Source organism: Leptodactylus fuscus, chromosome 6 (assembly GCF_031893055.1).
Source record: "Leptodactylus fuscus isolate aLepFus1 chromosome 6, aLepFus1.hap2, whole genome shotgun sequence".
Classification (NCBI taxonomy): Eukaryota; Metazoa; Chordata; class Amphibia; order Anura; family Leptodactylidae; genus Leptodactylus; species Leptodactylus fuscus.
The window spans coordinates 54,055,786-54,127,874 of record NC_134270.1 but is presented as its reverse complement, the minus strand read 5'-3'; the positions used below and the strand labels follow the sequence as shown (position 1 = coordinate 54,127,874).

General features: G+C 43.9%; 1 protein-coding gene across 1 annotated transcript; it reads right to left on the bottom strand.

Moving 5' to 3' along the window:
* Positions 1-41,660: 41,660 nt before the first annotated feature.
* TARDBP (TAR DNA binding protein) lies at positions 41,661-50,748 on the bottom strand. The gene is made up of 6 exons (XM_075279950.1): positions 50,607-50,748; positions 47,952-48,201; positions 47,460-47,623; positions 47,233-47,373; positions 44,283-44,453; positions 41,661-43,373 (listed from the first exon to the last, which is right to left on the bottom strand). The coding sequence occupies exons 2-6, from the start codon at positions 48,190-48,192 to the stop codon at positions 42,849-42,851; spliced, it is 1,242 nt and encodes a 413-aa protein (XP_075136051.1). The 5' UTR covers positions 48,193-48,201; positions 50,607-50,748; the 3' UTR covers positions 41,661-42,848.
* Between the last annotated feature and the right edge of the window lie 21,341 nt (positions 50,749-72,089).

Here is a 72,089-nt window from a genome sequence, read left to right as displayed (position 1 = left end):
GGCTGGCCAATGCATTCCTATGCGAATGCAGAGACTTAGCAGTGCTGAGTCAGTTTTGCTCAACTACACATCTGATGCACACTCGGCACTGCTACATCAGATGTAGCAATCTGATGTAGCAGAGCCGAGGGTGCACTAGAACCCCTGTGCAAACTCAGTTCACGCTAATAGAATGCATTGGCCAGCGCTGATTGGCCAATGCATTCTATTAGCCCGATGAAGTAGAGCTGAATGTGTGTGCTAAGCACACACATTCAGCACTGCTTCATCACGCCAATACAATGCATTAGCCAGTGCTGATTGGCCAGAGTACGGAATTCGGCCAATCAGCGCTGGCTCTGCTGGAGGAGGCGGAGTCTAAGATCGCTCCACACCAGTCTCCATTCAGGTCCGACCTTAGACTCCGCCTCCTCCAGCAGAGCCAGCGCTGATTGGCCGAATTCCGTACTCTGGCCAATCAGCACTGGCTAATGCATTGTATTGGCTTGATGAAGCAGTGCTGAATGTGTGTGCTTAGCACACACATTCAGCTCTACTTCATCGGGCTAATAGAATGCATTGGCCAATCAGCGCTGGCCAATGCATTCTATTAGCGTGAACTGAGTTTGCACAGGGGTTCTAGTGCACCCTCGGCTCTGCTACATCAGATTGCTACATCTGATGTAGCAGTGCCGAGTGTGCATCAGATGTGTAGTTGAGCAAAACTGACTCAGCACTGCTAAGTCTGCATTCGCATAGGAATGCATTGGCCAGCCTTCGGCCAATCAGCGCTGGCTCTGCCGGAGGAGGCGGAGTCTAAGGTCGGACCTGAATGGAGACTGGTGTGGAGCGATCTTAGACTCCGCCTCCTCCAGCAGAGCCAGCGCTGATTGGCCGAATTCCGTACTCTGGCCAATCAGCACTGGCTAATGCATTGTATTGGCTTGATGAAGCAGTGCTGAATGTGTGTGCTTAGCACACACATTCAGCTCTACTTCATCGGGCTAATAGAATGCATTGGCCAGCGCTGATTGGCCGAATTCCGTACTCTGGCCAATCAGCACTGGCTAATGCATTGTATTGGCGTGATGAAGCAGTGCTGAATGAGTGTGCTTAGCACACACATTCAGCTCTACTTCATCGGGCTAATAGAATGCATTGGCCAATCAGCGCTGGCCAATGCATTCTATTAGCGTGAACTGAGTTTGCACAGGGGTTCTAGTGCACCCTCGGCTCTGCTACATCAGATTGCTACATCTGATGTAGCAGTGCCGAGTGTGCATCAGATGTATAGTTGAGCAAAACTGACTCAGCACTGCTAAGTCTGCATTCGCATAGGAATGCATTGGCCAGCCTTCGGCCAATCAGCGCTGGCTCTGCCGGAGGAGGCGGAGTCTAAGGTCGGACCTGAATGGAGACTGGTGTGGAGCGATCTTAGACTCCGCCTCCTCCAGCAGAGCCAGCGCTGATTGGCCGAATTCCGTACTCTGGCCAATCAGCACTGGCTAATGCATTGTATTGGCTTGATGAAGCAGTGTTGAATGTGTGTGCTTAGCACACACATTCAGCTCTACTTCATCGGGCTAATAGAATGCATTGGCCAGCGCTGATTGGCCGAATTCCGTACTCTGGCCAATCAGCACTGGCTAATGCATTGTATTGGCTTGATGAAGCAGTGCTGAATGTGTGTGCTTAGCACACACATTCAGCTCTACTTCATCGGGCTAATAGAATGCATTGGCCAATCAGCGCTGGCCAATGCATTCTATTAGCGTGAACTGAGTTTGCACAGGGGTTCTAGTGCACCCTCGGCTCTGCTACATCAGATTGCTACATCTGATGTAGCAGTGCCGAGTGTGCATCAGATGTGTAGTTGAGCAAAACTGACTCAGCACTGCTAAGTCTGCATTCGCATAGGAATGCATTGGCCAGCCTTCGGCCAATCAGCGCTGGCTCTGCCGGAGGAGGCGGAGTCTAAGGTCGGACCTGAATGGAGACTGGTGTGGAGCGATCTTAGACTCCGCCTCCTCCAGCAGAGCCAGCGCTGATTGGCCGAGTTCCGTACTCTGGCCAATCAGCACTGGCTAATGCATTGTATTGGCTTGATGAAGCAGTGCTGAATGTGTGTGCTTAGCACACACATTCAGCTCTACTTCATCGGGCTAATAGAATGCATTGGCCAGCGCTGATTGGCCGAATTCCGTACTCTGGCCAATCAGCACTGGCTAATGCATTGTATTGGCTTGATGAAGCAGTGCTGAATGTGTGTGCTTAGCACACACATTCAGCTCTACTTCATCGGGCTAATAGAATGCATTGGCCAATCAGCGCTGGCCAATGCATTCTATTAGCGTGAACTGAGTTTGCACAGGGGTTCTAGTGCACCCTCGGCTCTGCTACATCAGATTGCTACATCTGATGTAGCAGTGCCGAGTGTGCATCAGATGTGTAGTTGAGCAAAACTGACTCAGCACTGCTAAGTCTGCATTCGCATAGGAATGCATTGGCCAGCCTTCGGCCAATCAGCGCTGGCTCTGCCGGAGGAGGCGGAGTCTAAGGTCGGACCTGAATGGAGACTGGTGTGGAGCGATCTTAGACTCCGCCTCCTCCAGCAGAGCCAGCGCTGATTGGCCGAATTCCGTACTCTGGCCAATCAGCACTGGCTAATGCATTGTATTGGCTTGATGAAGCAGTGCTGAATGTGTGTGCTTAGCACACACATTCAGCTCTACTTCATCGGGCTAATAGAATGCATTGGCCAATCAGCGCTGGCCAATGCATTCTATTAGCGTGAACTGAGTTTGCACAGGGGTTCTAGTGCACCCTCGGCTCTGCTACATCAGATTGCTACATCTGATGTAGCAGTGCCGAGTGTGCATCAGATGTGTAGTTGAGCAAAACTGACTCAGCACTGCTAAGTGTGCATTCGCATAGGAATGCATTGGCCAGCCTTCGGCCAATCAGCGCTGGCTCTGCCGGAGGAGGCGGAGTCTAAGGTCGGACCTGAATGGAGACTGGTGTGGAGCTATCTTAGACTCCGCCTCCTCCAGCAGAGCCAGCGCTGATTGGTCGAGTTCCGTACTCTGGCCAATCAGCACTGGCCAATGCATTTCTATGGGGAAAAGTTAGCTTGCGAAAATCGCAAACTGACAGGGATTTCCATGAAATAAAGTGACTTTTATGCCCCCTGACATGCTTCCCCTGCTGTCCCAGTGTCATTCCAGGGTGTTGGTATCATTTCCTGGGGTGTCATAGTGGACTTGGTGACCCTCCAGACACGAATTTGGGTTTCTCCCTTAACGAGTTTATGTTCCCCATAGACTATAATGGGGTTCGAAACCCATTCGAACACTCGAACAGTGAGCGGCTGTTCGAATCGAATTTCGAACCTCGAACATTTTAGTGTTCGCTCATCTCTAGTTAGGAACGCTGAATAAAAGGGAAATGTTTTGGCTCTTTAAATTGAACACAATGCATCCAGCTGGACTAAATATAGCGTCAGAAGACGTGAATAAATAGGTAAACTATGCCAGCCATTCAGAGTGTGGATATCTTCTGGTTCAAAGTCTAGTTTTATCTTGTGTATTTAAATACCTTGTCTATATTTATATTAATACCTTTTTTCTGTTGCACTATTAGTCATCTCTAAATATTATCATTTTTACCTTAAGGGTTTTTTTTTTTTTTTTTAATACCTAATTTACACGCTGAGAACATATATCATTCATTCCCGTGGGTTAAAGGTGCACTGCGCATGTGTAAGATCTTCTATGCTTTCCACGGTGAAACGCATATGACGTACTTCCGGCCCACCATCTTCCAAACAGGAAGTGGAGTTGAGAGTCGGGTTTTATGCACAGACACGGCACGTTACTTTAAATAGGACGGTTCAGCCCCTCAACCACTATGTTTGAGCTACCCAGCGTAAAGGTAAGAGGCTAATCTCAGCTCCTTGTCTGTTCTTTTCTTTTAAGACTTAGTTTCTCGGGCGTAGTCTTGCTGCAGGGAGTTGCAGCAGGTTGTGGCTATTGTGAAAACCTTGTAACATGGTGTTTCAGGAAAGATGTTTTGTCTTTTATTCCTTTTTATTTTAATCTACTGTTAACACTTATTGTGTACTAAGTCTATCTCTAGATTTGATCATTGTTATTATTTTAAATATGGTCTTGTACTGGCTTGTTTTTTTACTGGCTTGGTTTTTATTATATTTTTATGTTATTTTTGTGTGATATTTCTGTTTTATATTTTCCATGTCTTGTGTTTTTAAACAGTTTATGCACTTGATAAAGGGCATTTAGGCCCGAAACACGGTGAGTCTGTGTTGTGCACTCCAGTTTTTTCCCAATAAATCTATTGACCTGTGAGCGCGGTCCTTTTGGTTTTTTACATTTCTTTAATTGACCAGGGCCTTTATGACGTCTGGCGTTGTCAACATGGCGGGGAACGAGATTATAGTTATTTCTCCTCCTCGTCCTCCTCTCACTCCCGTATAGACTTTTTTCTCACTGATAAAATTGGGCTGATGCAGACAGAATCTACGGCTATTGGGCTGATCACCTGGACTGATCATGCTCCAGTGTCCCTCTCTCTACGTGAGAAGTTCTCCACTGCTATGCCTACCCAGTGGCGCTTGAATGAGTATATCCTAGATCACCCCTCTTATGATGAGCACCTCCGTGAGGCCCTGAGGGAATATTTTTCCCTCAACTCCCCCTCCGTATCAGACCCTCATGTGCTCTGGAATGCTCATAAGGCATATATGCGAGGGTTGCTTATTCAGGCGTGTGCGAGGGCAAAAAAGGAACGATCTAAAGACATAGATGCTGCACTTCGCTCCTTATCCTCCCTCTCCACAATTAATAAGCTTAATCCCACTCCCTCTGTCTCTGCGGAGATTAGGCAATGTCAACTCAGATTGCAGGGCCTTCTGGCTTGTCAACAGGACTTAGCTTTTAAGCGTTTTCAATGTCAGGCCTATGTGCATAATAGTAGGGCTAGTGCCTTTTTAGCCAGAAAAATCAAACAGTCGTGCCCCAAAACCCGTATTGCCCACCTCGTGGATGACTCAGGTACTAAAGTAATTGACCCCCGCCTTATTGCAGAGCAGTTTCGCTTATATTATAAGTCGTTATACAATCTTAGGGATGATCCCCAGACATACCAACCATCTAAGGAGGAAATCGATAGATTCTTAGATTCTGTGGCCCTGCCCCGCCTTTCCCCTGCGCAGTCTGCCTCCCTAGCCTCGCCTATCACTTTGTTTGAAGTTACGGAAGCTATAGCCTCACTGAAACCACTAAAATCTCCTGGCCCTGACGGCTTCTCAGGGATCTACTACAAGAAATACGCAGATATTTTGTCCCCTTATCTTTTAGCTGTGTTCCGGAAGGCAGCGGAGGAGCAATGCTTCCTGGAAGAAATGTTGTCGGCCACTATAGTGACCATCCCTAAACCCGGCAAATCTCCCACTGTCCTGTCCTGTCGTTGCTCCCTTAACCGACCTAACTAAAAAGAACAGTAGAGAGGACGTGATATGGACAACAGAATGTGATTTAGCTTTTGAACAAATAAAAGAAATTTTGTGTAAAGAACCAGTCTTACAAAGCCCAAACTTTGACAAACCATTTATTGTACAGACGGATGCATCTGAGGTGGGACTTGGGGCAGTCCTGAGTCAAGAGATTAATGGTGAGGAACACCCTATTCTTTATTTAAGTAGGAAACTTTTTCCCCGTGAACAAAAGTATTCTACAATCGAGAAGGAAGGGCTGGCGATTAAGTGGGCATTGGAGGCATTACGCTATTATTTATTAGGAAGAGAGTTTACTTTAGTGACGGATCATCATCCCCTCACTTGGATTCATACCATGAAGGACAAAAATGCCAGAATAACTAGATGGTATTTAGCATTACAGTAATTTAAATTTGAGATACAACATCGGTCAGGGTCCAAGCACCAAAATGCCGATCATTTGTCCAGGTATGGTGCTGAAGTGAAAGCTGTCTGAAGAAGGACAAGCTTCTTCTTAAGGGGGGAGGAATGTGAAGAGGTAAACTATTTTGTGTTATGTTTCCATGTGATTTCTTCTTTGTAACCTTAGTGGTGGTACATAAGACCCCAGATCTGGTAATATCTCTGTGTGAATGTTCTATTACTGCTTCTTATTTCTTTCTTTCCTCATTAGGCTGGCCACCTAATGCTCTATTTTCCTACTATTTCTTGTCTTACCATCTGGGAACCATATACTAACACTAAGGAACTGTTCACATTAACATGGATTTATAAAGTGTTTTTTGTATATTTACCTGCAGTAGTGGAGTTGCACTGGGTGTGTCCGCCCTGATCTTATAAGAGGCAAGTCTGCAGCAACTCCAGGGTTTTATAGGGAAAACTGCAGAGTATTATGGGAAATGTCTAAGGTATAAAATGATTCCAATTCCCAGAAAGATGGGTGTGTTGGTGAAGTTCACATGATGAATTGTTTGTGAGACTACAGCAGCCTGAGGTACAAGGTGTTTGTTGTATACATTAGGGAGATTTTCTGAAGAATTATTATTTTTTGTTAAAACTGGACTTCCTGAAATAAACTCCTTGGATTCTTTTCATCATTCAAGACCTGATTGTTTTTTTGAAAAATCCCATGCTTCACATATGGTGTCAGAAGTGGGATGATTTTTGGAGTATTGCTGTAAGTACTCAAGCCTAAAGAAACAAGGGAGTTATGTATAAGACACGTTCCTGGCGTATTAATGCAAAGCCACCAACTAAGTCTGCAAAGCGAACTGTTGCAAGGAAACTGGTGAATATGGAAAGTCAAGGTGTCAGACAGAGAGCACTGCTAGAGGAGGATGCAGAAGTGCAAGGAGCCACAGCTGCTCCATTAACTCCAAGTGTTGCTGAGCCTTCTGAAAAGACTTTACCAGAGAGCATTGCTGACCTTATGAAATGGTTAACTGTGCAGCAGATCCAAGCTGAAAAAAGGCAAATGGAGGAAGCCAGGAGAAATTGCGAGGAATTGCGACGTCAGGATGAACGCTGGAGGGAGCTGTTTCAAACCCTGAGACCGCCTGTTGCTTGGAAAGACCCTCGCATGACTAAACTTTCTCCAGAAGATGATATTGAAGCCTATTTAACCACATTTGAAAGAATTGCACATACCTGTCAGTGGCCTAAGGAACAGTGGGTGGTAAGACTGGCGCCATATCTTACTGGACAAGCCCAACTGGCATATAGCCACATGAACATGAATGATGCAAATAACTATGACTTGGTTAAAGAGACTATTCTAAGGCGATATGACATCAGTGAGGAAACCTATAGACAGAGGTTCAGAGAACTCAAGTACAGCTACACTGATGGTCCAAGAGAAGTCTTTACTCGCCTGCAAGACTTATACATGAAATGGATGAAACCAGACAACAAGACGACTGAGCAGATTAGTGAAGCGATCATACTTGAACAGTTTCTACAAATTCTTCCAGCTGATGTTCTTGCTTGGGTTAAAAAACATCGGCCCAAAAATGCTGACAAAGCTATTTCTTTGGCAGAGGACTTTATCCTAGCAAAGAGAGACTTAAGCAGGTCTGCAACTGGCCCATCCAAACCATTCAGAACTTTCTCTGGAGGGAGAGGTCAAGAAGCCAGAAGTCCATTAAAAACTGTCACCAGTGAAAAAATGTGCTATATTTGCCAAGAAAAGGGACACATAGCTAAATTTTGCCCCAGAAAAAGCACTAAAGGCACAAAGTCTGGATAATTTTTTGCTAGCAGTGACTTCATGCTGCCAATCCAAGTTAATGGACAGAACGTGGATGCTTTGCTTGATTCTGGCAGTAAACTAAGCTTGGTAAAGGAGAACCTAATAACTCGGAAGATGGACTCTCCCAAAGTGCCAATTACTTGTGTTCATGGAGATACAAAAAAATACTCCACATCAAATATTGACCTGCAGTTGGATGAGAAATGTTTTACCATGCCAGCAGTTGTTGTTCCAGAACTACAAGTACCAGTGATCCTTGGAAGAACCACACCCGGATTCAAAGATTTGCTAGTGGGGAAAAGCCAGCTGTCTGCTGTGACTACCAGAGCTAAAGCAAAGGCACACAAGAGAGATGAGACTTTGGAGGACATTTTCCCATTCCATGACATCATGGAGCCGCCATCATCAAAGCCTCTGAGAGTTCCAGGACAGCAGGATGTCTCTAGGAGAAGAGTTTCCCTGGATGGCAAGTATAAAAATGCTGACTTGTGGGACACTGATATTGCATTTGAACAAAAACAGGACATTGACTTGTATGCATTGTATGAACAAGGTTTAACTAACAGTAAAGTGGTTGCAGAAAGTGGTAAGCAGCTTGTTACACCCTATTATCTGGTGGAAAACAATATTTTATATAGAGTGTGTAGTCACCCAAAAACAGGAGAACAAGTGCAACAGTTAGTTGTGCCAAAAAAGTTTAGACCAGAAATTTTGAAATTAGCGCATGATGTTCCTGTTGCTGGACATTTGGGTTATAAAAGAACTTTGGCCAGAGTACTCTATCGGTTCTATTGGCCTGGAGTTTATGATGAGATCACTACTTACTGTCGTAGTTGCCCAATATGTCAGTACACTGCTTCAGCTCCTCCCAAAGCAGAGCTTATACCCTTACCAATAATTGATGAACCATTTAATACTGTGGGTATGGATATTATCGGTCCACTAGAAAGAAGTTCCAAAGGTAACCGGTTTATACTTACAATTGTAGATTACTGTACCAAGTATCCTGAAGCCATACCTATGCGCACAGTTACTGCTAAAAGAGTTGCAGAGGAAATTCTGAATGTGTTTAGCAGGGTTGGATTACCTAAGCATATCCTTACTGATCAGGGGAGGAACGTCACATCTTCCTTTCTGTTAGAAGTTTATAAGCTTCTTGGTATACAGCCTCTCAGGACTACCCCTTATCATCCACAAACTGATGGGTTGACTGAACGGTATAACCAAACCTTGAAAAACATGCTTAGGAAATTTGCACATAACGATCCAAAACTGTGGGACAAATGGTTGCCCTTTCTGTTATTTGCCTATCGTGAGGTTCCACAAGAGTCTACAGGGTTTAGCCCTTTTGAATTGTTATATGGGAGACGACCCAGGGGACTCTTGGATGTTATTAAAGAGGTATGGGAAGGTAAAGATGGTCATCAGAAGAATGTGGTGGAACATGTATTGGAAATGAGAGAAAGATTAATGAAATTGATTAAGGTAGCTCATGATAATGTCCACAAGGCAAAAGTTTACCAAAAGAAATGGTATGATCAACATGCCAAAAATAAATCGATTAAAGTTGGGGATAAGGTTCTTCTCTTGCTTCCCAGCAGTGAGAATAAGTTGTTGGCCAGATGGCAAGGGCCATATAAAGTGGTTAGACAAACAGGTCCTGTTGACTTTGAAATTGAAACCCCAGATAAAAGACAAAAAAATAAGGTTTACCATGTAAATTTATTAAAACGTTGGATTGAACCAGAGGTTGGTCCTAAAGATAACACTACGTGTACTATTGTAGCAGAGTCTTCACAAGATGTGTCTGAAGAAATGTATGATTTGTTGAAAAATTGTGCTCACTGGTCAGAGGTAACATTGAATCCAAAGTTATCTAAAACGCAACATTGTGACCTGAGGAAGATTATTGGGTCTAGTTCACATATTTTTGGAAGTAAGCCTGGCCGTGTGTCTTTAGTTTCTCATACAATAAATACTGGAGATCATCCACCTATCAGACAGAGACCTTATCGAATACCTGAAAAATTAAAGGGTAAGGCTGAAAATGAGGTTCAAGAAATGCTTAAATTGGGAGTTATTGAACCCTCTAAAAGTCCTTGGTCATCACCTGTAGTGATGGTTGGGAAAAAAGATGGGGCAATAAGATTTTGCATAGATTTTCGTAAAATTAATGCTATATCTAGTTTTGACAATTACCCAATGCCGCGTATTGATGAGCTCATAGATAGATTGGGGTGTGCAGAATATATTTCTACCCTAGATTTATGTAAGGGGTACTGGCAAATTCCGCTTGATGAGAAATCAAAAGAAAAAACTGCTTTTGTGATGCCTAATGGTCTGTATCAGTTCAGAAACATGCCATTTGGTCTTCATGGTGCTCCAGCCACGTTTCAAAGAGCCATGGACTTACTCTTGAAGGATCATACGGAGTACAGTGCTGCTTATTTAGATGATGTGGTAATCTTTAGCAAATCGTGGGAAGAGCACTTGTATCACTTGGAAAAGGTGATAACTGAAATTGGGAAAGCAGGATTTACAATTAATCCACGTAAATGTGCTTTGGGATTCCAAGAAACAAAGTACCTTGGGTTTATTGTGGGTAGTGGTAAAGTAAGGCCAGAGATATCCAAAGTACAAGCCGTTCAATCTGCGACTATTCCAGCCACAAAGAAAGAGGTCAGATCCTTTTTAGGTCTTGTTGGCTATTATAGACGTTTTATTCCAAACTTTGCTACTATCGTTGCTCCCTTAACCGACCTAACTAAAAAGAACAGTAGAGAGGACGTGATATGGACAACAGAATGTGATTTAGCTTTTGAACAAATAAAAGAAATTTTGTGTAAAGAACCAGTCTTACAAAGCCCAAACTTTGACAAACCATTTATTGTACAGACGGATGCATCTGAGGTGGGACTTGGGGCAGTCCTGAGTCAAGAGATTAATGGTGAGGAACACCCTATTCTTTATTTAAGTAGGAAACTTTTTCCCCGTGAACAAAAGTATTCTACAATCGAGAAGGAAGGGCTGGCGATTAAGTGGGCATTGGAGGCATTACGCTATTATTTATTAGGAAGAGAGTTTACTTTAGTGACGGATCATCATCCCCTCACTTGGATTCATACCATGAAGGACAAAAATGCCAGAATAACTAGATGGTATTTAGCATTACAGTAATTTAAATTTGAGATACAACATCGGTCAGGGTCCAAGCACCAAAATGCCGATCATTTGTCCAGGTATGGTGCTGAAGTGAAAGCTGTCTGAAGAAGGACAAGCTTCTTCTTAAGGGGGGAGGAATGTGAAGAGGTAAACTATTTTGTGTTATGTTTCCATGTGATTTCTTCTTTGTAACCTTAGTGGTGGTACATAAGACCCCAGATCTGGTAATATCTCTGTGTGAATGTTCTATTACTGCTTCTTATTTCTTTCTTTCCTCATTAGGCTGGCCACCTAATGCTCTATTTTCCTACTATTTCTTGTCTTACCATCTGGGAACCATATACTAACACTAAGGAACTGTTCACATTAACATGGATTTATAAAGTGTTTTTTGTATATTTACCTGCAGTAGTGGAGTTGCACTGGGTGTGTCCGCCCTGATCTTATAAGAGGCAAGTCTGCAGCAACTCCAGGGTTTTATAGGGAAAACTGCAGAGTATTATGGGAAATGTCTAAGGTATAAAATGATTCCAATTCCCAGAAAGATGGGTGTGTTGGTGAAGTTCACATGATGAATTGTTTGTGAGACTACAGCAGCCTGAGGTACAAGGTGTTTGTTGTATACATTAGGGAGATTTTCTGAAGAATTATTATTTTTTGTTAAAACTGGACTTCCTGAAATAAACTCCTTGGATTCTTTTCATCATTCAAGACCTGATTGTTTTTTTGAAAAATCCCATGCTTCACAGTTAGGAACGCTGAATAAAAGGGAAATGTTTTGGCTCTTTAAATTGAACACAATGCATCCAGCTGGACTAAATATAGCGTCAGAAGACGTGAATAAATAGGTAAACTATGCCAGCCATTCAGAGTGTGGATATCTTCTGGTTCAAAGTCTAGTTTTATCTTGTGTATTTAAATACCTTGTCTATATTTATATTAATACCTTTTTTCTGTTGCACTATTAGTCATCTCTAAATATTATCATTTTTACCTTAAGGGTTGTTTTTTTTTTTAATACCTAATTTACACGCTGAGAACATATATCATTCATTCCCGTGGGTTAAAGGTGCACTGCGCATGTGTAAGATCTTCTATGCTTTCCACGGTGAAACGCATATGACGTACTTCCGGCCCACCGTCTTCCAAACAGGAAGTGGAGTTGAGAGTCGGGTTTTATGCACAGACACGGCACGTTACTTTAAATAGGACGGTTCAGCCCCTCAACCACTATGTTTGAGCTACCCAGCGTAAAGGTAAGAGGCTAATCTCAGCTCCTTGTCTGTTCTTTTCTTTTAAGACTTAGTTTCTCGGGCGTAGTCTTGCTGCAGGGAGTTGCAGCAGGTTGTGGCTATTGTGAAAACCTTGTAACATGGTGTTTCAGGAAAGATGTTTTGTCTTTTATTCCTTTTTATTTTAATCTACTGTTAACACTTATTGTGTACTAAGTCTATCTCTAGATTTGATCATTGTTATTATTTTAAATATGGTCTTGTACTGGCTTGTTTTTTTACTGGCTTGGTTTTTATTATATTTTTATGTTATTTTTGTGTGATATTTCTGTTTTATATTTTCCATGTCTTGTGTTTTTAAACAGTTTATGCACTTGATAAAGGGCATTTAGGCCCGAAACACGGTGAGTCTGTGTTGTGCACTCCAGTTTTTTCCCAATAAATCTATTGACCTGTGAGCGCGGTCCTTTTGGTTTTTTACATTTCTTTAATTGACCAGGGCCTTTATGACGTCTGGCGTTGTCAACATGGCGGGGAACGAGATTATAGTTATTTCTCCTCCTCGTCCTCCTCTCACTCCCGTATAGACTTTTTTCTCACTGATAAAATTGGGCTGATGCAGACAGAATCTACGGCTATTGGGCTGATCACCTGGACTGATCATGCTCCAGTGTCCCTCTCTCTACGTGAGAAGTTCTCCACTGCTATGCCTACCCAGTGGCGCTTGAATGAGTATATCCTAGATCACCCCTCTTATGATGAGCACCTCCGTGAGGCCCTGAGGGAATATTTTTCCCTCAACTCCCCCTCCGTATCAGACCCTCATGTGCTCTGGAATGCTCATAAGGCATATATGCGAGGGTTGCTTATTCAGGCGTGTGCGAGGGCAAAAAAGGAACGATCTAAAGACATAGATGCTGCACTTCGCTCCTTATCCTCCCTCTCCACAATTAATAAGCTTAATCCCACTCCCTCTGTCTCTGCGGAGATTAGGCAATGTCAACTCAGATTGCAGGGCCTTCTGGCTTGTCAACAGGACTTAGCTTTTAAGCGTTTTCAATGTCAGGCCTATGTGCATAATAGTAGGGCTAGTGCCTTTTTAGCCAGAAAAATCAAACAGTCGTGCCCCAAAACCCGTATTGCCCACCTCGTGGATGACTCAGGTACTAAAGTAATTGACCCCCGCCTTATTGCAGAGCAGTTTCGCTTATATTATAAGTCGTTATACAATCTTAGGGATGATCCCCAGACATACCAACCATCTAAGGAGGAAATCGATAGATTCTTAGATTCTGTGGCCCTGCCCCGCCTTTCCCCTGCGCAGTCTGCCTCCCTAGCCTCGCCTATCACTTTGTTTGAAGTTACGGAAGCTATAGCCTCACTGAAACCACTAAAATCTCCTGGCCCTGACGGCTTCTCAGGGATCTACTACAAGAAATACGCAGATATTTTGTCCCCTTATCTTTTAGCTGTGTTCCGGAAGGCAGCGGAGGAGCAATGCTTCCTGGAAGAAATGTTGTCGGCCACTATAGTGACCATCCCTAAACCCGGCAAATCTCCCACTGTCCCGGCTAATTTTAGACCTATTTCCCTCCTGAACACGGATATCAAACTGTACGCTAAAATCCTTGCTGAGCGGTTGCTCCTCCTACTCCCCCAGTTGGTTAGTCCTGACCAGGTAGGTTTTGTATTCGGTAGGCAGGCGCCAGACGGCACACGGAGGTTCATAGACCTTGTTCAGAAAGCCGAAAGAGATGGTACGCCTTCTTTGCTTCTGGCTTTGGATGCTGAGAAGGCTTTTGATAGGGTCCACTGGGATTACTTAGACAGCCTTTTGGATAAGTTTGGTATGGGGTCAGTCTTTAAATCTGCTATTCTGGCTCTGTACTCCCACCCGTCGGCTTGTGTGCTCTCATCGGGCTTCCTGTCTGAGCCCTTTCGGATCTCGAATGGTACTCGCCAGGGTTTGCCCTCTTTCCCCTATTATCTTTGCGCTTGTGATGGAGCCTCTGGCGGAGTCCATTCGGTCGGCGGGAAATATTGAGGGTATTACTGTGGGTCGCCAGCAGCATAAAATCGGCCTATATGCTGATGATGTCATACTGGCCCTGACTTCTCCTGGTTCCTCCTTGAGTGCTGCCACGGAGGTCTTAGAGGGATTTGGTAAAGTTTCTTATTATAAGGTAAATTCCTCCAAATCACAGATATTGCCTGTTATCATTTCCCCCTCGTTGAGACGGGATCTCAGTTCTCAATTTCCCTACCAATGGAATGATTCCCGTATAGCTTACCTTGGCATCTCCCTGACGGCCCCTAGTTCTGATCTGTTCTCTGTCAATTACATTCCCCTTCTGGCCAAAGTTACTTCTCTTCTTGCCTCTTTCTCACAGCCGATGTTGTCTTGGGCTAGCAGAATTGCCATTGTCAAAATGATGGTGTTACCCTTAATCTTGTATATGTTCTGTACAGTCGCTATCCCCCTCCCTGACTCATATTTTACCAAGCTTCAGTCTATTCTTTCCAAGTACATTTGGGAGGGTAAGAGATCCAGGGTCTGACTTAAGGTGATGACGCGCCCTTGGTCCCATGGGGGTGCGGGTGTCCCAGATGTTAAAAAATATTATATGGCGTCTGTCCTAGATCAACTTAGGGTCGGGTGGGATGAGACTTCTAAATGGCGCTGGGCCGAAATTGAGGAATGCCTTCTGGATGCCCCGCTTATGAGTATTTTACGCCCTAAGGATTCAAGTCCGCCCATCACTTCCCCTCCCTTACTGAGTATTAGGGCCACAGTGTCCGCTTGGTGTTATTTTTTGTCATATACCTCCAGAGAAGACCTGGTCCCTTTATCAAAGCTACCCATACTATATTTAACCTCTTTTCTTCCCCAGCTGCGACTTCGTGGTTGGGTCTCTAGGGGTCTCTATAGAGTGGCACAGCTGTATACGGACGACGGGTTTAAGTCGTTCTCCATGTTACAGGAAGAGTTCCAGCTCCCTAAAACGGATTTCTTTAAATATTTGCAGTTGCGTCATTTTTTCCAATCCTACGAGCCCTCTAGATTGACCTTTCCCAGGCTAGCCTTAAAACTGTGGAATAGGTCCTCGCCTGTTAGAGGTGGGCTATCTGTGTTTTATGGCTTTTTCTCTGTTCCCCCGGAGCGGGTCAAGCCTCTTCACCTGCTCCGTTGAGAAGCAGATCTTGCCAGAACCATCCCTCTGTCGGACTGGTATACGGCAGCTGGATTTGTTAAGCGCGTATCTAAGGGGGCGGCACATTGGGAAACGGCCTTGAAAATTATGCTGAGGTGGTATAGGACTCCGACCCAGCTGGCGCATATTGATCCTTCTTGTTCCAGACTCTGCTGGAGGGGATGCGGCCAAGTAGGTTCATTCTTGCATTTGTGGTGGGACTGCCCACCGGTACGAACCTTCTGGATAGCGGTATTTCATTTCATGTCCGCCATAGCTGGTTTTGATATCAGTCCTTCTCCTGGTCTCGCCCTTTGTTTCTTAGATATTGGTAGTTTCCCCTCGGAGATGCAGGTCGTCCTGGGTCAGATCGTGCTCGCAGCTCGGGCCATGATCGCTCGTCAGTGGAAGTCCGCTCTTTGTTTGACCTTAGCTGAACTATTTCACCATGTGAACTTGGCATGTACCTTGGAACGTTTGTTGTCTAACAAAAACCATACTTACGCCAAGTTTCGATCCCAGTGGTCTCTCTGGATTTCGTATGTGGAGTCTAATAAGGGTGTTCTTTCTCCTCGGCCTCAGGCCGCCCCCAGGGGGTCCCCTTGATTACTATTTACCTACTATGTTGTTACCCCAGGTGGCTTTATTTCATTTTATTTTATTCTATTTTTCGGATGTATTTTGTGTTTTTCTGGTATTGTATTCAGGTATGTGGTTATGTTGTTTATGTCATTGTTTGGTTTTCTTGTTCTTTTCTGTTCCTATTCCGTCTCCCCTATTTCTCTTTTTCTTGTTTCTTTCCTGTTCCCTTCTGGTTGTGCTCCCCTTTTCATTCCTTTCCTGTCTTCTTGTAGAATTGGTGTCTTTGTAGCGTTTGTATATCTGGTCCTTTGGTCTTTGTATGTTCGGTCATGTTTGTGTCATCCATGTATTTGGGTTGCAGCCCGGAGTTCCAGCTTGCAATTCCTAATCTACTACTTGGACTTATGCCGATTCTTCTTATGTTTGTAATTGCTTTTTTATTATATTGTAAAAGCTTTCTTCTTTTCAATAAAAATCATATTTAAAATAAAATGAAAGTGTAGCGGTGTACGCGAGGAATCAGGTAATCTGTAGGACCGGTGTATTCTGTTATGTTAGTGGTATATATATATGGCGCTTTTTTCATCTTTAACTTTGCCTCCTGATGAAGCTGCGGTTGGTGGCGAAACGCGCGTCAGACAGTTGAGTATCATCCCTGGGACGGTAGCAGGAGTGGTTCCCCCGATTAGGGTTATTCTACTTTAATGATGTCTGTAGGTATGTACTGTTAAATGTATCGTTTAATTGCTGATCCTTATCATATACATTGAAAGTATATACTTTATGATTCTTGTTATCTGATTGTCATACTATGTATGTATATTGGGTCAGCTTTTGATTATTCGACTATATTGTACTCCTACACTCTGTGATTTGTTTTGATCTTTTTGGTGGCCTCTCTGGCTACTTGCTCTCTTGGGAGGTTGTGGTATTTGTCTGCTAATTTTTAGTGGACCCTCCCCTGTTTGTCTCCATGTGTTATTCTATGTGCATTATTCGTAGTTAATTAATAAAATATTTCTGTATTTTTTTTGGTTCCTTTTTTTTGGAGTTATGTTATGTTAGGTTTGTGGGAATCATTTAAAACTCCTTTTTATTTGGGGTTACATTCATTGGTTCTATTTTGTATTTAAACTACCCTTTTCCCCACCATTAAATTAGAATACTTTGAATACAGAATTTGAGGGTGTTTGTTTCTGTGTGTTCTCCGAGCGCTCGAATATTTCTTTCCCAAAATCTGGAAACCGGCAACATCTACCTGGGGTGTTCCTCCAACATATAAGGGGCATTATTAATATAAGGGGGCTATTGGGAGTCAGTATTTATGTAATGTGCAAGAGGGTATTGGGCTATACTAATTTACCTTTGGCATTATTGATTTAGAGGGGTTGTTCAGGAATTATAGTAATTGGGCAGTAGACCTGTTTCCAGTCCTCCGATGCCCCCCCCCACCACAGTCAAGTCAAACGCTGCTCATGGACTTGTTCTTGCAGAAGTCTTCGCCAATCAGTGGCCTCAGCAGTAGGGTTGAGCCGATCCTGACTTTTCAGGATCGATTTTAAAATCCGATTTCCGATCATTTTTCATTCGAACACGATCTCAATCCCAATTCTGATCCCAATGCAAGTCAATGGGATTTTTTTTATTAATCGGAGATCGGATTTTAAAAGCAATCCTATTCACTATACAGCATGGAATCTAAGAATTGTTAGAATCCACGCTGTGTAGTGAATCACTAAGTAGCCAGAGGATTTTTTTTTAATCCTCTGGCTACTTAGTCCCCCCTGGTGTCCACTTACCTCTAGAAATGGCTGCTCTGCTGCTTCTCCTTCTTCTTGTCCTCGCTGCCAATCCAGCTGCAGTCTTCTTCGCCTCGCGGCCCCCTCCCTGCCAGGTTAGGAGAGTGTGGGCAGGTTAGGAGAGTGTGGGCGGGTACTGGGAGGGGAGACGTGACAGGGAGGGAGGGGGCCGCGAGGCGAAGATGACTGCAGATGGACCAGCAGCGAGGCGAACAGCAGCGGAGCAGCCATCTATGGAGGTAAGTAGCTACGAGACATGTTAGTTTAGCCTCCTATTAGAATGAATGGAGGCAGCCGGCGCGCAGGGGGTTAAGGCTGTGTGTCGGCTGCTTCCATTCATTCCTATGGAACTGCAGCGGAGCCTTCACACTGAGTATACACTATATACTCAGTGTGAAGGCATTGTGGGAAATACTACCGATCCCAATCCCACCTAAAAAGATTGTTTTCGGAATTCCGATCGTGATCGTGAAATTTTCTCGATCGCCGATCGGAATCCGATTTTTTCCGAACACGATCGCTCAACCCTACTCAGCAGTCACATAAAAAGGACTCGGGACATTACCAGTGACATATGCGAGTGACGTCCCGGGTCCTTTCCTGTGACTGTTGAGGCCACATGCAGCAAGGACTTGTGCCAGAAAAAGTCCCGGGCGATGCTGGACCTGACACCAACGGGGGATCACTGAAGCGTCGAGGACTGGAGAATATGGGGTTTTTTATGTTTCACCTTCCCTGGCCTCCTGCCCCAGTTCTGCATTTCCTGGACAACCCCTTTAAGGGAATATACAGGAAAATGATTAATTAGGGGGTATTATTATCTGAGGTGTTATTGATTTAAACAGGCATACAGGAGTATTATTAGGGGGAACATGGGGGGCATTATTGATTTAGGGAGGCCTATAGGAGTATTATTCATTGAGGGGCACTATTAATTTAAATGGTTGTGCTATGATAAATTTGAACTTAGTAGGGATTGCAATGCTGGTTTATTTTTTTCTCATTTTCGAAAGGCAATGCCTCAGTGAAGACAATTCACAAGTCTGGCCTGTAGGTGGCAGTCTAACAAACTATTTTGGTAAAGAAAAAAATGCACCTTTTTTTTCTTTGCAAATTTTACTTAATCCCATTCCCCACCCAACTATTCTCAGGGCTCCTATACCATCGTTTTTGCAGAAAGGAGTTGGGCTGAAAATCACATATGGAAGCAAAAAGTACAAAAACAAATGCAAAAAAAGGTAAAAGGGTTTGTCCAAGTTTATGTAAATAAAGCTTAATTATTGAAGAAAAAAAGTTTCAAGATTTCCGCTTCCTGTCTGTGAAAAAAAATATTCTTGTTTATATCTAGGGGCTAAAAACCTGGCTTAACCTAGTAGTCCTCACAGCTGATGGTTTGGTACAATTGTGACCCGGCTTTCTTACTCTTCTCAAGCACAATGATAACTTGGTACATTATACACTGCATTACTATAAGGTAATAGGGGCGCACAGTTGGATATTTTTCCTTTCAAAGTTTGAGACTTGTTTGGGATAGGTAAGTGAAAAGTTAAGCCAAAAGTGAACTGCGCTTGTAGTGGTAGTGTAGGCACGGGAGTAAGGGAGTTTGGCGCTGTACATTTTTATTCACATGTTGCATTGTTATATTGTGCACTGTGTATCTGTTGCATTGACCTGTACATTATCTTGTATTTGGTATGCAGAGCATCAAAGACATCAACCTTGGAGAGCCCTTCATAGGGTGATTTGCTAATGGCAAGTCATGGTAAAAGTGGGAGTGGGCTTTATAAAAGAGTGCAGTTACATGCATCCAGAGCCCATATAATAATATTAGACCCTAGATTGTTACTAGTTAATTAAAATAAACAATTGGGCCATTTTTATTTACATCATTTAGTTTTCACTTTAAATGTTTCTTTCTATATATACCATGTTTCTCCAAAAATAAGCCCTACCCCGAAAATAAGCCCTAGCTAGATTTTACAGGTTTTTTGGAGTAGGCTTGAAATATAAGCCCTACTCCAAAAATAAGCGCTAGCTAGTTTAACCCATTCCCGATATCTGCTGTAATGTGCAGCGGAAACTTGGAGCTAATGCCTGTGATCAGAGTCCACTCTGATCATGAGTATTGTTGAGCGTCACCCCACCCCCAACTATTGCAACCGCCTGAGGTTAGTGCATGACCACCTCCAAACACATCCCCCAAAGTGGAACAACAATCCCTGGGGCCGGTCCCCACTGACCCCGTACCTTTCTTGTTGTAGGACAACTCCCACGCCGAGAGATCATGGAAACCGACCTGTTCGTGTGACAGCCGGGAGCTCGCAGGCCTGTCATTGGAATGTTACTTTTGAGGCTGGTCTATGACCAGCCTCAATAGTAATGTAGATAATCTCCGGTAGACTGCACATAGACGTTGTAGTGCAGTCTATGAGACGATTGTAGGGTCAAGCCCCACAGGGGAAGTTAATATTAAAAATAAATAAATGAAAATGTTTAAAAAAATAGTAAAAAATGAACATTAAAGTCCCCCCCACTTTCACTGCAATACATATAAAACTAAAAAAAATACTGTGAAATACACACACATTAGGTATCCTTGTGTCTGAAAACAAATCAAAAGTGCCGAATTGCATTTTTTATCTCTGTTTCACCTCTGATAAAAAGTGATTGAGTGTGTGACTGTTCATGGAAAAAATTAAGACCTACCCTGAAAATAAGCCCTAGCCTTTTTTCAGAGAAAAAAATAATAATATAAGACATGGTCTTATTTTCGGAGAAAAACGGTATTTGAATATAGAAAGTTATTTATAATTGTTTAATAATAAAAAAAATTGATAAAGCCTTTGTTTTAATACTTTTTTTTAGTATGAGAAATATCTCTATATATCACAATATACCAATTCATTATGTCATCCTGCAGCCGGGAGAAAGAAACTATTCATCAGGTGACCGAGTGAAGGGACCTGAAAACCAGGAGCCTCCTGGGAATCTCTGATGGGTTGACAAGTCTGTAGAAGATTTCTCAGTCTTGATTTGAATGTACAGGGAATATTCCTTCTTTATGATGTGCTGTGAGAGTAAATCCACCATTATCCAGTGTATCACATTTATTGTATCCAGCCTGTAGTCCAGCTCTGACCTGCACTCATACATTGTAACAAACCCTCACTTTTGAATATATATCCAAAAAAGGTTCACATCTGCATCGATGTCTCTGTAGGAGACTCTGCCACAGATGCCATCAAAAATCAGTGAAGAGAAAAGTCCTGCACCAAGAACTTTTTTCTCTACCAATTTCAGCATAACAGCAGAAACACACAAAACTTGGTCTTTACACCAGACATCTATCAGTAAAACTTCATTTAAATGAGACCCAAAACCTATCAAGAGCCATAGTTCTGGAGAAAAGAACATTTACTACATAGACAGCCAATGGGAATAAAGACAAGGACAACGATATAAGAGGGCAAAAGGAAATTTTTATTTATTGGCGGGAGTGGGGTCATATTTTATTTCTATATTCCTATTATATTATATATATTATATGTATGTGTACATGTAAATTATATATAATACTAAACATATTTATAGATGGGGTTGGGTTGTATTTTACTACTATATTCCTATTATACTATACTACTATCTATGTCTAGGAGCTATTTTTGATTAATACTAAACTTATTTCTAGATGGGGTGGGGTTACATTTTATTACTATATTACTGTTCTATTTTACTACTGTGTAAATGTATGTGTACGTGTAAATTATTTCTATATCAATTACTAAACTAATTTACTAAGTTAGGCCGTATTGATCCAGAGGAATGAGAAAATCCCCTGTGTGAAAAGATCGGATTGTTCTTATATCGGGGGGGGGGGGGGGGGGGAATTCCTTGACACCAAATATGGCACTTGGAATAAATACCAGGATCAAAGGCTGATATCTAGTTAGTTTTTTTATGTTGTTTTTTTTTGTCTTTGTGCTAAACTACTATATATTAACATGAATAGCTAAAATTAAATTTTTATATTTTTTTAGTTTTTATTGCACTATTTATTACTTTACTACCTTTAAATTTATAATAATAAAATTATGTATTATGCTATTGTGTTATTTTTTCTATTTGGACTAAACTGTATGTTTGTGTGTGAGCTACAACTTATAACTTATTTTAATTTTTTTTAGAATTTTTTTTTTAGATTTATATACAATTTTTTAGATACTATCTTTAGACAATTATATTTTTTAGCTTATGTGTAATCTACTTATTTCTCTATCATCTAAACCTATTTAAGGCCGTGTTTTGATCCAAAAGAAGGCGAAAACCCCTGTGAGGATTGGGCCAATTGTCCTCATTTAAGGGGAAAAATTCCTTCTTGACCCCAAATATGGCGATCAGAATAAATCCCTGGATCAAAAGCCAATCTATCTATATATCTACTAAGTGTCTATGTGTTGGCGTCTCTACTTATCATGTAGTGTGTGATGTACATATGATGTGTGTTGTGTGTAATTCTTACCAGGTCTGTGTCTTATATTACACTATTTATTTCTTTACTACCTTTAAATCTATAATATTAAAATTTTGTATTTTGCTATTTTTTTTTCTATTTGTACTAAGCTTGTACTAAACTGTGTGTTTGTGTGTGAGCTATAACATATCTTATTTAAAAAAAATTTGAATATTTTTCTTAGATTTATATACGATTTTTTAGATACTATTTTAGACATTTATATTTTTCAGCTTATTTCTCTATCATCTAAACCTATTTAAGGCCGTGTATTGATCCAGAAGAAGGCGAAAACCCTTATGAAGATTGGGCCAATTGTCCTCTTTAAGGGGAAAATTCCTTCTTGACCCCAAATATGGCAATCAGAATAAATCCCTGGATCAAAAGCCAATCTATCTATATATCTACTAAGTATCTATGTGTTGGCGTCTATACTTATCATGTAGTGTGTGTGATGTGCATGTGATGTGTGTTGTGTGTAATACTTACCAGGCCTGTGCTAAGGTGAGCTCAGGAATAATGGCCGCTCTGGTACATATCTCTGCTCACCAGATGGAACTAAGCACAGGCCGCTCCTGGGGACGTAGAAGCCAACGGCCTGGGGCAGCAACACAATGGCAAGTTGCGGCACATAGATGTCTGGAGAGAGTTGATGTTTAAGGCAGCCTGGATCATACACAGCAGCATGTAGACGTGGAGGAGGCATGAAGTTCTGGGCAGTGGACGCAGGTGGACGCAGGTTCTTGCAGGTATATCCTACAAGAAATAAAGAAAAACTTACCAGATGGTTGTGGATTTCTTCACCTTCTAGATCTTCTCATCCATCTAAGAGGAAGCAGAGACAAAGTCATTGACACAAACAAAGGTTGAAGACATGAACAATGACGATGATCACAATGTAAGGAAAACATCCTATGATAGGAAGATCTTACCGGGTCCAGCTTGGTGACATGTACTTATATTGGTCCTCGTGGTGAAGGGTGTTCCTGTCCTCTGGCCACTGCAGATGTTTCTCCTCCAGAACTGGTTGAAATGGTCTAAATGGTGGCTGTGCTCTCCTCTGTTCCAGTTCCTCCCAGCCGATGGTGGAAAAAAATGGATGCTCTCGAATGTTCCCGCACACACCCAGGCGCTCTTCAGGATTCTTGCGCAGCAGATTATTTACAAGATGTTTGATGTTGGCATCAACCTCAGTTCGAAATTTGGGCTTCTTGGTGAGCTTTGCTTTAAAAGCCTTCTGTTGGATAGGACCATCGTAAAATGGGAGGCGTCCAGTTGCCATTTTGGACACTACGATTCCTAGGCTCCACCAGTCGACTGCTGCGCCATATCCTTTCTGGAAATGCACCTCTGGGGCCATATAATGGAAAGTTCCTGTCACATCACAGAGTTGATTGGAGGTGGTGACGCCATCTTGGGCCAGCCCCAGGTCGATGACACGGATGTGGCCATCTGCATCCAGCATGATGTTTTCCGGCTTTATATCTCTGCAATGAAATTAGAGAAGAAAATGATAATCTGCACAGTTATACAAGAGACGAGGAATGGGTCACTACATAACCAGGGAGACTAGCCAGGCAGGACCCCAGGAAAGCTGGGTGCATGAAATCCAGCATGTGAAGGAGACACAGAGAATGGAGGAAGTCCTTCTTACTGGTGAACGATGTTGTGTCCATGGAGGAACTGGAGACTGCATACAATTTCTGCTGTGTAGAATCTCATAGGGAGAAAAGAGAGAAATCTCAGTGTTAGCAAATCTCTAACTATACCCCCTGAACACAATTTTCATTTCTCACCCAACTCGCACTAATTTATTTGATACTTTCTCCGTTTTCTTACCTTATATTGCCGATGTCCAGGCAGCCGCACATCCTGAGCAAAGCCTCCAGGCTACCGCCAGACAGATACTCTGTGATGAAATATGCCCGCTGCTCAGAATGATGTGCGGCATAGAGGTGGCAAATAAACGGGCATTCTCTGGCTGTAACGAGTATCTTCTGCTCTCTCTTGATGGTATCCATATTGTCCCCTCTTTTGTTGATGACTTTGACGGCCATGTAGATGTCTCGGCCAGGGACTGATGCCAGGAAAACCTGAAACAAACAGAAGATGCTTAATGGAGGACATCTACAAAGAAATGAGGTCTGGTTATATATCAGCCTTAGGAGCAGGGGTGAACAGAAGGGTTGTCAGACTGCTAGTACCCAAGGCCAGCGTTGGGGGGACAAACAGGCAAATACCCAGGGCCCCCATCTCCTAAGGGGCCCCGGGATCTGCAGCACCAGACATTTGGTCTTGTGACCCAGATCGGGGCAGCTTTAATAACAAGTGTATCAGCGTGCTATATACTACGGACATCTATGCCAGAGCAAAGAGCTACAAAGTCCCTGCTCTGTCACAGATGACTAGGTAAAAGACGGGGGCGCGATGACGTCACTACATCATGCCCTGTGCGCCAGACCTGCTCTGGAGTCCACAAGCAAGGAAAGGCTTCATCATCAGGACTCAGTGGGGGAGCGTGGTTAGGTGAGTAAAGGTTTTATTATTTTATGAGAATTTAAAGGGTGTTATTACTAAAGAGAGGGGGCACATATTTAAAATAGTTCCCCCACTAAAATTACTACTAATTATTGCTTGTTATAAATCCCCCCTTATATAATAGCTCCCCCATACAGATATATATATATATATATATATATATATATATATATATATATATATATATATACTAGAGGGAGGACCCGGCTTCGCACGGGTATATTACATTTTATGTTTGTGTACTGGCCCCATAAGAATTGTCCAATTTTTCCAATTTTGCACTGGTGTATTTTGTATGTGGTTTGTGTGTATGTCCATAAGCGTCATGTGATTATGTGTATCTCATTTTGGATGTCAGTGAAAAACCTGTGATCAGTTGTTATGGATACCTGGAGTAAAGCTGTATCCTTCCCCGTGTAGTACTGTGTTTAGATGCAAGTGTCTAATTCTTGTTGGTGTGGTACTTTGTGCAGATGCACATATCTAATCCTCCCCATGTGATATTGTGTGAAGAGGCGCGTATCTAATCCTCCAGTAAGTGAAACTGTGCGCAGACGCGCGTATCTAATGACTCTGGCGTGTGGTACTGTGTGCAGATGCGCGTATCTAATCCTCCCCCATGTGGAACTGTGTGCTGAGATGCGTATCTAATTCTCTGGCTTGTGGTACTGTGTGCAGAGGCATGTATCTAATCCTCCAAAGTGTGATACTGTGTGCACACACGTATCTAATCCTCCCCTGTGTGGTACTGTGTGAAGAGTCGCGTATCTAATCCTACTGCATGTGGTACTGTGTGCAGACGCGTGTATCTAATTCTATGGCGTGTACAACTGTGTGCAGACGCGCGTATCTAATCCTCTGGAGTGTGGAACTGTGTGTAGACGTGTGTATCTAATCCTACGGCATGTGGTACTCTGTGCAGACGTGTGTATCTAATCCTATGGCGTGTACAACTGTGTGCAGACGCGCATATCTAATCCTCTGGAGTGTGGAACTGTGTGTAGACGCGCGTATCTAATTCTACGGCATGTGGTACTGTGTGCAGACGCGTGTATCTAATCCTATGGCGTGTACAACTGTGTGAAAACACGTGTATCTAATCCTCCCCTGTGTGGTATTATGTGAAGAGGTGCGTATCTAATCCTACAGTGTGTGGAACTGTGTGTAGAAGCATGTATCCAATCCCCCGGCATGTGGTACTGTGTGCAGACGTGCGTATATAATCCTATGGCATGTGGTACTGTGTGTAGATGAGCGTATCTAATCCTCCCCCGTGTGATACTGTGTGCTGAGACGTGTATCTAATTCTCTGGCTTGTGGTACTGTGTGCAGAGGCATGTATCTAATCCTCCAAAGTGTGGTACTGTGTGCACACACACATATCTAATCCTCCCCTGTGTGGTATTGTGTGAAGAGGCGCATATCTAATCCTCTGGAGTGTGGAACTGTGTGTAGACGCGCGTATCTAATTCTACGGCATGTGGTACTGTGTTCAGACGCGTGTATCTAATCCTATGGCATGTACAACTGTGTGAAGACATGTGTATCTAATCCTCCCCTTGTGGTATTGTGTGAAGAGGTGCGTATCTAATCCTACAGTGTGTGGAACTGTGTGTAGACGCATGTATCCAATCCCCCAGCATGTGGTACTGTGTGCAGACGCGCGTATATAATCCTATGGCATGTGGTACTGTGTGTAGACGCGCGTATCTAATCCTCCCCCATGTGGTACTGTGTGCTGAGACGCGTATCTAATTCTCTGGCTTGTGGTACTGTGTGCAGAGGCATGTATCTCATCCTCCAAAGTGTGGTACTGTGTGCACACACACGTATCTAATCTTTCCCTGTGTGGTATTGTGTGAAGAGGCGCGTATCTAATCCTTCGGCGTGTGGAACTGTGTGTAGACGCACGTATCTAATCCTACTGCATGTGGTACTGTGTGAAGACGCGTGTATCTAATCCTATGGCGTGTACAACTGTGTGCAGACGCGCGTATCTAATCCTCTGGAGTGTGGAACTGTGTGAAGACGCGTGTATCTAATCCTATGGTATGTACAAATGTGTGCAGACGCGCGTATCTAATCCTCTGGAGTGTGGAACTGTGTGTAGACGCCTGTATCTAATCCTTCGGTATGTGGAACCGTGTGCAGACGCGTGTAACAAATCCTTCAGTGTGTGGAACTGTGTGCAGAAGTGCGTATTTAATTCTCTGGTTTGTGGGACTGTGTGCAGACCCGTGTATCTAATCCTCTGGTGTGTGATACTGTGTGCTGATCTGTGTATCTAATCCTCTGATGCGTGTATCTCAGTTTGGATATCAGTGTTGTATTGTGCATGTGGAGTGACCGTGTGTATTGCAGTTGGAATATGAGTGAAAGTGTTGCAGGTTTGTATTGGCTAAGGGGGGGGCACTGTGTTTGAAATGCTGTATCTCAGCAACGGTACGTCCGAGTGAGTTGGAGTCTCATCTTAAACCTTCCCGGATATCTGAAGTATCTCTGTACCAAATTTGGTGAAGATCGGTCCAGTCGTTTGGTTCGCATTAGAGCACAGACAGACAGACAGACAGAAATTCATTTTTATAATATAGGGAGATATATATATATATATATATATATATACTAGAGGGAGGACCCGGCTTCGCACGGGTATATTACATTTTATGTTTGTGTAGTGGCCCCATAAGAAATGTCCAATTTTGCACTGGTGTATTCTGTATGTGGTTTGTGTGTATGTCCATAAGCGTCATGTGATTGTGTGTATCTCATTTTGGATATCAGTGAAAAACCTATGATCAGTTGTTATGGATACCTGGAGTAAAGCTGTATCTAATCCTTCCCCGTGTAGTACTGTGTTTAGATGCAAGTATCCAATCCTTGTTGGTGTGGTACTGTTTGCAGATGCACATATCTAATCCTCCGGCGTGTGGTACTGTGTGCAGATGTGTGTATCTAATCTTCTGGCGTTGTGGTACCGTGTGCAGACAGGTGTATCTAATCCTCTGGCGTGAGGTACTTTGTGCAGATGCGCGTATCTAATCCTCCCCAGTGTGGTACTGTGTGCTGAGATGTGTATCTAATTATCTGGCAAGTGGTACTGTGTGAAGAGGCACGTATCTAATCCTACGGCGTGTGGAACTGTGTGTAGACACGCGTATCTAATCCTACAGCATGTGGCACTGTATGCAGATGCATGTATCTAATCCTATAGCGTGTACAACTGTGTGAAGACATGCGTATCTCATCGTCTGGCATGTGAAACTGTAAGCAGACGTGTGTATCTAATCCTACGGCATGTAGTACTGTGTGCAGACGTGCTTATCTAATCCTCTGGTGTGTGGAACTGTGTGAAGATGTGCGTATCTAATCCTCCCTTGTGTGGTATTGTGTGAAAAGGCGCGTATCTAACCCTACGGCGTGTGTAACTGTGTGTAGATGCGTGTATCTAATCCTACGGCATGTGGTACTGTGCAGATGCGCGTATCTAATCCTCTGGCGTGTGGTACTGAGTGCTGAGACGCGTATCTAATTCTCTGGCTTGTGGTACTGTGTGCAGAGACCTATATCTAATCCTCCAAAGTGTGGTACTGTGTGCAGACACACATATCTAATCCTCCCCTGTGTGGTATTGTGTGAAGAGGCACATATCTAATCCTGAGGCATGTGGTACTTTGTGCAGACGCGCGTATCTAATCCTCCCCGTGTTGTACTGTGTGCTTAGACACGTATCTAATTCTCTGGCTTGTGGTACTGTGTGCAGACACACGTATCTAATCCTCACCTGTGTGGTATTGTGTTAAGAGGCACGTATCTAATCCTGCGGCATGTGGAACTGTGTGTAGACGCGCGTATCTAATCCTACGGCATGTGTTACTGTGTGCAGACGCGTATATCTAATCCTCTGGCGTGGGGTACTGTGTGCAGACGCACGTATCTAATCCTCCCTGTGTGGTACTGTGTGCTGAGACACGTATCTAATTCTCTGGCTTGTGGTACTGTGTGCAGAGGCATGTATCTAATCCTCCAAAGTGTGGTACTGTATTCAGGCACACGTATCTAATCCTCCCCTGTGTGGCATTGTGTGAAGAGGCGTGTATCTAATCCTATTGCGTGTGGAACTGTATGTAGACACGCGTATCTAATCCTCTGGCGTGTGGTACTGTGTGCAGATGTGCGTATCTAATCCTCTCCTGTGTGGTACTGTGTGCAGATGCGCATATCTAATCCTCTGGCATGTGGTACTATGTGCAGATGAGCGTATCTAATCCTCCTCCATGTGGTACTGTGTGCTGAGACGCACATCTAATTCTCTGACTTGTGGTACTGTGTGCAGAGGCATGTATCTAATCCTCCAAAGTGTGGTACTGTGTGCACACACGTATCTAATCCTCCCCTGTGTGGTATTGTGTGAAGAGGCTCGTATCTAATCCTACGGCGTGGGGAACTGTGTGTAGACACACATATCTAATCCTGCGGCATGTGGTACTGTGTGCAGATGTGCATATCTTATGCTCTGGTGTGTGGAACTGTGTGTAGACACGTGTATCTAATCCTATGGCGTGTACAACTGTCTGCAGACGCGCGTATCTAATCCTCTGGAGTGTGGAACTGTGTGTAGACGCGCGTATCTAATCCGACAACATGTGGTACTGTGTGCAGACGTGCATATCTTATGCTCTGGTGTGTGGAACTGTGTGCAGATGCGTGTATCCAATCCTTTGGCATGTGGTACTGTGTGCAGACGCATGTATCCAATCCCCCGGGGTGTGGTACTGTGAGCAGACGCGTGTATCTAATCCTTCGGCATGTGGAACTGTGTGCAGACGCACGTATCAAATCCTTCAGTGTGTGGAACTGTGTGCAGAAGTGCGTATTTAATCCTGGTTTGTGGGACTGTGTGCAGACGCGTGTATCTAATCTTCTGGAGTGTGACACTGTGTGCTGATCTGTGTATCTAATCCTCTGATGCGCGTATCTCATTTTGGATATCAGTGTTGTATTGTGCATGTGGAGTGACCATGTGTATTGCAGTTGGAATATGAGTGAAAGACTTGCAGGTTTGTATTGGCTAAGGGGGGGGGGGCACTGTGTTTGGAATGCTGTATCTCAGCAACGGTACGTCCGAGTGAGTTGGAGTCTCGTCTTAAACCTTCCCGGATACCTGAAGTATCTCTGTACCAAATTTGGTGAAGATCGGTCCAGCCGTTTGGTTCGCATTAGAGCACAGACAGACAGACAGACAGACAGAAATTCATTTTTATAATATAGGGAGATATATGTATTTGTAAGGAGAGACTATTATTAATAAGACTGGGGGATCTATTATATAAGGGGGTATGTATAAAAAGGAACTATTAATAGTAAATCTAGTGGAGGATCTATTATATATTGGGTGGGGGTAATAGTTCCCCTAGCTGTTGTAGTAATAGATCCTCCTCATAAATAGCTCCCCTCAGGGCCGCCGATAGGCCAGTATTACTGGTACTGGCGTCAGGGGCCCGGCAAAATTGAAAAATGGAGGGGGCCCGGTTTTGGCCCGCCACCGTGTGCCGGCCCCCTTGCGCCCGCAGCAGTCATTCAGGGCCGGCGTCAGCGCAGGGCCCCAGGACTTGCCGGTCCCGATTTCAGCTCATCGGCGTCCATCGGACACCGATGAGCTGAATACATACGGGATTAAAGCAGGAGCTGTGGCAGCTCAGCTCCTGCTTTAAACGCTGCTGCCCGGCTTCGGTGTGTGTAGGCGCGATGACCTCATCACATCGCGCCTACAATTATGTCAGTGGAGTGAGCAGAGAGAGGGGCGTCGGGGGAGCGATGGAAGAGGTAAGTGTGTTTGTTTTGTGTTTAACATTAAGATGGAACATAATGAAGGGGCCCATGAAACTGGGGGGCAAATGAAGGGGAGGGGGGGAACGGCATGACACTGGGGCAGATGAAGGGGTGGGAGAATGACATTACACTGGGGCAGATGAAGGGGGTGGGGAGAGAACGGCATGACACTGGAGCAGATGAAGGGGGGAGAATAGCATGACACTGGGGCAGATGAAGGGGGGGAGAATGGCATGACACTGGGGCAGATGAAGGGGGTGGGGAGAGAACGGCATGACACTGGGGCAGATGAAGGGGGTGGGGAGAGAACGGCATGACACTGGGGCAGATGAAGGGGGGGAATGGCACGACACTGGGGCAGATGAAGGGGGGGGAATGGCATGACACTGAGGCAGAATGGCATGACACTGAGGAAGATGAAGGGGGGAGAATGGCATGACACTGGGGCAGATGAGGGGGGAACGGCATGACAATGGGACAGAGACGGGGGGACATGAAACTGGGGGCAGAGGAAGGGTGTATATGAAACTTGGGGGAGAGATGGAGGGGAGGCATATAATTTACGGGTGACTGTAGGAGGATTATACTGTGTGGGAGCACATGAAAAATGAATGAGAATGGGCGGAGTCAACAGAAAAGTAGGCGGGGCTAAATTTGTAGCCGCACATTTTCTCCCTCTTTCTCCTCTTCAAAAGTTGGGAGGTAATACATAATTGGTATGTCACAAAATAAAGTAGTTTTAAAATGGTGGTGGGGGGGCAGACACTTAGGCTGTATGGGGCCCCAAAATTCCTGATGGCAGCCCTGGCCCCCCTAATAATGTTTACCCTGTACTTATGCACAGACACAAAGTCCTGTATGTCTGACTTTGTGTCTGTGCAAAAAAAAAAACCCTTTCCCCGCAGAGAGGCTGCATACGGACAGCGGGGGTTTGCTTTAAAAACCCATTCAAATAAATGGGTTTTTAAATTGACCGCTGGCAAGTCGTCCCCTATGCAGCTTCTCCAGGGATTAGGATGGAAACACGGCAGGCGGATAGGGGCACAATTGTGAACACCGCATAAATATGACGATGTTGTTGGTAAGTCAGGATTTGGAACCCCACTTTTAATTTTGCCCAGGTCAACATTTTGTCTAAAACCGTCCCGGTCCACGACTATACAGCGGACCAAAGCTAAGCTATAGCATAACGTAGTGTCTGCTCCTGGATTCTATATGGAGAGGCCTTAAAGGGGTACTCTACTATTACAATATGGGAAAAATACAGAATATGTAAAAGATTACCTCTTGAGATGATTGTTTGGGATTAGCATTTGGCTTACATTCGTTTATCTGATCCGTTTAATGGGTGCAAAAATGGATGTAAATAGATGGCCATCCGTTTACATAGAGAGCAATATTAAAAGAAACATGGAACCATTGCAAGCAGTATACCATACTTTTGTGTCTGTCCAAGAAATGGATTTGTTTTGATCTCTATATAAACGGACGGCCATCTGTACCTTTTTGGCATACATTAAATGGATATAAATGTAATCTGAATGGAGGCTTATTCATATTTCCAAGTTACTGTAAAGCTGTAATGAGGACATATAGAACAATGTATGTATTGCCCTTCTAGCTTCCTAGACCTAAACCCAAAGACCTAACTATGAAGATACAAAGAGCTAATGAAACATGGGACATAAGGCAGTGGTCATGAGGACAGGGAAGATTCTAGATGTCCCACCAGTCACCCCATAGAAGTACAATGCAATTAATATCTACCCAACCTGAAATGGTTGATAACAGAGACCAATAGAGGGAGATAAAATGGACATTTCTAGATCAAAATGAGATTAGAAGTTATAAAACTTACTTTGCCAAAGTTGCCCCTACCCAGAATCTTGTGGATGTTGTAGTGGCTGATGGTAAGCCCAGGGTAGGGGCCTGATGTTTCTGCATCTTGGCTGCTCCCAGGGGTTGGCTCCTGGTCCTCTGATCCTTCATCCTGGGTTCTTCTCTTCTTGGTCTTCTTCAATCCAGTCTCGCTCTCCTCTTCCCTCTTCCTCTTTTCTTCTCTCTTCTCCTCTCCATCTTCTCCTCGTCCAGTGGACGCCATTCTCCTCGTCTTGCACAATCCAAAAACAATCCGAACAAATCTCTAGAAACACTTCTAATCGCCGCCGTCGACAGTTAGAAACTGAATGTGAGTTGGCCGTGTGCAGGTGACATCATGTCAGGTGATGGAATCCTCAGGTGGCACCTGCCAGGCAGTGGTCCATTCACCTGCACTGCCATATACTCTGTGGTGTTGGCATCATGGGGGACAGTATAGTGTCCAGAGGATTGAGAGAGAACTTTATGGTGACTGCTGGTGCTGTATTATCAGTAGTTGGGGGAAGAAGTGACTGGTATATCATGGCTGGCAGTGCCATAGTTCATATATATAACAACTATATTTATAAAGTTTTTCTTCTAATATGCATGGAAAGAATATTACAATACATGCTCCTGGGTGTCTATAACAATAATAATTTTTAAAGTGTGCTGGCAATGGTTAAAGGGGCGCTCTAATGTTAATAATTAGAGATGAGCGAACACTAAAATGTTCGAGGTTCGAAATTCGATTCGAACAGCCGCTCACTGTTCGAGTGTTCGAATGGGTTTCGAACCCCATTATAGTCTATGGGGAACATAAACTCGTTAAGGGGGAAACCCAAATTTGTGTCTGGAGGGTCACCAAGTCCACTATGACACCCCAGGAAATGATACCAACACCCTGGAATGACACTGGGACAGCAGGGGAAGCATGTCTGGGGGCATAAAAGTCACTTTATTTCATGGAAATCCCTGTCAGTTTGCGATTTTCGCAAGCTAACTTTTCCCCATAGAAATGCATTGGCCAGTGCTGATTGGCCAGAGTACGGAACTCGACCAATCAGCGCTGGCTCTGCTGGAGGAGGCGGAGTCTAAGATCGCTCCACACCAGTCTCCATTCAGGTCCGACCTTAGACTCCGCCTCCTCCGGCAGAGCCAGCGCTGATTGGCCGAAGGCTGGCCAATGCATTCCTATGCGAATGCAGAGACTTAGCAGTGCTGAGTCAGTTTTGCTCAACTACACATCTGATGCACACTCGGCACTGCTACATCAGATGTAGCAATCTGATGTAGCAGAGCCAAGGGTGCACTAGAACCCCTGTGCAAACTCAGTTCACGCTAATAGAATGCATTGGCCAGCGCTGATTGGCCAATGCATTCTATTAGCCCGATGAAGTAGAGCTGAATGTGTGTGCTAAGCACACACATTCAGCACTGCTTCATCACGCCAATACAATGCATTAGCCAGTGCTGATTGGCCAGAGTACGGAATTCGGCCAATCAGCGCTGGCTCTGCTGGAGGAGGCGGAGTCTAAGGTCGGACCTGAATGGAGACTGGTGTGGAGCGATCTTAGACTCCGCCTCCTCCAGCAGAGCCAGCGCTGATTGGCCGAATTCCGTACTCTGGCCAATCAGCGCTGGCCAATGCATTCTATTAGCTTGATGAAGCAGAGTGTGCACAAGGGTTCAAGCGCACCCTCGGCTCTGATGTAGCAGAGCCGAGGGTGCACAAGGGTTCAAGTGCACCCTCGGCTCTCCTACATCAGAGCCGAGGGTGCGCTTGAACCCTTGTGGAGCCTCGGCTCTGCTACATCAGAGCCGAGGGTGCGCTTGAACCCTTGTGCACACTCTGCTTCATCAAGCTAATAGAATGCATTGGCCAGCACTGATTGGCCAGAGTACGGAATTCGGCCAATCAGCGCTGGCCAATGCATCCCTATGGGAAAAAGTTTATCTCACAAAAATCACAATTACACACCCGATAGAGCCCCAAAAAGTTATTTTTAATAACATTCCCCCCTAAATAAAGGTTATCCCTAGCTATCCCTGCCTGTACAGCTATCCCTGTCTCATAGTCATAAAGTTCACATTCTCATATGACCCGGATTTGAAATCCACTATTCGTCTAAAATGGAGGTCACCTGATTTCGGCAGCCAATGACTTTTTCCAATTTTTTTCAATGCCCCCGGTGTCGTAGTTCCTGTCCCACCTCCCCTGCGCTGTTATTGGTGCAAAAAAGGCGCCAGGGAAGGTGGGAGGGGAATCGAATTTTGGCGCACTTTACCACGTGGTATTCGATTCGAACATGGCGAACACCCTGATATCCGATCGAACATGTGTTCGATAGAACACTGTTCGCTCATCTCTATTAATAATACTGTATAATAATAATAATAATAATAATAATACATTATATTTATATAGCACCAACATATTCCACAACACTTTACAAATTGTAGGGTTCAAGTATATACATTACAGATTAATACTCAATTCACACAATGAGACTGAGGGCCCTGATCGCGAGAGCTTACAATCTATGAGGTAGAGGGGGGGGGGGGGGGGACACAAGAGGTAACAGGGCGGCATCAGAGGTAACATTGCTTATATAGTGGTGCAGACATATTTTGTGATAGAGGTTACTGTCATTACACATAAATAAAGCTGTATGAGCCGTCACCAGTCAGTGCCCTCTAATGTGCATATGGTGCCTGGACTAATAAAGTTACAGTCTGATATGACATCATATCCTGTAGGGTAATGTGGGAGCGTGACTTGGAGGGTTCGTTTTAGGGATTCAAACTGCGGAAGAGATTACATTAAGGAATTGTGATAGGCCTGTCTGAAAAGATGTGTCTTTAGTTTTTTCTTGAAGCTGTAGAAATTGGGAGTCTGTCTGGGGTAGAGCATTCCAGAGAAGTGGTGCAACTCGAGAGAAGTCTTGGATATGGAAGCGGGAGGTTTTGAGAACAGGATGTTAGTCATAGGTCATTGAGTGAATGGAGAGCTCAGGTTGGGCAATAGACAGAGATGAGGCAAGAAATGGAGGTGCAGCATTAGGGAGAGCCTTGTGGATGGGGGTGATGAGTTTATATTGTATTCTATATTGAATAGGCAGCCAATGCAGTGACTGACACAGACCAGAGGCATCACTTTCTCCTTTTAGGAAAGGCTTTACTATGTATGGTAGGCAGGTTTAACCATTTCATTTGTAATGGACCCACCAAACTGTAATAGTGCCCCTGGTGGTTACATTACCCTACACACCTGGGTTCTATACATTGTATGCTACATCTGTAAAGGATTGCTCAGGGGTGAACCTGCTCCTTTCGCCGCCCGAGGCGAAGTACAGAAAGCCGCCCCCCCCCCCCGCCGGAGGGGGCGGAGCGGGGGCGTGGCTTAGTGGAGGGGGCGTGGCAACTCAAAGGGAGCGTTGCTTAGCGCCGTTCGCCGGCAGAGAGCAGGCCCGGAGACTGCCTGCACTCTGCCTGAGCGTGAGGGGAGGCTGCTGGAGCAGCGCTGCTCCAGTGGCCTCCCCAAACCACCGCTCCATGCTAAGCCAGTCCAGGACAGCTTGTCCTGGACTGGCTTAGGTTAGCAAAAATGCCGCCCTCCCTGAGGCCCTGGCATAGCGCCGCCTGAAGCGCTCGCTTCAGGTCGCCTCATGAGAGGTGCGGCACTGGGATTGCTCCTCCTACAGGTACAATGGTCTCCTACATCTGCTGTGTAACCTCACCTGTGGTTTTCTTTCTGCTCCATGTCACGTTATTCTGCAGTTATCACCATGGATTTCACCATTTACAATTTATAGGGTGAAATGTGCGGCCCACCCACTACATTATGTTATAAATACCCCTAGAAACACACAAGTCATTTGGTATGATTTTTGCTACTGTAGAATTTGGGTGAATATTCTACTGATTTCTATGATAGAATATCATTTGCGGACCCGTCTTGTGTGGACTTATCATTATAGGGATATCATGTCTTGTATTAGATATCAGTAGGCTACAGATGAATGGTGTAATGACTGGTAAGACGGAAACCTCAGAACGGAGACCAGACGCTGGTTTGAACCCAACATCAGACCTTTGTAGGCTACAGATAACTGGTGTAATGGCTGGTTTGGTTCACGTTCCCTAGAACATGGGTTGGCAGTCTTTGGTTCTCCAGCTTTTGGGGAACTAAGTCCCAGCATGCCTACCTGATCTGCTCTTAAAGCTTCCCATAGAAGTGAATGGAGCCCGCTGAAAGTTCTAGTCTCACAGCAGCTGGAGTGATGAAGGTTGCTGATCCCTGCTCTCAATGAGGTTTTGCCATGAAAGACAATTATCGCCTATTCATCCGGAGAATGTGGATCTGAAAATCCCCTATGCATGCCACCTCTACGTGACTGTAACACAGGTGCGTACCATAACCTGAGCTCCTTTCACCGCTATGGGGCTTCTGCTTCCATTTTGCCTGACAGCCTCATAGCAGTGAATGGAGTGCAGGTCATGGACCATGATCGTCGACGGCATGTATATGTACAGTTAGTTTCTGGTCCTCATTCCCCTGATCGCTGGGGATCCCAACAGATGGACTCACAGTGATATAAAATTTAACCCCTAACATGTGAATAGGGTATAAGTGTCTTTTATGGAATAAACCTTTTAAATGTCTCTGGACATAACCTGCATCAATTTCACAGATAACAAGCTGCTACTGTTTAGTGTAGTAATGAATAGTGAACACTAGATGGCGCAAGAGCAGCACTGCCTACACAATACAGAATTACAGAGGTCACTACACAGGTCTCCTGCCTCATCCATTATACAGGTCAGGCTCGGACTGGCCTATTTGGGTACTGGGAATTCCCCTGGGGGCTCCATGCTTTTAGGGGTCCAGCCAGGCCCCCACTGACTTTTTAATAGGCCATTACTCCAGCTGGTAACAACTACTATTAACTTACCTATCACTGCTCCTGTCCACAAAAGCTTCCTCCACTTCCTCGTCATTCTTCATTCTCGTGGGGGCCTGTGTGCCATATATGACATCATCATGTCGGAGCATAATGTGCAGCGCACAGGACCTGCTGGAGGCTGAGAATGAAACAGGCAGCAAAGGAGGCTGCTGTGGGCAAGAGCAGTGATATGTAAGTTAATAGCGGCCTTTACTCCAGGAGGTAGTGTCACTGTATGGGGGGCTTGTAAAGGGATCCTTACTGTATGGGAGCCCTTACTGTATGGGAGCCTTTACTATATTGGGACCTGCAAAGAGGTAATATAGGAGGACAATAAAGGGAGCGATATACCTGTATCGGGGAGTCAGTAAGGGTTAAATTATACTGTGTGGGGGCTCGGAAAAGGGGACGCTATACCGTGTGGGGGCCAAGAAATAAGTCATTATACCATGTGGGGACCAGGAAAGAGTGTGTTATACTGAGTGAGGGCAGGAAAAGGTGTGTTATACAGTGTGTGTGTAGGGGGGGGAAGGGGCAGTAAAGGTGGCAAAAGTGTCAATTATACTGTTTGGGATCCAGTAAAGGGTGTTATTCCATGTGGAGGCCAGTAAAGGGTGTGTTATGTGTTACACTGTGTGGCGGTCAGTAAGGATGGCATTATACCATGTGGGACCAGTAAAGTGCTGCTGTAGTGAAGCTCTGTTTTGGCTTTCTGCATCAGGATCTGAATTTCCCTTCATTTCTGCTTTCTGAAGTGGTCCTTACTCTTCCCTGACATCTGAGAACTACAACCCCCAGCAGTGACAGATCTTCAGGACCTGCTGAGAGTAGTTTCATTCTTGTATCATTGTGCTGCAGTGATAGTGTCTGCTCTAATGGCTGAAAAAACAATCTCAGTCATGTAACCCCTCAGATGCTACAGTCAGTGCAGAGTAATATAGAAAATATAAGGACTGGTTTATCAAGAACAGTCTTTTCCACGTGCCGGAGTTTCCACCACTTTATAATGAAGTTTACACTTTGTCATAAGTCACATCCACCGAGTCCATAGGCCTAAACAGAACTCCACAGCAGCTCCTCCCTGGTGTAAAATTCACTGGCAGAAATGATAAATATAACAGGACCAGGAAAGTGACGTGATGCCAATAGCGGTAGGGTGGGCTACAGGTACCAGCTGTGGGTGTAGTGAGATGGTTGTTCTTCACTTTAAGAGAGAGGACCAAGATGGCTGCCGCTTATTAGCCTGGATGACAGATAGATGAGTCAGTTTCATGAAAATTGCTCCTGAGTGTTCCTAGTCCTGTGTGTATCAAGGCTCAGGATAGGGCAGGTGATATATAACCTCAATTCATAGATGTGATTCCTTGCCCTATCACTTTGGTAACACCCTGGTGGTCATGGGGTCAAGTTTAGTTACCCTCTAATTTATGTGCTGGGGGTATAAAGTTCAAGGATCACTATTGTGCTATTGTAACACCAAATACACTTATATACGAGTATTTGCAGGTGTGCTGGAAGCTGTATCGCACATCGACCACTGGACAACAAATATAGCACCTCTGTATGTCAGGGTAGAGCTACTAGGGCCTGTTCACACGGAGTAAACGCCCGTGTATTTAGGCAAAATACACATGTAAAAATAAGACTCCCATTGACTTCAATGACACTTTACACATGTATTTTGCCAAAATACACACGCGTTTACTCCATGTGAACAGGCCCTTACCCGGTGAAGCGCTTGTGGAGCATTGCTATATTCTCCATTAGATCCCTGATGAATACCCATTGAATGAGTCAAAATGTGTTGGCAGGAAACACAAAAGGGACTTTGATTCTGACAGTTGTGGCACCTTGTAAGGACAGAAGTCTTGTGTCTGGGGTGCAAGGGTGACATTTTGGGATAACTCCTATGACAAGTAACGTACTGACTCCTGGTGACAGGTTTTTGTCAACTCCTTTGCCTAATATTGACCATCATCTTGGTAAAATGGTTCAATTTTCTATTCTATTAGAAATTATTGGATTCTTGGTCTAATTTTAGAGTTTGTTGTAGTTTATTGAGCCAAAGCCAAGAACGGCTACAAAAGAAATGGTGAATATACAGGAAGTTCTTATACTTCAAGCTTCAGCTCAATCCACTCCTGGCTTTTGCGCAAAAAAGTACAGAAAAATCTCCCCCCCCCCCCCCTAAAAAAAAAGTGCATTTCCGCAATGTGCAATTTTAGCCTTAACTTCTATATTATTAGGGATCCATCCGCACCAGTTACACTACCACTGCATAAGTAGACAGGTGCCATTCAGGAGCCTAGACAGCTGGGACATCAGATACAGCTATAATAGCATCATATCGTATATTTTCCAGCATAGAGAATAAACATGAATTATATTCTGGAAGGAGGACATTGTGCTAGAAATCCTGTCATTCCAGGGCCTGATCTGCTCCTCTGCTCCCTAATGGTCACACACTTTCCACAGAATTGCTTTTAAATTTCTTTGGCATACGTGATGTTTTTATTTTTTCTAAAACTGCAAAAATTGCAAAACATTGTGTGAACCTAGCCTAAAGTGGCGGTGAAGTGACCCATTTGGCTTGTTTGGTACTTTACTTATTCTACAGAAACTTGAGTTGTGTTTTTTTATATAGTTCACCGTTATGTTTAAGGAGTATCCAACTTTTCAAAATTGATGGTCTATACCTAAGACGGGACTTCAGTTTTAGAGGTCTGACTGCTAGGATCCCTGAAGGACAGCTCTTTCCCTGTGATGGTGTGAACTGCATTTGAAGGGAACAACCACTGCAGTACTCACTATTGCTAATATTAAAAGTATGGCAAGTCAGCATTGCAGCTATCAAGTTCACAGGGAAACAGCTGATCTGTAGGGAGTCATAGAAGCCAGGCACTGTCTGATCTTTATGGATAGGACATTAAGATAGGTACCGATCACAGGCATAAGCACCGGGTGTCTCGGTGGCTATAGCGGCCTCCATCTTTAAACACCCGGCATCTGCCGTACTAGTATGTCAGAAGGGGCTAAAACTCAAAGTTTTTCATTAAAGGGGTTGTCCCGTCACAAGGATCCTATCTATAATGCTTGTTAATGTGAATGTAAGACTTTTCCTAAATACACTGCTTCAGCAAAACTGCTTTGTTTGTCCACTATCTTACTTTATTAATTTTTTTGTGGCCACAGCCCTGACCTAGCTGCTCCTGAGTCAAGTGATGTATATGCTGCTCTCAAGGGGCGTCTAACCCTCCCCGGCATCCGCTGTAATAGAGGCGGATGCCGTGGACAGTTACACGCCGGCACAGGTGAAGCCAGCAGCATCGCTATGCTTCTGCCTTGCATGAAGCCAGCAGTGGCAGAAGCGATGCTGTTATTCCGCTCCGGGGTCACATATGCAAAGCCAAGCGGCGAGATGCTGCCGGCCCTGCGTGCGCGCTCATACACCAGTCTAGCCTTCACAATGCGAATACAGACCCAGCACCCTGTCGGGTCTGTATTTGCATTGTGAAGGCTAGACTGGTCTATGAGCGCGCACGCAGGGCCGGCGGCATCTCGCCGCTTGGCTTTGCATATGTGACCCCGCCCACCAATGACGAAACAAAGCCGGAAGACAGAAGATTTCAAAGAAACGAAGACTGGTGAGTATGACGTGGGACAACCCCTTTAATTTTATTTGCAAGAATGTTTAAATTGTCTGCAAATTTAAATAAGGTTACCTTTGTGGGAACATCCCTTTAACCCTCTTCCCATTGTTCCAATGCTGTGATATTTTAGTCCAGTGGGCTTTCACACTGTATGAACAAGTGAAGAGATGTCCAATAATGGCATCAGTCAGCTATTATCATGTAGAGCGCACACTACAATGGCCGACTTCAGCAATTAGGGGATGTCTCCTCACTTGCTCACAGTCTGATGAAGGCCTACCAGGCTGGATCATCACTGTACTGTTAGTGGCAGCTCTTATTTCCTACATGTTGTGGGGATGTGAGTGTCAGGAGTTGGGGAAGGCTGCTACCAGCAATCCTGTACTGGGATATATGCTTAGGTATTTTGTGCCGCACAGGGGTACCTGTTTGTATGTGCTACAGCCCTAGGAAGGTTGGGGAGGATGTAGATACAATCACGAACCTGTGTACTGTGACAGGGAGACATTGACAGTATCCTAGAAGTATAACCAGTACTCCTAAACACCACAGCTTGTGTACAGAAAAGTCATTTGAAAATTAGATTTTTTTTTTTTTTTGGTCAAGAAATGAAAGCCAGCCAATATTCCTTAGTTAAACTGTTTTATTTAAGAATCCTACATTGACAAGTCTTGTAAAAAGCATCCAAACACAGAACACATGACTGCAGCAAACAGCATTCTTGTTATTACTTACAAACCAAAACAGTCCCAACACTCTAGAAACAGGAGCATTTTGCAGATCACTCCAGAGCTGTCACCACCCACCCCACCAACATCATATGCAGTTCACAAGGACTCACATTATCATTAAACAGAAAAGAATGCACACCTCATACAGCATTCACAGCAGTAGACATTTCAAGGAGAGGGAAAGATTTTTTTTTTTTTTATACACAAACATATTTCAAACGGTTATAGTTTTTTTTTTTAGGCATGGGGGGGAAAAAATAAGCCCCAGTCTTCCAAATTGACAAGTCCTTTGAATGCAAGAAACATTCGTACGTTACTTGCTCCCACTGCTCTCTGCACACGCTCACTATGGCCACGGGATTGAGAGACACATCTCCAACGTTTAGAAAAAAAAATAAAATCCCATAATGCACCACCAGGTCTCTGCACGCTCTCTGGATCTCGCTCATACCCCAAGCCTCTCATGCCTTGGTACCAACAATCCCACAGTTCAAACAGCCTTCTGGTTCCATCTCACAGCCGTGCGTTCTCAAAGCGCTGGTATGACTTCCAAATAAGTAGTGGACAAAAATTGGATCACCCACCGTCTTAAGAATGGCCGTGTGCAGCAGATTTCTTGATGGCAATTATGAAGGAATGATTCGATGGCTGGATATAAAACAGAACTGAGTGCCAGGTCCCAGAGACTAATGTGCAGAGCAGAGATCAGTAGTTGAAGCAGTGAGCTCAATAAAGGGAGGAAGACTGTTCTAAACAAGATGTGATTCTCATTTACATCAAAGGAGAAAGAAAAAACAAAACAAAAAATTCATATAAATCATGATTTTAAGTTAGTCGCTGGGCAATGCCAAACTAAGGCAAGTGGTTTCCTTCAACGTGCAGTTAAGGTTCATAAACTAATTTATCATGGGATCACACCACCTGGTTTCCTTCATAGAGGATATACATCTGAACCACCTGCAAGCTTGAAGAAAACCTCTAAGGAAAAAAGGTCTGTAAATGCATTTTACAATGTACTTACCATAAAATTAGGAAATGTGGAATACCCCCCCAACACCACCCCCAAACTAAGTCATACTACACTACATACCCCAGCCAGAAGACTTTGATTCCATGCTCGAGCTGAAGCCTCCATTGAACCCGGTACCAGAGCCAGCATTAGGAGATCCCCAGCCTATAGCCCCAGAGTTAGAGCCATAGGAATTACTAGCTGAGCCAAAACTCTGTGACTGGTCTCTTGGCTGATTCCCTTGGCCCTGATTGTTACCCTGTGGGCCAGCCTGATTCTGCTGACTAGCAAGCATGCCCATCATACCCCAGCTGCTCTGCAAAGCTGCCTGAGCAGCAGCCATCATTGCAGGGTTAATGCTAAAGGCTCCAAAGTTCATGCCACCCCCACCCCCCATGTTATTAGGCTGATTGTTACCAAGTCCACCACTGTTTGGCCTGTTATTAGGGTACCCCTGATTCCCAAAGTTGGGTCCTGGGAATCTGCCACCCCTCTCCAAAGGGCTCCTATTGTTATTATTGTGTTTGGGCTCAGCTGTAGATACATGGACACTGACTCCTTTGATAATAAGATCTTCTCCACACAGAGACTGGGCAACCTTGGGGAGAAAAATAAAAAAAATTCACTTAAGTGTAACATTTACATCAACAAACCAATTATAACACCAAAAGTGTGGAAAACCATTGGTATTATCTGGCATTTACAAATAATGTGTCATCAGAAATCACTGCTTAATATATCACATATCATGAATATTGAAGAATTAGCAGTATTACACCATTTACCAAAAAGGTGTCACAGTTCACCTCCACCCCCCACCCCTCCATGCAAAGAGACCCCTGAACAGATCACAGCACGTCGATCAAGTCTATTAGGACCCCTCCTCTCAATAAACTTGCACAACCTCAGAATGAGATTAGTTCTGAGATAAGGAGTTCCAATCATACCTTACTGTTCAAGAGGAGATTTAAGTGACCATTTTTTGGGAAATCTGGCTAGGGACAAATGGTGACACTGGCTGGAGACTCCAGTCATGCCATCAAAAGTTTGCTGTGTTGCCATGCGTTTCCTTCTGTCAAGTTAGTTAATGGAGTGCCGCAGAAGTTGGCCAATGTTAGTCTTCTTTACAACCAAGTCGTGATAACCTTGTAGGTCGTAATGTGACTCCATTTACCAACCTGAGGAAAGAAATTGCAGGGCAACACAGCAATCTTTTGGTTAAGTGATAGGAGTTGAGGCCAAAGTCACTGTGTAACCCCAACCATAAAAGTGGTATTTGAATGTCCTCTGTAAGGTCAGCACCCCCCAGACAGTGCAATGATATTGGTAGCTGAAACTAATGGCTTGATAGCTCTGAAACAGGCAAATTTTTCAGTGGCTGTGCACTGAACTTCGCATAGGGACAGCTTTGTAATGGTATATAACAGGCCTTGTGTTAGAGAACATGATAAATCTCCTTTTATATCAACATGCAACGTTTACTAACTTGAATGAGAAAAGTCTTTACCTGGTCATCAGCAAAAGTCACAAAGGCAAAAGCTCTAAATGGTTTTGGAATGAACACATCTACAACTTCGCCATATTGGGTGAAGAACTGACGAAGCTCCTCAGCAGTCATATCCTCAGTGCATCGGCCAACAAATACTTTACGGCTGCGCATGGGTTCATCTGGGCTTTGCTGTGAAGAGGCCACAATAAGTTTTGTGTTCCAGGATATTAAGTTTGCAGTTTGAATGTCTTGTCAACATCATGAATACTAATTGTGGTGTTGTGGTTTACGTGCAGAAACTAAAACTATAAGCCCTCATTCACATGTTCCGATTTCCATGGCCTTGTGCTAGCAGCATGGCATCTGTCAGTTATAAACCTAATCACCGTACCTTGTAAAGATCTGTCTACAGTTTCTACATATTCCTCCATAATGCTCACCATACATATACATACATAATATATATAGCAGAGGAGCTATAAGACTGGAAGCACCTTCACTCCTAGCCAAGTGAGCAGCAGAAATCAGTACGTCAGTGTCAGATGTGTAACGGATCAGATGGCCTATACGGTAGATAGGTCATTAGTATTCATTACCTTGAGGTCCTTACATTACCATTTTAAAATGAGTGTGTCAGCTGGAAAAATCTGTATCAGACTAATGGCTGTGCTTCGCAGGACAGCTTCTTACACTTGACTTTCTTCATCTGCACTGCAGCTCAATTTTCATGAAGATCAGGATTTTATCCTCATGTAAATTAGCTGAAGAGTTAAGGGCTCACTCTACTCTAGATAACAGGTCTGCAAGACTTCAACAGCTGTTTTGATTATTCCATGTAAACTTTATGTTTTTTGGTACGCTGAATCTGAAAATGATCTCCTCATAATACCTCAAAATAAGTGGAAATAGACTCATTAGTAATGTTATTACAATTTTTTTCATGAAAATCCTTTTTTGAATGGAAAGGAGCTCGCTAACACACTAAACTCGATACTTCTTCCCTGTGAGGCTCCTCTTGGTGCATTTACGTTTGAGTAGCATCTGGAATGACTCTCTGATCCAACAGTAGTCTGCCATCATTGTAATGCTCCATTCTCCCTGGTATCTCCCTTTCCTTCTCTCTCACAGCTCCCAAATTTTCGGGAAAGTAATCAAGGTGGGCCTGGAGGAAATGCACTTTCAAACTCATCAGGCAACCTAAAGCTTGCAATGCTTCCAGCATTTGTCCGACAATTTTTTGTAGAGATGACCTTTCTTACTGCCTAAAAATTTCTCTACGACTTCTTTACATGCAATCCACCCTTCTTTTTGAGGATCCTTTATGGTATTGAAGTCTATCAACTACAAGCTTTCTAATGTCTGTTCCGACAAACACACCTTCCTTCGATTTTGCCTCCGACAGGCCTGGAAACTTGGTGACCAAGTATTTGAAGCATTCTCCATCTCTTGGAAGTCATTTTATGAATTGCTTCATCAATTCCAGTTTTATGTGGAGAGGTAGTAGAAGAACTTTATGGGGAGGTACCAAATTTTTTCACCGACTGTTAGCACCCTCAGCTGCCAACTCTTTTTGGTCCAGTGATTTTGTCGGTCTTGACTGTCCCATCGACACAAAAAAAACAAAGGTATTTGGTATACCCAGCTTGTTGCCAGGGCAGCATGCACAAGACCTTCAAATGAATAGTACCGTATATACTCCAGTATAAGGAGACCCGAATATAAGCCGAGGCCCCTAATTTTACAACAAAAAAAACTGGGAAAACTTATTGACTCGAGTATAAGCCTAGGGGGGAAATGCAGCAGCTACTGGAAAATTTCAAAAATTAAAATGGTTTTTGGGTGCAGTAGTTGCTGGGGAAGGGGAGGGGGTGATTTGGTTGTCTGTCTGCCCCTTCCCTGAGCTTGAGGACTGGGTTCCCCCCCCCCCTCCCACGTGGAATTCAGCCTGGCTGAATATAGGGTATCTGCAGTGCTCCTATTAACCCCTTCCCGACGGAAGAGAAGCACTGCAGATACCCTATATTCAGTAGACCGGGCACTTTCAGACACAGGGATACCTAATGTGTTTGTGTTTCACAGTCATCTTCTACCTTTACATATATTCTAGGGAAAGGAGTGATTTACAACTTTTATTTAATTTTTTTTTAAAGCTTTCCCCCCCCCCCACTATTTTATGGGAGATTCTATACATTACTATTGCAGCTGGTTAGAGTCGAGTATAAGCCGAGGGGGGCCTTTCCAGCACAAAAACTGTGCTTTAAAATTCGGCTTATACTTGAGTATATACGGTAATTTGGACTTTAAATTTGGTTTAAAACCCATAAAAACACACCAAAAATTAAATACAATTTGATATATTTGAAGAAGATTTTGCATTTTGTGACAAATCCTGATGTCTAGGAGTTTTTTCAATATTTTGTTTTCAGCACACCAAAATACACGGAAAGAAGATGAAAATAATCAGCTTTTTAGTTTCAGACCTATGTTATTCCCCCTGACTGCCACCCATCTTCCCCACTGCTTGAGTGACATCTTCCATTTTGTCAGACTCTCAGGAGTGATGGTCAGTTATCTAGAGCTTAGAAAGCAAAGCCCTTGCACCAGAAGAAACACCTCCTAAGCACTTTTCAGCAAATTTGCATAAGAATACAATACAGATTTCATGAAAATTGAGCTGTATTGCTCTATATGAATATATAAGCTGCCCTACAAGATTCAGTCATTAGTTTAAAACCTATTTTGAGGGTGTATAAGACCTTGATTACATAAGTGTGATTAATTACCATGTAATCCCCCACTTTTGTAGAAGGCAGAGTTTGTTCAGAAAGGTTCAAAGAGGAAATCTAGTAATATAACCTTCAGAATTTTGACATGAATATCAAAAGCGTTTACAAATAGGTAAGGAGTCAGTACAGCTTTTGTCACTGATTACTCCACGTACTTATAACACGTATGGACCTAACTTTACCTTGGAATTTGGCAGTTTACAATCACACCATCTTCCATCAATCATGTGGCGCTGGGACATCACTTTTACTTGAGTTTCATAGTCTGTAAACCGTACAAAGCCAAATCCTTTAGAGTGGCCGGTTTTGGCATCTTTTTTAACCTGCAAGACCAAATGAAAAGTGTCAAAAGGAAATGGGCATCAAACTTCTAATGTTTAGGATGCATTAACTTTATGAAACCAAGTACCTGGACCATGATGACTTCCCCATATGTGCTGAAGTAGTCTTTCAGATCTTGCTCTGTGGTCTTCCATGGCAAGCCAAGCACAATGAGATCAGAGGTTTTTGTTACAGCTCGCTTGATTTTAACAGCTGAAGAAGCATCGGCTTCATCCATCTTTCTTTTGTTGTCTGTATATTAAAAAAAAATATTTTTTGTGATAAATGGGTTTTTAATGTTTTTTAATGATCTCTAATATCCAAGGAAATGTAAAAAATAAAAGGGACACTCATTATGGCATTGGGGGCAGAACCTGTGACCTTTGTAGAACCTTGTATGTCCTTGCAGAGATGAGAGTGTGCCATCTAGAAGCAGTTAAAGTATATCGTCCAGCTATGAATGGAAAATTGTGCAAACGTAACTTTCCTTTCACCATGAAGCTCCCCAGCTGAACAAATACCCCATTGTACACTTTCTTATTATCTGTAATGAATCAGCCAATAGCAGAAAACTTCTTACCTTTTGGGTAGTTAACCACATAAACAAGGTTTCCCCATCCATTTTCTGGAGCGTGCAGAATGCCTTCTACCAGGCGGACACCGCGCATACACTGATTCACTGGATTCCGGTAGCGGAGGCCGCAAGCACCAGGAAACTGAGCCGTTACAGTGGACAGCAGGACGGTTCCATCATCCTCGGATGGTATTTCCATTGGCTCCTCATTCTCATCCTCTGCCACGCGGATATATTCCATTTCCATGGCTGCAAACTAAGAGCAACAAGTTAGAAACTCAATTTATTCATCACTTCACACACGTTGTATGTTAAGTTTTCTACGAGAACATCCTCCAGGTAAGTGTTACTGAAGTCATATGCATAAGAAACCCAATCGCTTCAGAAAATTCTGAGGGGCAACTCATCATGCAATCTATTAGGATGGGGAAAGCATCATTGTGAAGTTTACAAGTAACATTGATTTGGTTTTGCATTTTTAATAGGCTACTCAACTCCTGGAAAGGTTTAAGACAGATATACCAATGTACTCTAGGATTCCAGAGGTCACAGACTAGATGCCCCTCAGAAAAGCTGATCTGTTTGGGGTCCAAGTGTCAAACCAAAAGTCAGATAGTAAAGGACTGTCCTGATAATAGGCCATAAATAAAGTCAATTAGTCTCATGGGGCAAAATAAGACACGGGTATCATTGAAAGCATGATAAGCAAGGACATTGCATATTCTTCACTGGGGCCCAGGAGTTTCAAGTTACACTTCTGGGATGAGAAAAACTGGTTTGAGAGCTAGAGCCATTTCCCACACAAGGCTTAAAGGAAGTCTGTCCATTGCAAAATGCAAAACTACGACCCAAGTCAATAAGCGTGTCATACGGGGCCCTTTACACCTCCCCTAAGGCCTCATGCACACAATGTGCTGTGTTTTTCACAGTCGTTCAAATGTTGCACAAGTTGAGGTTATTCCACCACCAGACTCTTCCCAGAAATGTGACTTTTAAAAACATGTATTTGCACCCTGAAACACCATCCACCCCACCGTATCATTGCGCCCATTGCTAAAGATGGAGGATTCTTAATACTCCCTGCTACTCTGGACCGAGTCTTCTATCTGTGACCCAGTTGGCATATATGCAGTAGTCTTGTTCCCTGCTCTGCTTTAGACCCTTTGCATATCACCATGTGCGGGCCCAGCAGCAGTGATTGAATGGCAAGGGCACCACATAGATGTAATCCGTGTGCCGCTCATGCACTGGCCCCATTCATTCAATGAATGGGGGCCATGGAAGCACAGCTGCAAAACCAGACAAAAATAGGATTTGTACTGAGTTTTGTGCCCCGCACATTGATCTGTGCAATATATAGTTGTGTGCATGGACCAACAAGAATGAATGGGTTGTGTATAAGGGCCCTTACCCTGCCCATTTCACACATGCAGAATGGAGATATGAGTCAAAGCGGAAGGAAAGCAAGACTGTGGGAACATATAGCGGCCCAGGCCACAAATGGTCTCATTAATACTACAAATAAACCTAGTTTGGATGTGGAGTCAAATACCGGTTTCATATCACAACCCACAATATAACAATGTATGACTTTCTCCAGCTACACGGTTTTAGACTAAACTCCTACAAATGTGCGGATTCTCAGCGCCAGTTTGGCATCCTTTTCTGTTTTCAGAGACACATTCACTTTTTAAATGGGGGAAGATGCTTATCAGATCTATGAAGTTGTAGAACAGGCTCCACTATATCACAGATGAGGGGCAACAGAGTACATTGGAAATGTGTACAAGGCCTGACCTTAGGATCTATTACTTTCAAGGTGTGACTATAGTTGTAGTTTCACCAATACTGAAGCTCAGATTATAGGCTGCAGATTATAAGCCACAGCCCGCAGATTATAAGCCACAGCCCGCAGATTATAAACCACAGCCCGCAGATTATAAACCACAGCCCGCAGATTATAAGCCACAGCCCGCAGATTATAAGCCACAGCCCGCAGATTATAAACCACAGCCCGCAGATTATAAACCACAGCCCGCAGATTATAAACCACAGCCCGCAGATTATAAACCACAGCCCGCAGATTATAGGCCACAGCCCGCAGATTATAGGCCACAGCCCGCAGATTATAGGCCACAGCCCGCAGATTATAGGCCACTGCCTCACAGATTATAGGCCACTGCCTCACAGATTATAGGCCACTGCCTCACAGATTATAGGCCACAGCCCGCAGATTATAGGCCACTGCCTCACAGATTATAGGCCACTGCCTCACAGATTATAGGCCACTGCCTCACAGATTATAGGCCACTGCCTCACAGATTATAGGCCACTGCCTCACAGATTATAGGCCACTGCCTCACAGTAACGAATACAATTAGTGGCCAAGGTAAATCAGTGACACCCCTGCACTCCCTGGACACGGGGTTTCCAATTACTTTAGAAACCTTGCGAAGTGTTCCTGAGGGAGTGGACGTGCCTACCCGGACACACTATAGGAGTATGGCAGCCCACAACACTGTCTTACGTTCATACACAACTACACAATAACGTCGGAGATCAGGGCCTAGGCCCGGCTACTAGCCGCCGCCCCCTCCCGCTACAGGCCCCGGCCACGAGGCCTCCACACATACTCAGGCTCTCGTGCTGGTGGATACTTACATGCTCCAGGTCCACGCTATAGACAGGTTCCCTACTGCCGGCGAAAGCCTCACAACTACGAAACAGAGCAAAACCCACCAGCGCTCTGTTCTCTCTCACTGATCTCCTCACAACTCCCGGGCCCCGTCACAAAATGGCGCCCGCATCTATTGCTCATGCACTCATCTATTGCTGCGCACTACCACTACAGAACACAGGGAGGCAACAAATCTATAACCCGTGATTCCTGTTTTTTCACTCCAAATTTACAAACTAGATTATGTTATTATGAATAGTAAATAGTATTTACCTGCATATTTGTAAGCGGGTGATTACTCCACCGTTTGAAAGCGAGTGATTGGGAATCGACGTGTTTTGTTCCCCCTAAGTCTTGAAAGATGGTGGAGTCTGATTCTGCAGCGAATCGTTGCGCATGCGTAGTGGGAAAGCAGCATGTGCCGTTCTCTGTAGTCAGACAAAGGGTAAACATGCTACGGTAGTGGTGAGGGGATTGCGGCCCTTGTGTTTCTATGGGGAGAGAGGACTAGCAGTTCTGTGTAAAAATAACCCCTCACACGTGTACAGGGCAATGTTACTGCATTGTTATCTTATAAATCTTTTTTATTTTATATTTCCATTTTACGGCGTTTTTGTGAGATAAACATTTTATGCATTCTGGAATATATTCATATTATATTATTATTAATTTATTTTATATATATATATATATATACACACACACACATACATATATTTGTATATATGACTTTCTGAAAACTTATGTAAGGTGAACGAAAACAGCGTTTCTATTCTAGCCTTTAGCTTTTTTTTATTTGCTAGTCATGGAAGAAAAAGAAAAAAACAGACCGGGGCCCCTCGTTGCGAAAATGCTGTGCTTTATGTCACCTGCAAAACTGGTTAATCCCATCAATTGCAGAAAAAATCCCCAGCGGAAACATTGCGATTTCAAAACCTATGGAACTGTAGGTATAATAGGCAGTGGCGTAACTAGGAATGGCGGGGCCCCGTGGCGAACTTTTGACATGGCCCCCCCAACCGACACCGACGTTGAAGAACTCGACCGACCCCCTCCTCCGCACTCTATTATGTCCCTTAGTAAGCCCTGCACACAGTATTATGTCCCTTACTGGCTCCTGCACACAGTATTATCCCCCATAGTGGCCCCTGCACACAGTATTATGCCCCATAGTGGCCCCTGCACACAGTATTATGCCCCATAGTGGCCCCTGCACACAGTATTATGCCCCATAGTGGCCCCTGCACACAGTATTATCCCCCATAGTGACCCCTGCACACAGTATTATGTCCATTAGTGTCCCCTGCACACAGTATTATGCCCCATAGTGGCCCCTGCACACAGTATTATGTCCCTTACTTGCCCCTGCACACAGTATTATGTCCCTTATTGGCCCCTGCACACAGTATTATGTCCCTTACTGGCCCCTGCACACAGTATTATCCCCCATAGTGTCCCCTGCACACAGTATTATCCCCCATAGTGGCGCCTGCACTCAGTATTATACCCCATAGTGGACACCCCTAAACAATTATTATACTCTGGGGTCTTTTCAGACCCCAGAGTATAATAATCGGAGACCCGGGGGAATAAAAACATAAAAAATTACTGTGTCTTACCTGTCTCCGGCTCCTACGCTGTCTTCTCTGCTGGCGTCCTTATGAAATGACGTCAGACGTCACATGACTCGGGACGCAGGCCGGGTTCATGTGACGTCAGAGACGTCAGAAAGGAGGCCTGGTGGTATCGTGGAGAGTTAAGTAACACTGTTTGTTATGTTCCCTTACCTCTCCCGATCAGCCGATCATTATACTCGGGGGTCTGCAAAGACCCCCGAGTATAATGATAGTATTTGTGGGGCCCGTGGTGTCACTTGCCGATCCCGGCCTAGCCAGGATCGGCAAGTAAATAGGGCCTGTAACGGCCTATTTAAAAAAAAAACGCACCGGTAGCGGCTGTCACCGGGCCCCGTAATGGCCCGAGCCCTATGGCAGCCGCCTCTGCTGCCTCTATGGTAGTTAAGCCCCTGATAATAGGGTTAGAAAGTCCACAGCAAAAAAAGTCTGCAGTGTTTTTTGCAGCAATTCACTGCGTGGGCGCTTAGCCTTAGGGTAAAGCCCCCACGCAACGAGCCGCAGTAAAAAAGTGCTGCGGGAAAAACCACAGCGGTAACGCATCATGGTTTTTCCCACAGCACTATTTACAAACAGTCGGCAAAGGTTTCCTCTGCAGACTTTCTGTCTCAATTATACCTATACAAAGAAATCAGTGGTACCGCAGACTCATAAGACATTTGTGGTGCTAGCAAAGAAGGGATCCTCCGACCCATATAATCATAGGAAGATAAATCTTGCTGCACACAAAAGTAGTATTGAAGGAATATAGTGATTTATTTTACAATAGAACATACGCCATTGACACAATGCAAAATAATAGTTTTGAAAGGCAAACTAGATCAATCAGTATTGACGTTTCGGTCGTTAGACCTTCATCGGAATAGATCTAGTGCATAGCATGGCATGGAGAAGTGTCAGGGCACTGACGCTGTTTCTATAGATTTTTTGACCTCTATGATAGTTCTGGAAATCGTTTAGAGCAGCGCTGCTGTTGGGGCCAGTTGTACCTGAATTGGACATGATGTGCCTGAGATGAATATAACCACTGCAGCTTAGCAGCCATAACTTCTTTTGAATTTTTAAATGAACAAGGGCTTGTTTTACTGAAGTGAAATAGTTTTTTTCTGTCATTTATATATATTTTTTGCAGCACAAATATTAACATAGCCATTTTAGGCATTTTTTGTTTAATGTTTTATACTGCTAATGTTTCATATTGAAACGTCGAAACTTGACAACCCATGAATGGTACTGAGGGCATACTTTGGGCTCAGATGTGGAATATCCCCTTAAACGGGTTGTCCAATCACAAGGATCCTATCTATACTGCTTGTTAATGTGAATGTAAGACTTTTCCTAAATACACTGCTTCAGCAAAACTGCTTTGTTTGTCCACTATCTTACTTTATTCATTTTTTTTTTACACATCCCTTGACTTATCTGGTCATTAGTCATGTGATGTATCTGCTGCTCTGAGGGGGGAGGGAGGAGGGGCTAAGTGCACGGGAGTGAGCCTGGAGGGGGGGGGGGGGGTAGTTTACCCTTTGGGGGGAAGGGGCCGCCAATACAGACCCGGCATCCGTTGTAATAGAGAGGCGGATGCCGGGGAGTGTAGACGTCGGCACAGATGCCTGCAACATCGCTATGCTTCTGCCCTGCGTGAAGCCAGCAGCGGCAGGAGCGATGCTGCTATTCCGGGAGGGGGGGGGGGGGTTGACGGGGGGCGGAGGAGCGGAATAACAGCGTCGCTCCTGCCGCTGCTGTCTTCATGCAGGGCAGAAGCATAGCGATGTTGCAGGCATCTGTGCCGACGTCTACACTCCCCGGCATCCGCCTCTCTATTACAGCGGATGCCGGGTCTGTATTCGCATTGTGATGGCTAGACTGGTCTAACCATCTATGAGCGTGCACGCAGGGCCAGTGGCATCTCACCGCTGGCTTTGCATATGTAACCCCGCCCACCAATGACACAACAAAGCAGGAAGACAGAAGATTTTACAGCAACAAAGACTGGTGAGTATGCGACGTGGGAATACCCCTTTAAGAATAGAGACAAGATTGATACTGTGGAGCATCCTTGTCAAATACTAAAGCTGTAGTATTAATTTGTTTGTTAACATTGCCATAAGAGGGCTGCAAGAGAACTCTCCAGCGATGCCTTCATCTTCTTCAGGAACGTCCTCTTCACGCGTCTTCTGCCGGCGCAGGAGGCGGTGAAACTTGTAGGCCTCAGGCAGAGCCTACTGTGCATGCCCGCAGCCACAAGAAAAATGGCACAGTATATACCTACACACTCATAGATATACATTCATATATACTCACACATATATATAATAGCATATATACATTTATATACCATATAAAAGTCAAATATATACTTATATGAATGTATGAATACTATATATACTCATATATCCATACACTCACACATACCTGTATACCATCATACAGTACTCACACAGTATACAAGTCACATACAGTGCCTACAAGTAGTATTAAACCCCCTGCAGATTTAGCAGGTTTGATAAGATGCAAATAAGTTAGAGCCTTCAAACTTCAAACAAGAGCAGGATTTATTAACAGATGCATAAATCTTACAAACCAAAAAGGTATGTTGCTCAGTTAAATTTTAATAAATTTTAAACATACAAGTGTGGGTCAATTATTATTCAACCCCTAGGTTTAATATTTTGTGGAATAACCCTTGTTTGCAATTACAGCTAATAATCGTCTTTTATAAGACCTGATCAGGCCGGCACAGGTCTCTGGAGTTATCTTGGCCCACTCCTCCATGCAGATCTTCTCCATGTTATCTAGGTTCTTTGGGTGTCTCATGTTGACTTTAATCTTGAGCTCCTTCCGCAAGTTTTCAATTGGGTTAAGGTCAGGAGACTGACTAGGCCACTGCAACACCTTGACTTTTTCCCTCTTGAACCAGGCCTTGTTTTTCTTAGCTGTGTGCTTTGGGTCGTTGTCTTGTTGGAAGATGAAATGACGACCCATCTTAAGATCCTTGATTGAGGAGCGGAGGTTCTTGGCCAAAATCTCCAGGTAGGCCGTGCTATCCATCTTCCCATGGATGCGGACCAGATGGCCAGGCCCCTTGGCTGAGAAGCAGCCCCACAGCATGATGCTGCCACCACCATGCTTGACTGTAGGGATGGTATTCTTGGGGTCGTATGCAGTGCCATCCAGTCTCCAAACGTCACGTGTGGTTGGCACCAAAGATCTCAATCTTGGTCTCATCAGACCAAAGAACCTTGAACCAGTCTGTCTCAGAGTCCTCCAAGTAATCATGAGCAAACTGTAGACGAGCCTTGACATGACGCTTTGAAAGTAAAGGTACCTTACGGGCTCGTCTGGAACGGAGACCATTGCGGTGGAGTACGTTACTTATGGTATTGACTGAAAGCAATGTCCCCACTGCCATGAGATCTTCCCGGAGCTCCTTCCTTGTTGTCCTTGGGTTAGCCTTGACTCTTCGGACAAGCCTGGCCTCGGCACGGGAGGAAACTTTCAAAGGCTGTCCAGGCCGTGGAAGGCTAACAGTAGTTCCATAAGCCTTCCACTTCCGGATGATGCTCCCAACAGTGGAGACAGGTAGGCCCAACTCCTTGGAAAGGGTTTTGTACCCCTTGCCAGCCTTGTGACCCTCCACGATCTTGTCTCTGATGGCCTTGGAATGCTCCTTTGTCTTTCCCATGTTGACCATGTATGAGTGCTGTTCCCAAGTTTGGGGAGGGTCTTAAATAGTGAGAAAAGGCTGGAAAAAGAGATAATTAATCCAAACATGTGAAGCTCATTGTTCTTTGTTCCTGAGCTACTTCTTAATACTTTAGGGGAACCAAAAAGAATTCTGGTGGTTTGAGGGGTTGAATAATAAATGACCCTCTGAATAAACTTTTCACAATTTTAAAAAAAATTAAACAAAGAAATAACATTCTTTTTTGCTGCAGTGCATTTCACACGTCCAGGCTGATCTACCGTCCAAATGTCACAATGCCAAGTTAATTCAGAATGTGTAAACCTGCTAAATCTGCAGGGGGTTGAATACTACTTGTAGGCACTGTACTTTATCCCTTGAGTACTATCATGGTGTCTATCATAATGATATGTGTATGGTAGTAATGTATGATAGACACCATGATAGTACTTAAGGGTTAAACAAATGAACACTCCTACAGGAATTTCTCCTCATACGGAGAATGGAAGCTCTGGTCGCGGAGGACTCCCCTGACTTTTCCTGGTTTGATCGGCTCTGGCGGCCCTGGGTGATCTTTCAGGAATCTTCTGCTTTTTCGTCTTTCTTTCTTGACTAGCTTCTGGTTGTTCTTTCATTTCTCTCCCCTTACTTCTTCTTGACTGCCCCCCCTTCCCTATGCGGCTTCCCTTTTCCTCTCGTTTGTGGTCTTGTCTTGTCGTACATTAGTCGTCTTCTTGTAGCGGCTGTTGCTGTATTCTCCCCTTTCCCCCTTTCTTTTTGTTTTCTTTGTTACGGCCTGGTTCAGGTCTGTTTCTGTTGTACCCCTTCTTTTACTTCTGTGTTTCCGCGGCCCTTTATGTTATTGGGCTGGGGGGTTCCCCCCTTGCCGATTCTTATTGCTTGGGGCCGGCGCGCCTGGTCTGTTGACCCTTGTTTTCCATTGTTTTTCTGTTTTTATATATTTTTCTCTTGTGCTTTATTTTGTTCCTTTGTAAAAATCTCAATAAAACCCGATTATACATAAACAAATGAACACATATACATTTTAAATATTACATTTTACCAAAAAGAGTAAAAATACTCACATTTGAAGCAGAAATTGCAGCATCGCAGCAGACTCCTCTCTGTCCCCACACGGTCCGATGTAAGCGATGACTCATTGCTGGGAGGGGGGAAGTCCGGGCTGCACAGAGAGTTGTACATAAGAGGGCAGTGATAGGTAAAGCTGCAGTTGCTGCCCCTGTTGTCCACACAATGTATACTTTCCCTATATTAATAGGGAAAGTAAGCCACTAACAGGAGGCCTGTGTGTAAGTGTCAGGGCCCTGGGAAACTGCCAGGAGCCGGCCATCTTTAATCAATACAGTGCTGTCGGCAGGCTGGGGCCCCCGAGTTTACCGATCCGGCCCCTGTTACCTCTATCAGTCCTCAGTTTGTCAATGCAAATGCATTGGTTAGGGGCCCGACCCGGCCCCTGACATCACGATCGGGCCCCTGGCCAATGCATCTGCATTGACAAACTGAGGACTGATAGTCAAGGCTCGGGGCCCACAGGGGGATACATCGGTTCCCCGGTGGGCCAGACCAACCCTGGGGGCAGTTGGGATTTAAGGCCCAGTTCACATCTGTGTTTGGGCCATTCTGAATTCAGCGCACTGTTGGTTTGCCCCTTCTCCTGGAAGTACTCATCCATAGACTAGTACTGGGGGGTGTTCCTCACCACTCAGCGTCATGGCTGGGCAGTAAGGAACACCCCTTCACAGTACAGCGCTATGGACACTACTGTCAGGAGGGGCATTCCCAGGGGCATACACTGTCAGGAAGGCCCTTTTGACAGTCGAGCTCTCGGTAAATGCAACGATAGCTCTTCACACGGGACACGTAATGGGAAAACCAACAGTGCGCTAAATTCAGTTCACTGTCGACTCTCTAGCGGTGTATAAAACCGCATGTGTCCGAGGACATGTAAGGTCCTCTTTAAGCAATTTTACCATCACTTTTTTACATTCTAAACTTAGTACTGTGCAACATAAAAAATTTATTCTGTAGGTCAGTACGATTACAGTAATACCAAGTTTTTATAGTTTTTTTGGATTGCATGATAAAATCACATATGTACCAAAAATAAATTGTTTTGTGTTGGCATATTCTGGAAGACATAACTTTTTTTTTATTTTTCAATCAAAGCAGCTGTTTGAAAGCTTGATTTTTGCAAGATTAGCTTTGGTTCCTATTAGAGATGAGCGAGTACTATTCGAAACTGCCGTTTCGAATAGCACGCTCCCCTAGGAATGAATGGACGCAGCTGACACGCAGCCTGTGCTGGCGTCCGACCGCTTAATCCCCTGCTCGCCGGCTGCTTTCATTCATTCCTATGGGAACGTGCTATCCAAAAAGGCAGTTTCGAATAGTACTCGCTCATCTCTAGCTCCTATTTGTACCGTTTTGGGTTAAATGCAGCTTTTTGATCACCTTTTATGTAATATTTATGAAAGCAAAATGATCAAAAAACATTGTCTTTGTTTTTTCATTTTTTTAATAAAATACTAGCAATACTGAATATTCCTACTTTTTTAAAGTTGTTTTTTGCAAAATTTCAGTATAAAACACACAAGGCTAAGTTCACCCGACCTTTGTCCTGTCCAAGTGTTGTCCTGTAGTTAAATAATGAAGAATAACAATGGCAGGTGATTACTTTTATATCCTCCCTTCTGTGAATGTTTCAGTCTGTCGTTCTGATCTTATGATGAAAGAGGAAAAACGGCCAGAATGAAAATAGTCTGAATATAGCCTTACAAGAAACACAGTGGACAATAATGTGTACACCAGGGAGCTATTGGTGGTCAGTTTATGAGAGTCCAGGGGTCAAGGGCCTGCCAGTCTGAAGTATGGCTGTGGAGTTGTTAAACCACTCCAACTCCTCTATTTTCACATACCACAACTCTGATTCCACAGCTCTGTCCTCAAGTGGCTATCACCCACGACTAATAACTAAAAAGTGCCAGTGTGAGCCATTGTTCAAGTGTGGGTTTGCTTGCTTTGGTGTCCATGTAATGGTCAATAAGCTAATATTTCTTGTCCAGTGTCAATGTGCCTATTTAAAGGTTTGCAATAGCTCCATAAAAAAGACTATGTCCCCTATTTGGACTTCACAACTCAGAAAGAGAACAAAACTCACTGTCTCACCAGTATCTGAGTAAGGGATGTACCTGTCCGTATGGGAAATAAAGTTTTCCAATGGGATGGGACTGTAACCCAACGAAAGGCCATATCTTTACAAGTCAACAGGATTCCCTATTGGTACCAAATGGTAAGTAAGGAACAGGTTTGTAGTTTCCTGATGATTAGGTAATAAAGAGATGAATCCACCCCACAGGCAGTGGTGTAACAACCGGGGGTAGCAGCTGCCACAGGACCTGGGACATTAGGGGCCCAGCGACAGCCGCTGTAAGTAACAAAATATTACTGCACTGTATTCACTTTAATGTTACCGCAAGCACCCCCCCTTCCGCTGCCTGAGGCCGACAATCAAAAGACAAACCATACCTCTCCCCATCCCGGAATTCAGTCCGGGAAGGGGAAGGGGGCGTCTTTTGATCGTCCGCCTCAGGCAGCAGAGAGGCTAGGTTCACCACTGTAGAAGTGTATTCCATTCCTTCGATCCTCCCCTAAACTAATTTCAGATTGTGCCCCCATTTTCTTGTGTTGTATTTTTCATTCTCTCCTGAACGTGTAATATAGTTAAAGGTTTCAATCATGTGCTCCCTTTTCTCAAGGCTGTACAGATTGACTTGTTTTGTACAACTCATAGACATTGTTTTCTGCCACCTGTATCAGATGGATAGTTACTTTTTATACCAGGCACAGGATTTTCTTTGCACAGATATGGCTGTAGGGTCTGATCAATTTAATCCAACACCGCCATGATTTTATGGTAATCTGTGATGCAGACCAGACTGCAGAAAAGCCTTCTCTCACTGTCATGTTTGTGTCTGTGTGGACGCAGGTAACACGAACACAATCTAAAATTATATTGAAAAAAGGTTTCCACCCCAAAGATATCTGCATTCTCCCCTTATTAGATGCTTCTATTTCTGTGGATTGTTCTGTGAGCACCTGTGTTGGCAGCATGCAGGCGCTTCTACAACTGATAGCTTCTATTGAGTAGAGGCCACATCAGGTCCTAGACTACTTTACCACTGTATCCAGAGGTGGATTATTATATGTGTGATATGTATGGTTACCAGCAGTCCATGGCTGTAAGGGGTCCACGGCAGCGGTATATTTGCCCCATTATAATCTGACCTTGCAATCAACTGTATCCTCAACCGATTCAGCAGGTAAGATGGGTCTCTGATCTGCAAAACCCATCCTGCCTTGCCTTAGACTCTGCCCTCCAGAACGGCGTTGAATTATAGGTAAATGGTATTGCTTGCTATCTTTTATCTGTCAGTTTCTTGAAGAATGTTTGGAGTTTGTTCCATCACTTGGGAATAGCTAGCTCAGATGGCAATTCTATTATACACAGTATGCTGAGCTGGACTCGGGCAGTTCCATACTCTGAGGCAGTGGTGTAACTAGGAATGGCAGGGCCCCAAGGTGAACAAATGACTTGGCCCTCCTTGACCCCAACGATCCCCCACTCAAACTGCATTACTGCACACGCTATTAGGCCCCATAGTGGGCCCTGCACAAATTATTATGCCTCATAGTGACTCCTGCATGCAGTATTATGTCCCATAGTGGCCCCTGCACACACTATTATGCCCCATAGTGGCCCCTGCACACATTATTATGCCTCATAGTGACTCCTGCATGCAGTATTATGTCCCATAGTGGCCCCTGCACACAGAATTATCCCCATAGTGGCCCCTGCACACACTATTATTCACTATAGTGGCCCCTGCACACACTATTATTCACTATAGTGGCCCCTGCACACACTATTATACCCGATAGTGGCCCCTGCACACATTATTATGCCCCGTAGTGACTCCTGCATGCACTATTATGTCCCATAGTGGCCCCTGCACACAGTATTATGCCGAATTGTGGATCACCCATGAACAATTATTATACTGTTGGGTATTTTTAGACCCCAGAGTACAATGATCAGAGACCCAAAGAAGGATACAAACATAAATAACAATCTCTCCTGGCTCTTTACCATTATCTTTACCATTATCCAGTATATCACATTTATTGTATCCAGCCTTTAGTCCAGCTCTGACCTGCACTCATACATTGTAACAAACCCTCACTTTTGAATATATATCCAAAAAAGGTTCACAGATGGCCACAGATGCCATCAAAAATCAGTGAAGAGAAAAGTCCTGCACCAAGAACTTTTTTCTCCACCAGTTTCAGCATAACAGCAGAAACACACAAAGCTTGGTTTTTACACCAGACATCCAAAAGTAAAACTTCATCTAAATGAGACTGAAAACCTATCAAGAGCCATAGTTCTGGAGAGAAGAACAGTTACTACATAGACACCCAATGGGAATAAAGACAAGGACAACAATATAAGGGGGCAAAAGGAAACTTTTATTTATAGGCGGGAGTGGGGTCATATTTTATTTCTATATTCCTATTATATTATATATATTATATGTATGTGTACATGTAAATTATACATAATACTAAACATATTTATAGATGGGGGTCGGGTTATATTTTACTACTATATTCCTATTATATTATACTACTATCTATGTCTATGAGTTATTTTTGAATAATACTAAACTTATTTCTAGATGGGGTGGGGTTACATTTTATTACTATATTACTGTTCTATTTTACTACTGTGTAAATGTATGTGTACGTGTAAATTATTTCTATATCAATTACTAAACTAATTTACTAAGTTAGGCCGTATTGATCCAGAGGAACGAGAAAATCCCCTGTGTGAAAAGATCCGATTGTTCTCATATCGGGGGGGAAATTCCTTGACACCAAATATGGCAATTGGAATAAATCCCAGGATCAAAGGCTGATATCTAACCTATGTAATATATTTGGTTTTGGTTTGTTTTTTTTTTAACTATACTATTATACCATTCTATATATTAACATGAATAGCTAAAATTAAATTTTATATATATATTTTTAGTTTTTATTGTGTGATCTACTTATTATTCTATTATCTAAACCTATTTAAGGCCGTGTTTTGATCCAAAAGAAGGCGAAAACCCTTATGAGGATTGGGCCAATTGTCCTCATTTAAGGGGAAAAATTCCTTCTTGACCCCAAATATGGCGATCAGAATAAATCCCTGGATCAAAAGCCAATCTATCTATATATCTACTAAGTATCTATGTGTTGGCATCTATACTTATCATATAGTGTGTGTGATGTACATGTGATGTGTGTTGTGTGTAATTCTTACCAGGCCTGTGTCTTATATTGCACTATTTATTTCTTTACTACCTTTAAATCTATAATATTAAAATTATGTATTTTGCTATTTTTTTTTCTATTTGTACTAAGCTTGTACTAAACTGTGTGTTTGTGTGTGAGCTATAACTTATATCTTATTTTAATTCTTTTTAGAATTTTTTTCCTAGATTTATATACTATTTTTTAGATACTATTTTTAGACATTTATATTTTTCAGCTTATTTCTCTATCATCTAAACTTATTTAAGGCCGTGTATTGATCCAGAAGAAGGCGAAAACCCTTATGAGGATTGGGCCAATTATCCTCATTTAAGGGGAAAATTCCTTCTTGACCCCAAATATGGCAATCAGAATAAATCCCTGGATCAAAAGCCAATCTATCTATATATCTACTAAGTATCTATGTGTTGGCGTCTATACTTATCATGTAGTGTGTGTGATGTACATGTGATGTGTGTTGTGTGTAATACTTACCAGGCCTGTGCTAAGGTGAGCTCAGGAATAATGGCCGCTCTGGTACATATCTCTGCTCACCAGATGGAACTAAGCACAGGCCGCTCCTGGGGACGTAGAAGTCAACGGCCTGGGGCAGCAACGCAATGGCAAGTTGCGGCACACAGATGTCTGGAGAGAGTTGATGTTTTGAGGCAGCCTGGATCATACACAGCAGCATGTAGACGTGGAGGAGGCATGAAGTTCTTGGCAGTGGACGCAGGTGGACGCAGGTTCTTGCAGGTATATCCTACAAGAAATAATGGAAAAACTTACCAGATGGTTGTGGATTTCTTCACCTTCTAGATCTTCTCATCCATCTAAGAGGAAGCAGAGACAAAGTCATTGACACAAACAAAGGTTGAAAACATGAACAGTGACGATCACCACAATGTAAGGAAAACATCCTATGATAAGAGGATCTTACCGGGTCCAGCTTGGTGACATGTACTTATATTGGTCCTCGTGGTGAAGGGCGTTCCTGTCCTCTGGCCACTGCAGATGTTTCTCCTCCAGAACTGGTTGAAACGGTCTAAATGGTGGCTGTGCTCTCCTCTGTTCCAGTTCCTCCCAGCCGATGGTGGAAAAAAATGGATGCTCTCGAATGTTCCCGCACACACCCAGGCGCTCCTCAGGATTCTTGCGCAGCAGATTTTTTACAAGATGTTTGATGTTGGCATCAACCTCAGTTCGAAATTTGGGCTTCTTGGTGAGCTTCGCTTTAAAAGCCCTCTGTTGGATAGGACCATCGTAAAATGGGAGGCGTCCAGTTGACATTTTGGACACTACGATTCCTAGGCTCCACCAGTCGACTGCTGCGCCATATCCTTTCTGGAAATGCACCTCTGGGGCCATATAATGGAAAGTTCCTGTCACATCACAGAGTTGATCGGAGGTGGTGACGCCATCTTGGGCCAGCCCCAGGTCGATGACACGGATGTGGCCATCTGCATCCAGCATGATATTTTCCGGCTTTATATCTCTGCAATGAAATTAGAGAAGAAAATGATAATCTGCAAAGTTATACAGGAGACGACGAATGGGTCACTACGTAACCAGGGAGAATAACCAGGCAGGACCCCAGGAAAGCTGGGTGCATGAAATCCAGCATGTGAAGGAGACACAGAGAATGGAGGAAGTTCTTCTTACCGGTGAACGATGTTGTGTCCATGGAGGAACTGGAGACTGCATACAATTTCTGCTGTGTAGAATCTCATAGGGAGAAAAGAGAGAAATCTCAGTGTTAGCAAATCTCTAACTATACCCCCTGACCACAATTTTCATTTCTCACCCAACTCGCATTAATTTATTTGATACTTTCTCCGTTTTCTTACCTTATATTGCCGATGTCCAGGCAGCCGCACATCCTAAGCAAAGCCTCCAGGCTGCCGCCAGATAGATACTCTGTGATGAAATATGCCCGCTGCTCAGAATGATGTGCGGCATAGAGGTGGCAAATAAACGGGCATTCTCTGGCTGTAACGAGTATCTTCTGCTCTCTCATGATGGTATTCATATTGTCCCCTCTTTTGTTGATGACTTTGACGGCCATGTAGATGTCTCGGCCGGGGACTGATGCCAGGAAAACCTGAGACAAATAGAAAATGCTTAATGGAGGACATCTACAATGAAATGAGGTCTGGTTATATATCAGCCTTAGGAGCAGGGGTGAACAGAAGAGTTGTCAGACTGCTAGTACCCAGGGCCAGCGTTGGGGGGACAAACAGGCAAATACCCAGGGCCCCCATCTCCTAAGGGGCCCCGGGATCCGCAGCACCAGACATTTGGTCTGGTGACCCAGATCGGGGCAGCTTTAATAACAAGTGTATCAGCGTGCTGTATATTATGGACATCTATGCCAGAGCAAGGAGCTACAAAGTTCCTGCTCTTACACAGTTGATTATATAGAAGACGGGGGCGCGATGACGTCACTACATTACGCCTTGTGCGCCGAACCTGCTCTGGAGTCCACAAGCAAGGAAAGGCTTCATCATCAGGACTCAGTGGGGGAGCGTGGTTAGGTGAGTAAAGGTTTTATTATTTTATGAGAATTAAAAGGGTGTTATTTACTATAGAAAGGGGGGCACATATTTAAAATAGTTCCCCCACTAAATGTAGTTGATTGTTAATGGAGGGGGTGTAAATCTCGCCCAGACTACTGAGATGGGCAAGATGAGGAAAGTCCAGGAATGATGTTTGTTTTCAGCAGATAACTTTCGTCTGCTGAGCATTTTATTAAATGCTCAGTATTGGACTGGAGGGGGGTGGAATGACAGGTCCCACTGCCAACCTACCTGTCATTCAACCCCCTTCCAGTCCAATACTGAGCATTTACCAAAATACTCAGCAGACGAAAGTTGTCTGCTGAGAACAAACGTAATTCCTGGACTTTCCTCATCTTGCCCACCTCAATAGTCTGGGCGAGATTTACACCCCCTCCATTATCTGGCCGGCCATCGGCTTACAATATATATATATATATATATATATATATATATATATATATATATATATATATCTTTGTATATGTATTTGTAAGGAGAGACTATTATTAATAAGACTGGGGGATCTATTATATAAGGGGGTATGTATAAAAAGGAACTATTAATAGTAAATCTAGTGGAGGGTCTATTATATATTGGTAGAGGGTAATAGTTCCCCTAGCTGTTGTAGTGATAGATCCTCCTTATAAATAGCCCCCCTAATAATGTTTACCCTGTACTTATGCTCGGACACAAAGTCCTGTATGTCTGACTTTGTGTCTGTGCAAAATGAAATGGTTTCCCCGCAGAGAGGCTGCATACGGACAGCGGTGGTTTGTTGTAAAAACCCATTCAAATAAATGGGTTTTTAAACTGACCGCTGGCAAGTCGTCCCCTATGCAGTTTCTCCAGGGATTAGGATGGAAACACGGCAGGTGGGCGGCCACATTTTGTCTAAAAACGGCCCTGCCCAGGAGCAAAGCTAAGCTATGGCATAATGTAGTTTCTGCTCCTGGATTCTGCATTGGCTTACATCCGTTTATCTGATGGCCATCCGTTTACATAGAGATCAACATTAAAAGAAACATGGATCCATTGCAAACAGCATACCATACTTTTGTGTCTGTCCAAGAAATGGATTTGTTTTGATCTCTATATAAACGGACGGCCATCTGTACCCATCTGTACCTTTTCTCATATATTAAATGGATATAAATGTAATCTAAATGGAGGCTTATTCATATTTCCAAGTTACTGTAAAGCTGTAATGAAGACATGAGTTTGGATGTTGGTGGGTTTGTGTGTTTGGATGTTTGTTCCTCAATCACACAAAACCCGCTCCACCGATTTGGCTGAAATTTTCCACATAGTTACTACACAGGATTGCGCAATAGGCTACTTTTCGTCACAATAGCGCACATACGTTTTTCCCAGGACCCCCACAAAACCCAAACTCACATCACTATCTCTGCAATCTCACACACTTTGGACCATAGCAAGCCACAAAATTCATATTACCCTCTACAGCAGAGGTCAGCAACCCCTGGCACACGTGCCAAGAGTGGCACTCCTACCATATTTCACTGGCATGCCAGCAGCACAGGACCTGCAAGAGTTAAATGAAGTCGGAGCGTCCCTTCAGTGCTCTGCTAGAGCTGAGGCATAAGGACACTCCCCTTCTCTCACTGCCCTCCAATGAGAGGGGTGCAGGAAACTCAGGGGGTGCAGCTTAATCGCTCAGGTCTCTGCCTGCTATAGTGATAGCTCCTGCCGTCTGCACCCTGCAAAGGTTCCCCGAGGAGGAGAGGAAGCTGCTATCAAAGTGAAAGTGAAAAGCACACAGGTCCCTTCCTTTAGTTCCTATTCTCATTAATGTCAGGCATTTGGGGTTATTAGTTTAGTGTTAGTAACTCCATGTGCCTCACCTTAATAGGAATAAACCCCATCATGTCCCTCATATTAACCCCTGTGTACCCCATATAAAGGTTACTAATATGTGAGACATATGGAGGTACTAATAAAAGACCTCAATAATGAAGATACTTAATTATTACCTCCAAGTCTCTCACATATCAGTAACTCTGACACAAGGGTTAATGTGAGGGACATGATGGGGTTTATTGCTATTAATAAGAGGCACATGGAGTTACTGAACTGTCATGCACAGGGCCAGACTTTTATCTACAATTGGTCCTGTACATTTCAATGGGCCCATACACATAGATCCTGTTTTTGCGGCTGTGTGTCCGGGACCAATTGAGCTGTAAAATATAGAGCAGGTCCTATATTTGTCCTATACCTTTCCTACACCTGTCCGAATTGGCAGCCCTGTCAATTTATCTTTAATCTATAGTTCAGTGAAAACCATATCCGTGCCATTTGTGTGCAGGAGGCCTAAGGCTGAAGCACCACGTTGCGTTAACACAGCGTTTTGGTTGCAAATTTGGCTGCGGTTTCATGAGCCAAAGTCAGGAATGAATTGAGTAGAAGAGAGAAGCATAAGAACTTCTTGTTCATTCCTTTTGTAGCCATTCATGGCTTTGGATCAAAAAAACGCAGCAAAATCTGCAACCAAAAAAAAAGCGTTTTCACAACGTGGAGCCTTAGCCTTAGGGTCTTTCTTTTTGGGTAGTGACATCGTGTACCCAGGTGCTCCTAATGCCAAATCCAGTTCCTGGGCACCAGCACTGTCAGGACCCGTGCACACGGAGTTAACGCGAGTGTATTTTAGCATTTTACACGTGTATAGAATTCACGTGTAAAAATAACACTCCCATTGACTGCAATGAAATCTTTTACACATGTAAAAAATGCGCAAAAAACTTTCATTGAAGTCAATGGGAGTGTTATTTTTACACGTGTATTCCATACATGTGTAAGATGCAAAAATACACTCGCGTTAACTCCATGTGCACGGGCCCTCATTTTGGTGTAAGTGTGACACCTATTAATTCCTGGATGTTGTTTTGCGGTTACCGTGCCACTAGGAATTAAATGTGGCTGAAATTAATCCAAATTTCACTTACAGAAAAGTGCAGGTACTGGCGACCCGGGATGCAGCATCCAGGTACTTAGTGTGTCACCCCTGTACAGATGTTACCTCACTCTGCTACCAGTCACATATGTTATCACTAATTGTGGGTTACATATCTGATTACATTGCTACTAATGGAAAAGTACAGGTGTATCAAGGCAAATAACAATAAACACATGTGACTGGGAGCACAGTATGGCTTAGTTCACACGTGGAGCATAATGGCGGATTTTGGCACCAAAAATGCGGTGGGGAGCCGCGTCACTCTCGGGTCAAAACCCGCCTGCCACGACAGTCGGGGCTTCCCCTTCCAGAGTAGGCTCAAATGACTGGGCCTACTCCGGAGGTTGCTGCCGCCTGAAGAAAGGGCAGCCCGCCCTGGCGGTCTCCATAGACGATCATTGTGAGGGGGCAGATTATGACGTGGATTATGCACCATAATCCGCCCCCTCTGTGCCCATGTTAACAAGCCCTATGACAGCATCTCTATATTACGGTTTGTTCTATATGACTTTAGTGTAGGTGTCATTAGCCTAAAAATTATTGTGCGACACTTGAGTACTTCATCTTTGATTTGTTAAATTTAAATCGGCACACCAAACAAAAAAGGTTGCCTACCCCTGCTCTACTGTCTAGCCTCTAACCCCACACAATCACATTTACATATACTTTACCACTTTCACTCTCACCTTAACGATACTCCAGGAGGCTACCTCTTTAGGGCAGCCATGTTTGCCGACCCCCACCGCTCTGACGTTCCGCGACACCGCCCACCCCACCACTCCACTGTGTTGCCAGGAGCATGCGCATCTTAGCCACCTACAGAACGTGTTTCCAGCACGCCACCATTTTGCGCCTCCACCGTAGGCCGCAGCACCCGAACTACTCTCTCCAGCCCGCCACACTTCCCGACGGCACTCTCACCTCACTGCTGTTTCGTCTTCACGATCCATCCACCTTCCCTAGGTCTCCACACCAACGACACTGGTAAGTTCTGATACCATGTTTGCATTGCGACTACTTCTGGCCTGTATACTCCGATGTACCCTTTCAACACACCGCGGACACGTAACGGTCGATAATAATGTCACCAATCTGCCTTACTGCCCACCTTAGAATTACCCGGCGTCCCTTCACATAAACTAGAACTCAAGATAGGCGTCCCTGTTCTACTCATTTGTAATCTCGATGCACCCCGATTGTGTAATGGCATGAGGCTACGTGTCACACAACTAGGAACAAATATCATTGAAGCCACTATTCTTACAGGAGCAGCTAAAGGTGACAGTGTGTTAACCCCACGCATTCCAATTATACCAAATAATTTCCCATTTCAATTCAAACGACTACAATTTCCCCTTAAGTTGGCTTTTACAATGACCATTAATAAATCCCAAGGACAAACTCTGAAAGTAGCAGGAATACATTTGGCCACACCATGTTTCTCACATGGACAACTTTATGTTGCTTGCTCAAGAGTATCCTGTGCCCAAAACGTACATGTACTGGCAGAAAATAACAAATCATACAATGTCGTATATCCAAGTATATTAACTTGTAATACCTCTGTCCCAAAGACAGTATGTACAGTTTCTCAGAACACCGTATAGCAGCCGAAATACAAATTACATTCAACACAAAAGTCTCACGTATTCTCAGAATTACAGCAAAACAAGATACACAGTTACATTTCATATCCCATACCTTATACACAGTACGAAAACCTTACCCATGCCTGTATATACCCACTTCTATAATCACCGCAGACGAAGTCGCGGGTACCAGCTAGTAGAACAATATATGTATTGCCCTTCTAGCTTCCTAGACCTAAACCCAAAGACCTAACTATGAATATACAAAGAGCTAATGAAATATGGGACATAAGGCAGTGGTCAGGAGGACAGGGAAGATTCTAGATGTCCCACCAGTCATCCCATAGAAGTACATTGCAATTAATATTTACCCAACCTGAAATGGTTGACAACAGAGACCAATAGAGGGAGATAAAATGGACATTTCTAGGTCAAAATCAGATTAGAAGTTATAAAACTTACTTTGCCAAAGTTGCCCCTACCCAAAATCTTATGGATGTTGTAGTGGCTGATGGTAAGCCCAGGGTAGGGGCCTGATGTTTCTGCATCTTGGCTGCTCCCAGGGGTTGGCTCCTGGTCCTCTGATCCTTTGTCCTGGGTTCTTCTCTTCTTGGTCTTCTTCAATCCAGTCTTGCTCTCCTCTTCTCTCTTCCTCTTTTCTTCTCTCTTCTCCTCTCCATCTTCTCCTTGTCCAGTGGACGCCATTCTCCTCGTCTCGCACAGTCCAAACACAATCCGAACAAATCTCTAGAAACACTTCTAATCGCCGCCGTCGACCGTTAGAAACTGAATGTGAGTTGGCCGTGTGCAGGTGACATCATGTCAGGTCATGGAATCCTCAGGTGGCACCTGCCAGGCAGTGGTCCATTGACCTGCACTGCCATATACTCTGTGGTGTTGGCATCATGGGGGACAGTATAGTGTCCAGAGGATTGAGAGAGAACTTTATGGTGACTGCTGGTGCTGTGTTATCAGTAGTTGGGGGAAGAAGTGACTGGTATATCATGGCTGGCAGTGCCATAGTTCATATATAGCTTATATATATAGTTTTTCTACTAATATGCATGGAAAGAATATTTCTATAATACATGCTCCTGGGTGTCTATAACATAAAAATAATTTTTAAAGTGTGCTGGCAATGGTTAAAGGGGCGCTCTAATGTTAATAATACTATATAATAATAATACATTATATTTATATAGCGCCAACATATTCCACAACACTTTACAAATTGTAGGGTTCAAGTATATACATTACAGATTAATACTCAATTCACACAATGGGACTGAGGGCCCTGATCGCGAGAGCTTACAATCTATGAGGTAGAGGGGGTGACACAAGAGGTAACAGGGCGGCATCAGAGGTAACATTGCTTATATAGTGGTGCAGACATATTTTGTGATAGAGGTTACTTTCATTACACATAAATAAAGCTGTATGAGCCGTCACCAGTCAGTGCCCTCTAATGTGCATATGGTGCCTGGACTAATAAAGTTACAGTCTGATATGACATCATATCCTGTAGGGTAATGTGGGAGCGTGACTTGGAGGGTTCGTTTTAGGGATTCAAACTGCAGAAGAGATTACATTAAGGAATTGTGATAGGCCTGTCTGAAAAGATGTGTCTTTAGTTTTTGCTTGAAGTTGTCGAAATTGGGAGTCTGTCTGGGGTAGAGCATTCCAGAGAAGTGGTGCAACTTGAGAGAAGTCTTGGATATGGAAGCGGGAGGTTTTGAGAACAGGATGTTATTCTTAGGTCATTGAGTGAATAGAGAGCTCAGGTTGGGCAATAGACAGAGATGAGGCAAGAAATGGAGGTGCAGCATTAGGGAGAGCCTTGTGGATGGGGGTGATAAGTTTATATTGTATTCTATATTGAATAGGCAGCCAATGCAGTGACTGACACAGACCGGAGGCATCACTTTTGTCCTTTTAGAAAAGGCTTTACTATGTACGGTAGGCTGGTTTAACCATTTCATTTGTAATGGACCCAGCAAACTGTAATAGTGCCCCTGGTGGTTACACCTACACACCTGTGTTCTATACATTGTATGCTACATCTGTAAAGGATTGCTCCTCCTACAGGTACAATGGTCTCCTACATCTGCTGTGTAACCTCACCTGTGGTTTTCTTTCTGCTCCATATCACGTTATTCTGCAGTTATCACCATGGATTTCACCATTTACAATTTATAGGGTGAAATGTGCGGCCCACCCACCACATTATGTTATAAATACCCCTAGAAACACACAAGCCATTTGGTATGATTTTTGCTACTGTAGAATTTGGGCGAATATTCTACTGATTTCTATGATAGAATATCATTTGTGACCCGTCCTGTGTGGACTTATCATTATAGGGATATCATGTCTTGTATTAGGGCTCATTCACATCTGTGCCCGGTCTCCGTTATGCAGGTATTTTTCAAATCCATTCAAATGAATGGGTTTGAAAAGTGTCCGGCCGTGAGCGCGTTTTGTGCTCTCCGCGGCGAAACCTTTTTTTTTTTTTTTTTTTTTTTTTTTTAACTGGACACAAAGTCGGGCATGCAGGAGTTTGTGTCCGGTTTAAAAACATGGTTTCACCGTGGAGAGCCCAAAATGCTCACCGGTGCTCACGGCTGGACTCGGCATAATAGGTTTCCGTCT

Excerpts from the sequence above, each read along its gene's own strand:
- TARDBP (XM_075279950.1), bottom strand. The coding sequence starts at position 48,192 with ATGGAAATGGAATATATCCGCGTGGCAGAGGATGAGAATGAGGAGCCA. Across the intron at positions 44,454-47,232 it reads GTAAACTGCCAAATTCCAAG|CAAAGCCCAGATGAACCCAT; the intron begins GTAAAGTTAGGT and ends GCCTCTTCACAG. Across the intron at positions 43,374-44,282 it reads TGACTTTTGCTGATGACCAG|GTTGCCCAGTCTCTGTGTGG; the intron begins GTAAAGACTTTT and ends TTTCTCCCCAAG.